The 72,089-nt window shown below is 41.2% G+C and overlaps 2 protein-coding genes across 2 annotated transcripts in view; both read left to right on the forward strand.

Annotated features, from left to right (window-relative positions):
* Positions 1 to 10,579, forward strand: part of LOC143888326 (V-type proton ATPase 16 kDa proteolipid subunit) — a 14,491-nt gene extending 3,912 nt beyond the window's left edge. The window contains exon 3 of the mRNA XM_077392701.1: positions 10,170 to 10,579. Coding sequence (XP_077248816.1) covers positions 10,170 to 10,302 — 133 coding nt within the window. The 3' untranslated portion in view covers positions 10,303 to 10,579. The remainder of the gene's footprint in view (positions 1 to 10,169) is intronic.
* A 4,259-nt stretch (positions 10,580 to 14,838) lies between these two features.
* FBP7 (F-box protein 7) lies at positions 14,839 to 42,155 on the forward strand. Its single transcript, XM_077392702.1, has 11 exons — positions 14,839 to 15,148; positions 19,943 to 20,029; positions 20,259 to 20,371; positions 22,572 to 22,688; positions 22,774 to 22,870; positions 23,144 to 23,217; positions 29,803 to 29,856; positions 29,956 to 30,057; positions 30,173 to 30,231; positions 31,912 to 32,101; positions 41,882 to 42,155. Exons 1-11 carry the CDS (start codon positions 15,133 to 15,135, stop codon positions 41,939 to 41,941), a joined length of 969 nt encoding a protein of 322 aa, XP_077248817.1. The 5' UTR covers positions 14,839 to 15,132; the 3' UTR covers positions 41,942 to 42,155.
* The last annotated feature ends 29,934 nt before the right edge of the window (positions 42,156 to 72,089 follow it).

Raw genomic sequence — 72,089 nt, forward strand, 5'->3', positions numbered from 1 at the left:
TATATATATATATATATATATATATATATATATATATATATATAGAGGGAAATGTTATCAGCACTACTGTATTTTAATGAGGGCACTCCTCACTTTATTAAAAGTATGGTATGGCCGGTACCATAGGATGATCCAAACCGTCCATTAGATGGGCCACAACCTAAATAGGTTGTGCCCCAAAAATCATTTACATAGGTTGATCATAACCCTCCGATCTGAATGTTAGAGAGTTGATCCTAACCCTCAATAGATCGGAGGGTTAGGATCAACCTATGGAAATGATTTTTGGGGCACAATCTATTTAGGCTGTGGCCTATCTAATGGACGGTTTGGATCATCCTATGGTGATGGCCATACCGTACTTTTAATAAAGTGATGAGTGCCCTCATCAAAATACAGTAGTGCCGATAACATTTCCTTATATATATATATATATATATATATATATATATATATATATATATACACACACACACACACACACACACAGGATTATACATGGTGAAATGACCAGTATACCCTTAGTCTAATATAACTCATCTAACACTCCCCCTCAAGCTAGAGTGTACATGTCGTACATTCCTAGCTTGTTACAAATATCATTCAACTTTGCCCTTCCTATTGGTTTGGTAAACATATCGGCTAGCTGGTCTCTTGAGCGAGTAAACACAGTGCATATTTCACTCTTATGAAGTGGTAGTCTACTCATGAAATACTGGATTTGAGGCAATATGGACTGCAGCTTTATTGTCACAATATAACGATTCTGGAGATGAAGATAGAATACCCATCTCAGATAAAAGAGATCACAACCAAGTCCGCTCCCCACACGTGTGTACTGTGACTCGATACTTAGCTTTTGCACTTGATCTGGCTACTATATCTTGCTTCTTACTTCGCCACGACACCAAATTGCCTCCAACAAGGGTGCAATATCTAGTAATTGACCTCATATCTGTTGGAAATCCTGCCCAATCTGCATCAGTAAACCCTTCTAGTTTTATATGGCCATGTTTCTTGAAAAAACATATCTTTCCTCGGAGCACTCTTCAAATACTTAAATATCTAAATCATTGTAGCCCGATGAGAAGTGCGTGGTGAGCTCATGAACTGACTAACCACTCCTACTGCAAAGGAAATATCAGGACGAGTGGCTGTCAAGTAGATTAATTTTTTGATCAGTCTTTTGTATCTGCCATGATCTTCTAATAGGTCTCCCTGATTTGGGTAGAGCTTTACATTTGGGTTTATGGGATTGCGGCAGGTTTCACTTCCAAGGCACATGTCTCCTCTAATATGTCCATCAAATTTTTTCTCTGGGATAATGAAAGTCCATCACAGGAATAGGCCACCTCAATCCCAATAAAGTACCTGTGACGACCTAAGTCTTTGGTGCAAAATTCTTCCTGAAGGAAAGTCTTTAGTTTCTGTATGCCTATCTTGTCCTTCCTGATAATGACCACATCATCCTCATATACTATCAAGAAAATGTATCCGGCATCAGATTGGTAACTTAAAATGGAGTGATCAACTGCACATTGCTTCATGACGAAGTACATAACAATCTCACAAACCAAGCTCGAGGAGATTGCTTCAGCCCGTAAATCGCTTTAGAAAGATGACACACTGACGATTGCATCTCCCCCTGAGGAACATAACGAGGAAATTGCTCCATGTACACCTCCTCAGTAAGATCACCATGTAGAAAATCCTTTTTGACATCCAGCCATAGTTTTAAAACTCCTCCACATCCGTGTCGACTCTCCCAAGTCGACTCCCACCCCTGGCCGCAATCCGCGTTGCGCCACGTCTGTGTTCCACATTTTGCCCTTCTTAGTCATTAAAAACTCCTTGGACTCTCCCGAATTATCACCGCATCAACCCAGTACTCAGCCACATCGTGCCAAGTCAGCTAGGATTTTTTGGCCGCGTTCTGTGCTGCATCTGCAGTTTTAAACACCGCATCCAGTTGATATAATGGCCAAATGCTGACAGCTAAAGAGAACAGAATGTGAACTGACGGTATCTTGGCCACGAGAGAGAAAGTTTCAGTATAGTCTACACCAAATGTCTGAGTGTATCCCTTTGCAACAAGCCACACCTTCAGGCTCTCGATTGTCCCATCTGGTAGATAATTAATCGCAAATACCTAACGGCAACCTACACCGTGTGCACTAGAAGGAAGAGAGACCAACTGCCAAGTGTGATTCGAGTGAAGAGCATCCATTTCAGTATCCGTGGCAACACGCCAGCCAGGATGAGCTGAAGCATCCGTAACAGACTTGGGCACAATAATAGAAGACAATCCAGATAGAAATGAACGATAACATGATGAGAACGGTCAGAAGCATAGTTTTGAAACTCCCCCGAGTCGATTCCCTTTTTACCTTGACTGCGTTCTGAGTTGCATTGCATCTGCGTTCCGTGTTTTGCCCGACAGAGTCAATAAAAACACATTTGACTCTCCCGAGTTATGACCGTGTCAACCGAGTACTCAGCCGCGTTCTTGGCTCCCTCCGCACTGAGTCAACAAGGATTTTTCTTGGCCGCGTCCCCCATCGGTCATAAGGAACAAAGCGAGAAAGAGGATGCACGATGGAACGAGAATGTGTACATGAAGCAACAGGAGAATAAAGAAGAACAGAACTAAGAGTAGAATCAATCAGCTGATTACCTGAGGACGATCTGTCAGACTGGAGAGTCAATTGGCTGGGTGGAGAAGATGCTTAGGGGGTAGGCTGTACAATCCGACGAGGGCCTCGAGTATAAACCTTGTAGCTGACAAGCGAGAGCATCTAAAGGAACCGACGATACAAGAAAAGGCAAGCTAGAGTCGCGCACTAGTTAGTCATAGTCAGAAAAATAAGGACTCGAAGAAAGTACCATTAGCCTAAATGAATGTCGTTCTTAAGAGAGGGTTGTAGCACTTATATCCTTTCTGTGTGCGAGAATAACCAAGGAAGATGCACTTTTCCGCATGTGGATCCAACTTGTCAAGGCGAGGGGCTCATTTATGAACAAAGCACGTTCAACCAAAGACTTGTGGGATCAAGGGAAACGAATTATCCGACGGGTATAGCGTAGAGAAGGAGTCCGATCACCTAAAACAGAAGAGGGGAGGCGATTCCATAAGAAGCACGCCGTGAGGACAACATCACCCTAATAAGGTTTTAGAACTTTCATCTGGAGCATAAGAGTCCAAGCTATATCAAGAAGATATCTGATTTTTCTCTCTGCTACACCATTTTGCTTCGAGGTATAGGGACAAGAAGATTGATGAAAGATGCCATGAGAATTAGAAGTGCTGAAATTCATTATACAGAGAAATACTCACTGCCATTATCGTACGCAATCAATTAATCGAGCACTTAAATTGATTACAAATTTCTGAATAAAAAGTAAGAAATGCAGTAAAAACTTCAAAACGATCTTTTATTAGAAATAACCATGCCATTATGGAGGAATCATCAAGAAAGATAATGAAATACGTAAACTCAAATGAAGTTTGAGTTCGACAAGGAACCTCGTAAATTATAATGGACGAACTCAAACGGATGAGAAACACGACTAACGACTTTAGAGGGAAAAGATCCACGATGGTTTTCTCCAACTCACAAGACTCACATTGAAAAGAACGAACTGGAATAGACACAAAATCAGAGTTCCGAAGGTTCTCAACTGAGAGGTAGCCCAAATGACAATGCCGTTGAAATGAGTCAACAGAGCTTCGTAATGTTACCATCACTGCCTTGATCAAGGTAATAAAAGCCATCTATCTCTCGACCCAAACCAATCTTCGTCCCAGTCTTCAGATCCTGAAAAACACAATAAGAAGGGAAAAATGAGACAGAACATTTCAGATATTTGGTTAGCTGACTAACAGAGAGCAATTAAAAGGAAACTTTGGTACACAAAGAACAGAAGATAAAGTGAGGCCAGAGAGGGGAGAGGCTACACCAATTCCTGAACATGGTTTTAAATTTCTTCGAAATGATCGAAATGTTTCCATTTCCATCCCCATCGGAACGAAATCTACATGATTTCCTTTCTCTTCATTATTTCCTCGAAATTCTTAAAATTCGACAGAAATTCCCAAAATTTGACCAAAACTCTAGAAATTCAACTGAAATGGTTAGAACGACAAAAAAAATAAAAATGTAAAGACAGTATTTGCATTTCATTTCATTAATGTAGAGATTGATATTTAGTAGGCAACATCATTGAACTGCAAAGCAAAGTAACCGTATCTTATGCATGGGATGTCCAATAAGCATGGAACCAATAATACCTCATAACGCATTGGCATAGAGTTGGGTCCTTAGAGGGGAGACTGGTCATGTACTTTATTATACTATATACTTTACATTGTACTTATTTATTGACTTTATTATTCTAGACATGCGCGGCAACGCATGTCACTAGGTGTTCAGTGAGATTAAGCCAGTACGGATGATTTTGTTGCTTATGTGATGGTTTTTAAGTGTGTGTTTGTGCTTATTCTAGCATTTCCCAAAGTTTCATATTAAAATTTCATCATATGCACATGTTTTTTTAAAAGATTAAAATATTCATCATTTGCATATGCTTCCATACGTTTCCCTGATTTTACAAGATTTCCATAGAAATAGAAATATTTCCGTTTCCATGACGATCTAAACCAAAATTTAAAACCTTTCCCCTGAAACGGGGATGTAGTCCCATCAACCATGGTTTTAAATTTTGGCCGAAACGAAATGGCAGACCTTCCCCCTGAAACGGGACATAGTCCCATCAACAATGGTTTTAAATTTTGGCCGAAACGAAATGAAATGGCCAAATTGGTTTCAACCGAAATGAAATTTACACAAAATCATTTCTTTACAAGATTTCGACGAAATTTCACAGAAATTCTGAAATTTTGGTTGAAATCTCATTTTTTCCTTTTTTACAAAATTTTCACCTAAATTTTAAAAATACCCACCGGAATTTATGAAATTTCCACTGAAATCCCCGAAATTTTAGACATTTCGGTTGAAATAAAAAAGAAGAAGAAATCATTATCATATTTGTTTACATGATTTCGACCGAAACCGAACGGTGGTGGCCGACTCTGAAACTGAAATTTAAAAGCTTGCCATCAACTAGTCATATGATTGGAGACTTCTGAATCAATGAGCTAGGACCCAGAAGTAGTAGTAGTAAGAAAGCAAGATGAAGTGCTACCTTATTAAGTTAAAGTGGCAGTTGGTTGCTTCCCTTTGTCTCTCAAGCGCAGGAGCTCATCATATTCAGCACAGGACTAGGGGTGCAACCCGAGGAACCCATTTTTCCAACCCAACCCGACCCAACCCGATTTCCAATTCGGGATGGGTCGGGTCGGGTTGGGTCAGGTTGACCCGATTTGATATGGTACTAACAATTGACCACCTCGGCCGGGTTGTTTTGGATTTTGAGAACCAATAGTGAGTCACCAATAATCAGTTTTTGACTCAATCGGTTCTCAAAATCCAAAACAAACAGGGACTAACAATTGACAAAGGGAAATGTTATCCGCACTACTATATTTTGATGATCACACTCCTCACTTTATCAAAGTACGGTATGGCCCGCTCCATAGGATTATCGAAACCATCCATTGTGGAATGTGGAGACTATTTCAATGTTAAAAAAGAAAAACACATAGAACTTCTTCAGATGGAATACAGTAATATTAATATAAACTAGGATCATATGTATATGTTGGAATTAACATCAATCCTAAATGGGAATTTGAAATTTCCAATTCGGGTTGGGTCGGTTACCTGAAACCCTGATTGTGATATTAAATAACCGCAAGTGCACGGATCGCGTGTAGATACGGGTCGAACTCAGGGAAGAGAGTGTACAAATTCAACTCCTATATTTAGGCAAAGTGAACCAATATTCGAATGATTTCTATTAATTACCCATCTAATTTAATTAGAAAACCAAAATCTAAAAGCCTAAATTAATTAGAAAATTTAATTTGAAAAACTAATTGGAAATTGTATAAAAGCCTTAATTCGATTAAAAGATTACTTAGGGTAAAAATCCGCCATGGTTTGAATTGGATAATCAATTAAACCAATTTTTACATTGAATCGCATAATTGAAGTTATGTCTATGAGAGATAAGATCAAAGGATGTTATTTCCCATGAGTAATCTATCAACTATTCTATCCAATTTTATTAAATATATAAGTATTTATAGTGTTTATCGGCAATTACTCATATGAAAGGGAAAAGCCAATGTCATGAGTGATTGGGATCCAACAATTACAAATTCTTATATATGTTATTTTTTTACTCCATTGAATTTAATTAAAAACCTTTCTCCTTCCCCATTGTTTCACCTAAACCCTAAGTAGGTTGGGTTTAGTTACATATAGAGAAGGGGAAAGAAGCAAAAATAGAGAAGATAGAGAAGACAATTGCTATTAAAGAACTTAGAAAGGAAAAGAAACAAAAAGAACTCTTCTTTAATTGACATTGGAAACAAAAATACATCACATTGAAATTGAAATAAAAGACAAAATAAAGAAAACTTATTCTTTTTCTCCTTCAATGGTTGAATCCTTGTCCTCAAGCTTTGATCTCGCCTTGGATTGAATCTTGGATGGTTAGGTCAAAGAGAGAAAGGGATTCCCCTCGTCGACACGAGTCCAACGGATCCGACTACGCTCGAATCAGAGCTAAAACGAAAAAGTTATGGTCCGTTGAAGTTTCAGAAAATAAAAAAAAACTGCGAAGACGCGACGAGACAAAAAATTCAATAAGATGGAAGAGAGTTCAAGAGAGATAGATATATAGGATTTTGGGTGAGAAGGGTTGCTAAATTAAGGGATTGAAAAAGATGTAAGGTGGAGATTAAAAAGCTAATCTTAGGAAACAATTGAAATGACAAGATTAAGGCTTGAATGGGCTTTCTATATCTCTTCTAAAAAAATATGGATTACTTTCCTATTTTTCTTCTTTCCAAAGTTGTGTACAAAACCTTCCAATTATATCCTCAAGCAACTTTCTAAATGTTAGAAAGAAAATAATGGAAAGTTTCCAAGTTGAGGGATATGTGCATGAAACGACCAAAGTGTCCCTATCATTCGAATGAATTGCACATATGCCACAATTATTTGCAAATGGCAAATCTACCCCTCCTTTGTAATACAGATAAAACAACTAATAATTCTCTTCTCCCCTCTCGATATCCAAGAAACGATTCAAGCCCTCCAATTGACTGTCCACTATGTAAATTAATTGCACCCCAAAACTAGTCTAATGAGATGATCCGAACTGTTAAATTGATGGGTTCAAATGTGAATTTCAATCTTACCAATGAGCGCACCTCTTCAATCGTTTTTGTGGGCTGATCTAGACCATTCAAACGACGGTCAACAAATGTGAATTAATTGCCCCTCCAAGCCCATTGCCATAAGACGATCTCAACCGCACAGTGGGCCTTGTAATAAATTGCTTGTACCTCTTCAAATCATTTTCCAAAGCTATTCCGAACCAACCAATTGGTGGGCCATAAATGATCTAAACCCTTCAAGTGATGGAAAATTCATTGGATTTTCATCTCTTTAGCTCCATTTTCCACGGAAATTCAAGAATAATCCTAAAACACCAAAAACAAGCAAAATACCTTAGTAGTACCATTCTAAACATAAAATATGCATGTTTTTCCTACCTACTATTCACATATAAATGTGCTCATCACACCGCAACCCGACCCAACCCGATTTCCAATTAGGGTTGATTTTCCCAACCCTAACCCAACCCGATTTGCGAAAAGCTTAACCCGACCCAACCCAAATTCGGGTTGAACCCGACCCGAGTTTCACCCCTACACGGGACACCATCATAGAATTACTCTGCTCGACCGGACCAGATGAAGGTGGTGCTGAGCTCTTATGCATGGTTGGCATACTGGGAAGGCCGTAACTATGGATGTAAGTTGTAACAAAATTCAACCCAGTGGCTCCATAAGGCAGTGCATGTAGAAATGAGTCCCATGACCACCAATGCCATGGCCTCGCCCTGAGTGGCTCCATAAGGCAGTGCATGTAGAAATGAGTCCCATGACCACCAATGCCATGGCCTCGCCCTGAATTGCGACCACCTCCATGGCACGACGGCCTTTACCATGGCTAGATCGTCCACTACGATCGATCATCCACTATGATCGGCTCCCAACTAAGTAGGAAGAGCAGAAACCGAACCCCTTAGTCCTCATAGACTGCTCTACTAGAATAAGCAAAAATGCATTGTTAGAAATCATCACATAAAGACAACCATCCAAAATGGTTTAGAAACATCGAACACCTAGCAACATGCATTTTCGCGCACGTATGATAATTTAGTGTTTACCACATTTCACATGCAATGTATATAGATGTAATTATGTAAAACATACTGATATAGTATACGACTATTACCCTTAAGATCTGGCTTATGCATTTCGGTCGTTTTGGTTTCGGTTTCGGTGGGGATGAAAACGGAAACATTTCAGTCATTTTATGTCTGTTTCGGTGGAAATTTAAAACCTTGTTTCTTTCTTCTCTCTCTATATTGGTAATGACACCCCTAATACCCCCTTATTTTGGGGATGACACTCCGCACTAGGAAACTACTTAGGTTGACAACCAAACACTACTACCACTACTGTACGAGGAAACTACTTCACTGCTATTACTCTTTTTGACTACTTCAATTCTAATTCACCAGTATGCAAGGCAACTAAGTGCAACCAAACTGACCCACAAGGAGAAAAGTGTTCTGTGTGAATGCAAAGGTCAAGGAACTCGAACTAGACATGGTACCGTGGTATGTCATTGGGTGTTATCTACTTATCTGGTGCTCATTGCTTTATCAGAAGTTCATTTCTGCCTCTTGTGGCTTCTTTTGTTGGATGTTAATAGAAGCCCTTTCCCATGTTAACATAGGTAGTGGTACCTCATCCTGCACTTTGTTCTGCTACAGATTCAGGGTAACCCCTAATTCAAGATCAGGCATCCAGGATTGGCTGAGTGGGGTTATTGGGAGAGGGCTGAAGATCAGCTTTCCTCCTAAGCAAAATGAGGCGTTAAGGGCTTAAGGCATTTGAGGTGGAAGCTTCTCACATGGTAGGCTCATTTGAGAGGTCTGTTAAAGACCTTCATTTGATGCCTCCGAGAGTTGAAGATACAATCCCATGCAAGAAGTGTTGATGATGGCTATGAGCATCCAGCAGAAAATGGACCTTCTGTTAAATTATTGCTTAATGATTTCTCTGTTCTTCACAGTCTGTGTTTTGGCTAGCAATAGTGTTAAATGTCGACTTCTTAGTGCTTACCACACATAAATGCTTGAAATGGACAGACTTGCAGCCATTCGTTAATGGAGCTGATGTCCTTTGGGTGAAAGAAGGCACCCACTGGTTATTGTGGTCCTGACTCCTGAACATCTAGGTTTCGTTTGGATACGCGGATTCTAGAATCTTGGATTTCCTTGAAATCCTGATGGGAGACAAGAGGAGAAGGAGACCGTCCGTCGTTTTCTGATTTCTTGCCCTTCTTTCCGTCAAGCGAGAGAGAGGAAGATCGTCCCCTGTTTCCATGTTTTAGAAATCTCAGGTGGGGGAGAGATTTCTAAAACCTGGATTTCTTACTTAAACCCCACATTTGCAACCTACTTCCCCCACATTTGCAACCTACTTCCATGGTAAAATCCAGAATTTTACACTGCTTTCAAACTAAAACCTGGATTCTGAAATCCAAGTATCCAAACAGGGGGCTAGTGTCTTGAAGCTACACCTTATATGAACAAAAGTGCTGGGGATGTTGAACAGTTTCTATGGAATCCTGTCAGTCATGGTGAGGCTTTCATGATATTAGAATCTTAACAATCTTTGGCTGCTAGTTGACTGATCTTACCCATCTACCAATCCGTCTGTCACGCCATCATTTCTTTAAAAATGAATGAAGCTTTTATATCCAACTATAGGAATATTTGAAACAACTATATTGGGGTCATGTTTTTGCTTGTGTTTTCACCTTGACAGTGTTATTGTTTCACCATAATGCTATTCTAAGCAATTGATTCGTAATCTTTAACTCCAGATTTACAGCATTTAGTGAAGATATAATTGGTACTTAACAACATCTGTATTGACTTATGGGTTTTTCTTATTGCAGGGCCAATGCTCAGCAGCCAAAGCTGTTTGTGGGTATGATTCTTATCCTCATCTTTGCTGAAGCGCTAGCCCTCTATGGCCTTATCGTAGGTATCATTCTCTCGTCTCGAGCTGGCCAATCCCGGGCTGATTAATGAAGCAACCCATGCCTTTCTGGAAGGCTCATCGGTATGTTTTAATAGAATATCGAACCTCGCTGAACTAAGGTTATGGTTTGTTATGGTTAGTTTTCTGATTCTATTTTGTGATTAATTAAGGACTTCTTGTTTGTGTGTGAGTCTCAATATGTTCTCTATTATGTGCCCTTTGAGACATTTTTCTTAGCGTTCTAATACTCCGAAGAGATGGTCAATGCTCATACCAGTTGTTCTATTCTGAAATGATGGAAACACTATTCTATTCTTCCTTTGATTTGGGTGGTTTTATTGGGCGTTTTTCAAACTATGGCTTTATTTTAGAAGCTGTCCTTTTATTTCTACAATAAATACGAAGAGGCAATTACACATTGCTTCTTGAAAAAAAAAAAAGTGAAAGAAAAATTTATGGGCATGTGTCCCACTGATTGGATTGTTTCTTGGCGAAAAACATTGGCCGAGATTGCGTCTTGATAATTCTAATATCCCAGTAACATTCTAGTCCACATCCAGCAGCAGATCTCAGTTCATTCTACCTAAAGACTTTAAAGGTAAGTTTGAAAACCTCGTATTTACTTTATTTTTGATGAATTTATCAGCTGAAAGAGGTTGATCCAGAGGGGAGGCAGAAATATTGGAGAGAATACATAGCATGAAAGATACTCATCTACTTTGATGTTTTAAAGTTTTTGGTGTTTTGTGAAGTTCTATTCAGACGGCCTCAATAAGTGTCTATTAGAAAGAAGCCTAATTTCACTTTGCATTACAGTTTTTCTCGAATCAAGATTGTTCAATTTTTTTTTTTAATATCAAAATATACATTTTATATTCTTTTTTCTTCTGGAGTGCATTATTCACATTATTTTCAGTAAATTTATAAAAATTCTGAAATTTGAACAATTTTATATTTATCCAAAAAAAAAAAAAAAAAACTTAAGATTAGATGGGTATCTCTTGACCCATCTCTCCCCCCAGTCTCTGTTTTCTCCTAACCTTTTGCTCATCTTTTTTATGTTTCCCATGTCCCTTTTATTTGGGCTGCTTCTTGTTGATGAAGTTTATTACGATCAAGGAAAGCAAGAGATTTTCATACTCATCCTGAGGTATTGGGTAAGCTCTAAGATGTATTGAACTGAGATTTATTGTTTGTTGCAGAAAACAAATATTGTTAGTATATTTGAACTAGTGTATGTTTATAAATAAGCTCCAAGTGCTTCATATGAACTATTCTTGTGCTTTCTTACATCTCAAGTGGTGATGAGCCGGCGTGGAGACCCTTTTATCCATGCGAACACTTGGCATTTTTTTGAGTCTTAAAATGTTACAGCTCGTATGTATAATTTAGTTAATGAAATATGGTTAGGAATGGATGAATCTTGGATTATTATTTTAAATTTTAGAATTTGAGGACATGTATGACGAGGGATGAATATATCACTTCTCTAATTAGGATCCTTCCGTATGTATTTTTCAACTCAACTCAGCCTCTGTCCCAAACGAGTTGGGGTCAGCTGATGAATCCTTTAGAAAATTTTCATGAAGAAGGTGAAAGGATTTACCTGTCTCGAATTGACTAAGTCTAATCATGACACTAGTTGGGTTCTTCTACATGGATCATTTTCTTCCATTACATATGGATTCTTCAAAAAAAAAAAAAAAAAACACAAGAGGGCTTCTAGCAAAATGGGATTTGGTTTGGAAGATAAAGATGAAATACTCCATGAACAAAAAGACAAGGAAGTGAGCTTGTATCCCCATAAAATGCAAAAAAAAATTTGTGGAATTGACCAAATTATTGGTCATCCACTTTTCTTTATTTTCCAAATAAAATCCCTTTTTGGAAGTGTTTTCCAAAAGGAAGATATTCCTACTCAAATGGTATATTTCGCATAAATTTCTTCCAAAGAAAGTAAACTGTTAAATGCAACGAATTGGCCTACTGCCCTACGGAAAAGGCGACAGATTAGGGCAGTAGGGCCAATTCCCTTTCGAACTATCTTTATTCTCCCAAATTGTTTATTTGCTTTCCCGGGTCCTCCAAACCCGATGAAGGCACCCAAAAATCCCAAAAAATAAGATGACAAAATATACCTTGAAATTCAATGAAATCTAATAGCAAAAATAAAGCAAGCAAACACCCCCACAGGTAGAATAATTTTCTGATGGCAGGAAAATCAGCACGTTTGATGTATAATTTTGCCTATTTTATATAAAAATAAAAGTGGGGGCTCCAATTAGAGGTGCCGATTCACTGCTCCGTTTCTCCCCCATGAAAATTTAGGGGTGCAACTCGGGTCGGGTTGAGGCCAACCGCCAACCCTACCCGACCTAAGGAACCCATTTTTTCATCTTGAACCTGACCTGACTTGACCAACCCGATTTGGCGATTTCCAATCCGACGAGGTTCAACCTGACCCAACCCGAGTTTTTAAGCTTACAAAAAAAATTATAAAAAATGTCGACCCTGGCCAGAACTGACTTGGGTTGGGAAAACTCAATCCGAACCCTCTACCCAAACCCTCTACCCAAACTCAACTTGGGTTGGGAAAACTCAACCCGAACCTGACCCTGGCCCGAACTGACTTCTTTTTTTTTGAGTTGCACCCCTACGAAAATTTGTCTAGGCATCAAGAATTAGATGCTATATTATGGTCAAATTTGTCATCATATAATATGAAAAAGGGATTTGCTAGGGACCATCTCAGATTAAGGGTGTCAATTTTGGCTCGGGCTCGGAAGCTCGCTCGAGCTTGGCTCGAATCCTTAACGAGCCGAGCCGAGCCCGATTTATGCTAGGCTCGGTTCGTTAAGGCTCGTTAAGAATTTAATATATTTAATATATATATTATATATTAATATATACACTAAAAGGGTTGTCCAGGGAGTGAAAGGAGGAGGCAAAATATGTCACTTTATTTTTGGAACCCCATTTGTTACTTGGACCACCCCCATAGTGTAAAAAAAAGTAGTCAAATTACACTAGATAGGGTTGTCCAGGGAAGATGAGGGGTGTGAGCTTAATATAACCCGAGCTCGGTAAGGCTCGCGAGCCTGGCCGAGCCGAGCCTAGCCGAGCTTTTGAGATTAACGAGCCGAGCCGAGCCTGGCCAAGCTTGGCTCGGCTCGGCTCGTTTACACCCCTATCTCAGATGGCATTCTGTGGAGTGCTTGTTGCATGAGAGCGCTGAATTAAATGAAAAAGGACAAAATCTGTTGAAAAGTGAGGCTATGTGGCTGCCCTCATGCAACAGCCGGTATGCAAAATGCCTCCTGCAATGGTCCCTAGTAAATCCCTATGAAAAATTGGATTCTAAAAAGAAAACCCCGGCATCAAGACGGTGGCTTGCTATTCCCATGGAAATCCTTGGAAAAGTTTTTCCTTAGATTGTCTACCCTGTTTGGATAATTTTATCTTTAGAATAAACCACTGATGTAGTCTATTCTGCGTGCGTATCATATCCTAAACATTGGGGCTATTCTCAACTTGAATGGAGGATAACAAGCCTATCCAAGTATAAAGTAAACGGTGGCTTGCTATTCCCATGGAAAATAGCCAATTACGGATAGGCTGTATTACAAAATCACAGTTAAATAGCTTTCAAATGGATAATCAGAAGGGAAAAAATGGTTAACAGCAAAATTACTTTGTTTGGAGGTTGTTGGGATTTTTGGATTACCCTCCACCCTCGATAATTATAGACGGTCCAGATAATTCAACACATGTTTGTTATGATTTTTTGATTAAACATCATCCTTGATAAGTATAGCCGGACCTGATCATCCAACTATATGAATGCATGTTTTGGCCCGGTTCGTTTTAAGAGTATGACAACAGATTGTGAGTGCCAAACTGATTATTGGACTCAGAATCATGTTTGGGCCCCATTCGTTTGAGATTATGACAACCAATTGTGAGCCCCAAACCCATTATTGGGCTCAAAATTACTTTTAAACTTGAGTCCAATAATATGTTTAGGGTTGACATTCGGTGTTGTCATTATCTGAAACAAACAGGGCCTTAAATTTAGGCGTGCAACTCGGGTCAGGTTCAACCCGAAAAAGGTCATGTTCAAGTTCGGGTTGACTTTTCCCAACCTGGGTCGGGTTCGGGTTGAGGGTTTGGCAACCCAAACTGAGTGAAACCCGACATTTTTTATATTTTTTTTAAGCTTAAAATCTCGGGTTGCAGTCGGGTCAGGTCATGTTAGGTTCGGGTTGGAAAAATGGGTTCCACGGGTCGGGTCGGGTCTGGTTGAACCTCGTCGGGTTGGAAATCAGGTTGGTTCAGGTTCGGATTGGGAAAATGGGTTCCTCGGATCGGGTCGGGTTGGCCCCAGCCCGACCCAAGTTGCACCCCTACTTAAATTTGAGTCTAACAATCGGTTTGGCACTCACAATCTGTTGTCATAATCTTAAACGAACAGGGCCTTTAGTGTGATGGACAGTGTCTTTCATGAGTTGGTCGTGATTGACCATAGACTGAGCCATGTCGACCAGCAAAGAGAATAAATCCAACAATCGCGTGGTTAGGATCATTCTCATCATTTTCACTCTTTTAGGAAAATTCATCCCTCTAGTTTCGGGGTTCCCATTTCATTGGCTCCATGGCCATGGCCCTCTCAGACAGAAAGAGAGGGTTCTGAATGATTATCTTGTGACCTCACAGCTCTTCTTTTTCCTCTCCTTTGTGCAAAAACTCAACCCTATTCATTAGTTTCTTGAGAAACCATGGCCCTTAATTGATTCTTGTGATTTCTCTCGATTCTTCTCTGGAATTCGAGAGGCTTCCTTTGCCAACCTCCACAAGGAAAAATCTCACAGTTTCCGTTTATGATGACTTCTTCAGGTATTTTTCTTACGAACCCAATTCCCAGAATGGATTCTTTGTTCGAATTACATGATGTCTGATCTGGGTTTTTGTGTATTTTGTTCGAATTACATGATTTCTGATGTGGGTTTTTGTTTATTTGTAAGATCGATCCTTCTTTCGTACGAAATTTTGTTAAAACCATGTAGGATCATATTGAAAGCACAAAACCGAATTCTGTAGGACCAAATCTAACACATAAGGCTACTTTTAGTTCTTTCCACTCCATATTCTTATGAGTTTTCTCATACCATTGGAACCACTGAAGGGCTTCTCCTTCCATGTGGAATGAAGATAGAGGGACCTTCATTTTTTCATTAGTTTGTTGAAACCTAAAAACTGTTCGATGCGGTAAGCTCATCCCGTCGTTCGACTGATCCATCTTATTTAGGAAATTCCAACCGAGTAAATTTCATTTGGACCATAGTTTCCAGAGTGGGAAACAAGTGCGAGAAGCGACACGGGAAGCGAGGCGTTTAGAATAGTGAAAATGTGGGAAGCGAAAAACTCCAAAGAAAGTAAAGAGAATGTGAGAAGCATATTGAAAGTCAACACTAAGCATGTAATAAGTCTTATTGGAAGCAAACAAGTACATAGAAAGAATAGGATTGTAGTAGGCTTGGGAGGAAACGTTAATATAGGTAAGGATTACAAGTAGAAAGAAGATTACATGGCTAATTAGAATAACAAGTATTACGAATTTACAGTTTCACATGTTTTATTCATGTATACTTTTCAAAAAAAAAAAAAATCAACATAATTTTCATTTGAAACTTCATATGATTTTTCAATTTTTAAATGCACTCTTCTTTTAAATACTCTCCTTCGGCATTGTCAAAAGGTGAAAATATTCTTTTAGGAAGAATAAAATCACACAAATAGGAAGCATACTCTTAATTAAAAGGAAACACATAGGAAGCATACTCTTAATTAAAAGGAAACACATAGGAAGCATCTCGCTTACCCTTTGGGTAGTGAGAAGAACTTAGCTTCTGAAGCGAGCTTCCCATCCAACTAGGAAGTTTCAGACAACTATGGTTTGGATAGATCCGCCTGAAGAACCTGATCTGGAACCTTCATTGTTGCCATCTGGACATGAATATGGAAAAGCCCCCTTGTTGCCTGCAGTTTCATCTTCCAAAAGTTTAGACTATGGCTTTCCATCACCTTAGATTAGAAACCATCTCCACCAAGTCCCCCACATATGCTTCTAATTTTTCTACTCTTCCATTTTCGATTTGATGTGGGTCCATTTTGTCATACCAAGATTGAACTTGGCTTTGATACTAAGTGATAAGTACCTACAAGTAGAAAAGAAGAAGAGAAGTGGTTCGTTTGGGAGAACCAGTCCCTCGTACATGAGCACAGAAATTGGATCTGAAATCTTATTCCATTCCATAAAAGTTTAAGCCTATATAAGACTACAAAGACCTCAACAGCCAGGATTCTACCAACACAAAGCGTAATAGATAAATACGATAACAATAAATAAGCAACAAAGCTATTATTCAGGAGTCCTAATCGAAACAAACTAACTGCTTGCAGGTTATCAGGGATTCCTAATTGAAGCTAATACATCTTCGTAACAATTGGAACTTAACATATTCACAATCTCTGGCAAATCATAGGTGGGCCGCCTTTTTTTGGTTACCCAGATCGTTCATACCTTCATATGTTGAGATATGAAGTAAAATCATAGGTGGGCCGCCTTCTGGAATCCTGTAAATGGAATGTTAAAGAGAATTATAGTCAATTGTGTGAATTAAATGGGGAAAACACCGAAAGAATGGCTAGTATCATCCAGTGTGGGAGATTTTTTTGGCACGTGGCTTGTCTATCATGGGCAAACCTAGGGCGATAGGCCCTCTTGTATTGTTGTTGGGAAGCGAAAATGCCATTTTTTTCTAGCCAAGCATTGTGGATTGTGTTGTTCCTCTCTGTTATTGCCTAAGAAGCACGGGTACTCTCCCGAGGCCCACGGATCCATATCCTGTGCGAATTGGGCGCGGGTGCGCTTGGGTACGCCCTGGGTGCGTACCAGGTATGCACCCAAACCCTACCTCTATAGATTGGAGGGTTGCGATCATCCTATGGAAATGATTTTTGGGGCGAAACTTATTTACTTTGTGGCCCATTAAAGTGGAAATGGAATTAGAATCCTAGTGCTGTTGGAAAGTCAACCAAAAGTGGAAACTCATCGAAATCTAATTCGGGCATTCGTTTTGTGTTGAAGGAATCATAATGCAATTGGAGTCTCCTTGGTTTTTAATTTGTTAGTCCTTCGTACCAAATTGTTGCAAACCGGTTCAATTTTTATGTGGTTCTAAATTCAATGGTTTTGTCGTATTAGCAATTAAGTGTCTTGCAAACAGGTTTGTGTCAAATTGGTTTACAATTCAATTTATTGTGTGCCGAACCAGGTAAACCTGATGTTGATGGATGTAGATATTTTAGGAGATACAAATTGTTCTTGTAATCTCTTTGTAGAGACATGTATGAAGAATTCTAGTTAGGCTATAAAGTTGTAGAAGGGTCCTCGACTGCTGAATGATTGCCAAGTGGCGGACCATTTGTATGAGAGGTGGTAGCCTATAAATAGATGATGCCTCCTCATTTGTGAAGCACCTCTGAACCGTTGAGCCGTTAGTCTTGTAAACTATCCAAAGTAATACAAGATGCCCTTTCCACTTGTGTGTTTCCTTGTGAGTGCCTAGTGTCCTACTTGCCTTGGGCACAATGCTATGCCATTTGGCGTAGGCTGACTCGGGTCGAACATTGTAGCATTGTATGAGTGTCATACGGGTTTGGGGCCAAGGCATTAGCAAGCCCATCCTAAGGTGCTACAGAGAGGCCATTCAAGTGATCTAAGATGCCTTGAGAACGGGCAATGGGAGTAATTGGCTTCTTCTAAAGAAGAAAATTATCATGAAATAAAAATAACAAGTTGGATAAAGGATGGCAAGGAGGTGTTGTTTGAAGAAGCCATATGGGAGGAGAAGTATGAGTTTCTAATAGTGTGAGGGAGAGTAAATAGGGTTTGAACTTGGCATGGAAAAGTATTAGTGTTTTGAAATTGATGGGAAGGGGAATTTGGGTTTCGAAAGTGACAGGGATGGGAATTAAGGTTTTAAAAATTAGGGTAAAGGGGAATTAGGGTTTCAAAGATGATGTGGGAACGGTTCATGGTTTTGGATGAGAAAAAAGATGTGATTCCGGTGAAGGAGAATTAGGGTTTCAAAGATCGAGTGTGCAAGGTATGGTTTTGGAGTTGACAAAAGATGAGATTGGGATTTCAAGGTATAGATGAAGGGTAACTAGGGCTTTGAAATATATGTTGGAATTGAAATTTCAAAAATTTGAGTAAGTGGAATTATTGTTTTGAAATATAGGTGTGTAAGATGTAGGGGGTGTGGATGAAGGGAAGGATAGGATTAGGCTTTCGAATGTATTAGAATGTGGAATTAGGGGTTTGGGTTGAGGAAATTGAATCAAAGGGATGGGCATATAGAATTTAGGTTTCAAATTGAAAAGAGAATGAACTAGGGTTGAGATGGATTAGGGTATCGAAGAGAAGAAAAAAGGTGGCATAAGGTTTTTTTTACAAAAATCTAGATTGAATCTCCTAAAAAGATATGTACACAAGATCTAAGATGCGATGACCTGGATAGTGGAGGAGAAAGGGTTTTTCTGGCTCCAATAGCGAAGAGGACTATATGTCTAAGGCATCGGATTCGATAGCATAAGGGATTGGCAAAGTTATCATGGTTCGAATAGATGGAAGAAGAGAATAGAGAATATAGAAGATAGCTAGGGTTTTGAAAATTGAGATGTACCACATTTGAAGAATAGAAGATCTCCTCTTGAATCTTTGATCACCTTAGCTCTGATACCGTTTGAAAGTCATCACAATCTGGTGTGTAAAAAAAAGAGGTAGAGAGAGAGAGAGAGACCAGCAATTCATGGGGTTTGGACTTTTGATTGTTTAATTGAATGATTACGGCAGTAATTAGTAGCTTTAGCACTAACAACAAATTAATTAGTAGCTGAAATACTAACAGCAAATTTAGGATTTACAGCTCTGCCACTAATAATGAAATACAGCATAAGTATGCATGCATTATACCAAGAACATCTTCTTGGCTATTCCTACACTTATTAACATGAGCAAGTCTCTATGTTTTCAAATCAACTAATAATAACAACTTATCTTTTTTAATAAAATCTTGGGTTGATGGGGCTCTCTGAAGATGTCCCACCTCTTTGCTTCCTCTGAACTCTTTAAGTAATTCTCAGTTTCCTTTCTTTTGTGTTGGTGAGTAAAATATTATGAATCTAGTATGAACTTAACCAAGTCGATGAAGTTGCAAATTTTGGTATAAATTGGGATTATCTAGGGTGATGATAAATTTGCACCCTCTGTAGGATAATTCACACCCCTTTTACACGTCAAAAACCGTTAAAGTCTGCTACAATTCACCTTAAAAGGGGTGCAAATCATCCTACAGGGGGAGCGAATCTATCATTGCCCATTATCTATTATGGCTTGGGAGTATGTAGCCCCTTTGTGAAATATCTTTTAGATGTTATTTTACTTCTACAATTTTTTTTCTAATTAAATTTGTTTTTCCTAATTGATCTGTTATTAGTAACTGAAAATCCCTTATTGATTCATGGATGCTTTTTTGTTTTGTTTTCTGATGTGAATCACTTATTAATTGATCTGTTTTCCTACATTTTTTTTTTTATCTCTATTAATACTATGTTTTCTTGCAGAGTTGTCTTTTTCAGTTCCTGCAGAAGGCAGTGCAACTTGTCATTTGAGAACCTTGCAATTCATAGGAACACATCGACCTTGGCTAGGTATGTTCTAAGAACAGCGTCGGCACAATGAAATACTTAGTTTATCCTTGAGTCATATTTTCTATAAGATATCTTGCCATTATGCATTTATGCTTTACTCGTCCCCAAGATTATTAGTCATCTACTCATCTTGTGAATTTAGTGTTTTCACTGTAAATCAGAAATACTCTCTTCACATGATTAAAAAAGTGAATAATGCTTATCAAGTGCTTTCTTGGTTCTCAACCAGATCTTTATGGAGTAAGAGTTAAGCCTATTCCGTATTTTGGTAGTGCAAGCAGCAAACCTTTTATTGATCCAGCGCTAATACATCGTTGCTTGCCTGATGAACTGCTCCATGAGGTACTGTATCTCGGTTCCATAAGTTATCTAATGAACGCCCCAAAAACCATTATATATGCAATTTTCATGTTGTAGAGATGTGTATGTAGCATTTAGTGAAAATAGAGTAGAAACAGAGAAGCTGCCAATCGAGTATAGGATGGCTGGTAGCTTTCGGGACCAGTAAAAATGTTATTTTTATTCAAAAAATCTGAATCAATGCCTTTTTTTTACCATGCCCTTCAAACTTGATCTGCTACCTTGTTGAGGTGATTGAATGGTGTGCTGATGCTAATGGAAGAAATGCCCATGTTAGATTTTGGATGCAAATTCCATAAATAGATTGGTCATTTATGGATTTCGATATATGGGTTGATTTTGTTGTTTTTCTTTTCGTGAAATATTCCATATAATACTGAGTAATGATATAAGGGTACCTTGTAGTGATTTTGGTCACCAGTCACTGATATGGACATCAAATTTTACTCTCAAACGTACTTGACATCTTTATTGGTCATTATATAGGCTCGTTTTATGGTTTGGGAGCCAATAGGCGGAAATGTAGGAGAATATGAGACGAGTTCAAAAGGCAGAAGTGCATCGTGATGTAATATGAGTTTTAATATGTTATTTGGAATTAAAAACTTGCCAATTGAATGTGAGCATGGTCCGAATCAAAATATAAAATGTCATATATTTATGGTTTCTATTGAATAAACACTTCCCCATGCTCCTATGGCATTTGATGGGCAACACAGTTTATTTTAAATGTGAATCGGGTACGGGCAGCTTGGACCTTCGAAATGCAGAGATGAAGTGGCTGATTGAGACGCTATGCTCAAGTATATCTTCCCAAGTCTTCCTTTTGTATTAAGGAGACTACCTCAGAGCCTACTGTGTGTGTGTGTGCAAGGTTTTAAATTTCGGTTTTGGTCCTCACCGAAACCGAGATTTCGGCTGAAATTTCGCACTAAATCTATCGAAATCAAATAAAGTAATATTTTATCCGGTACAAAATTTCGGCGGATAATATTAAATAATGAATAAAATCCAGATTTTTTGGTGATATTCCTTTGTAAAGTTTCGAGTTTACCCAAAATTTAAAACCTTGTGTGTGTGTGTGAGTGCTAACACATTTATATGGGTGTAATCCTTGGATTTATCCTTGTTGACTGTCTCTGCCTGAGTTACTCTAGGTCGAACTATTCATTTACAAAATCTGTTTGAATAGGTCCTACCTGTAGGTCGAACTATTCATTTGCAAAATCTGTTTGAATAGGTCCTACCTGTGTTGCATGGATTCGGATTCGGCACGGATTTGAGGTGTTGGATTCAGCAAACCCCAAAATGTAGGATTCGTGGATTCGGTAATTTTTAAATAAATTAAAATTTTAAATATATATTTTCAGCAATATATTCACTCACACATATACATATAGAGAAAACAGTTCCTGTGCTCGAGCGCAGATAAGCTTATCTGCGCTCAAGTGCAGGAAACATGGTGAATCCACTTTTTTGGGTGATCCTAAGCATTCATTTGAAAGTCCCATGATGGATGGGGTGTGTACCAAAAATCGGCTCCATTGGATCATGCTAACCCTTCCCATTTGTGGGGTGAAAAAATAGGCAGATTTGTGGACAAACAGTATCTGTCCATCCCCCCCAAATGGACACCTTAAGATGATCCAATGGAGCTGATTTTTGGTACACACTCCATCCATGATGGGGCCTTTCAAATGAATGCTTAGGATCACCTAAAAAATGTGGGCCCACCCTTGTTTCCTTCACTCGAGCGCAGAAACTATTTTCTCATATATATATGAAAATTTTGAGGATGAAGGGTTGAGGCCTTAGAGTTTTCATTAAGAGAGTAGAAGACGAAGGAGGGGGGGGGGAGGCGCTAGGGTTTCTATTAGAAGAGTACGGGTTGTGCTTTCATATGAAAAAAAGTTAAGAAGGAAACATGTTTAAAGGGAAAATATACAGGATTTACATTTTAAAAGAGAGAATGATGAGTCGGATTTGCTTGAAAAAACAAGATTCGTGCGGGACACGGCTACAACAAGAATCCGGGTGTGTCCCATGTGGATCCATGTCTGATTCGCGTGTGGAGAGATTTCGACACGGATTCAACATAGGGGGGCAAAGAATCCATGCAACACAGGGTCCTACAAATGTATACGTTCTGTAATGTCTTGCTGTGGTGGATGTCTATAAGCAGGTCTTCACACGAATGAATCCATACAGCTTAGGGAGGGCAGCATGTGTTTGTCGGAAATGGAGGTACACGATTTGGAATCCTTCCTTTTGGCGTAGTGCGTGCCTGAAAACTTGGCAGGTAAAATTTAATATTGCAAGAAAACTTCTTCCTCATTTGACCTGTAGATCATTCAAGCTGAAACATGCATGCCGTCCTTGTGAAGCTGTCTGGAGCAGTGGAAAACTACAGGATTTTCCAGTCTAGCTATGATGGCTCATGGAGGAAAATGTGGCTTTTAAGGCCACGGCTTCGTATTGATGGTATATGATTTAGCGGTCCTTGTTCTTTTATAGTTTTATGTCGGATGATTTATTCATGTTGCCTATAAACAAGAAAAGTTTTCAAATTAGTTTGCTGTCTCTGGTTCAAAATTTTGTCATCTTCGCATATAATAAGAGTGTTTCCTCTGTGGCATGTTGACCGATTTAACCGAGTATGGACTCCTTTATTTTTTTCGTATTGATTTATTTTATTATTTTGTGTGTAAACATCTGTTCTGGGGTTTCTGACTTGCTCCATTTTTCACATATCAGGTCTTTATGTGAGTAGGAATACCTACATTCGTGCTGGAGTTGCAGAGTGGAAGGTTACCAATCCTGTGCACGTGGTATGTACATATTTTTTCTATATTATGGATTGACCGGTTGCAATTATGCATCTACATAGTTGGTGTGCATATTTAGTTGGGTTGACGTACAAATCATGAGAAAGAATTATTGAAATGAGGTTTGTGATATATAAAATTTACTATCAGACATAATTTGTGATGCAGATAATAGGCCAATAAATGGCATATTTGCCCATTAGGATTTATATTTCCATGTTATTTAGTTTAGGAATTTATTTTCATGTTATTTAGATTCTAGGATATTTATTTCCATACTTTTAGTTGTTAGGACTTTTATTTTCCATGGAATTTTATTTCCATCCCATTGCCTATATATAGGCCTAATTGTATGAGGGATTCTTAACGTTGATGATTGTTGAATAAATATTGATTGTCTTATCCCCTTTATAGGTTTCTTCTCCTTCCTCTAATTCTCTTCTTCTAATTCTAGTTCTCCTCTCATCTTCTTCTTTTCTTCCCTTATTCTTCTTCTATTCTTCTCCTACTCTTCTTCCCTTCTCTACTTCTTATCATTTTCTCCCCTTTCTTCTATTGCTCTTCCCGGTCTTACATCAAATTTGGTATTAGAGTGAAAGATCCAAGCCTCCGAAGCAAATAACCATCAATTCTTAATCTCAACCCTAAAGGTATTTTTCTTCTTCAAAACTCAGCCCCAAAATCCTTCTCTAGAACTACCCAACAGCACCTACTTTCTGCATATTTTAGCAGCCCTTTCCCTTCCTAAAATACGTAGCCGAGACCCCTTATTCCATCGCCAAAATCCCTGCACATTCAGCCCAAAGCCTTTCCCTCATACCACCCAAAATTAACCACCTGAGCTCTTTGTTTTGTTGATGAAACTAGCCACCTATAGCACCTTTCCATCAGCTACCCCTATTTTGTTTTATGCAAAACCAACCCTAAATCTATCCCTATCACAACTAACTACAACCCCAATCCTAATAAACTTCAGCCTTCTTCACAGACCCAGCAAGCATCACGAATAACCCAAAATATCAGACTACAAATTTTAACCCAAAAACACTTGCAGGCTCACACCAAACAGCCACCTGCTTCAACATACCTGCTTCAACAGATTTCACCAAACCCTATTCAAATCATTCCTAAACCCTCGCCCTTTCCACCATTTTTTCGACAAGAAGCCTGACCCAAGTTGCATAGTTCCTATATATTTACTGTCGTGTGGAGTAGGGAAAGTCCAAAAGTTTCCTTTGGATAGAGATCTACTCAAGAAAGGCAAGCCAGAGAAAAGCAATTCTTAGCATCTCCCAGAACTCCTTGGATTTGGAAAGCTATTCCTGCCGTGGGGGACACATTTTTGGCTTAAGGATAGAGGGTTATGTGCTTCTCTATTTTTAGTAAAAGGAGAGTTTGCTTCTCTTTTAAGCAACGTAGAAGAAATAAAGGGGGAGCAGTGGGGCCCTATTATTGGAAGGGCCACCTGTTGCAAAGGTGGTTTACTAAGGAAAAGTGTGATTTACACAGTAACTTGCATATCAAGTTATGTTTCCAATTTTGCAATAATAAAAAAAGGAGAATGGTTATACCATCCGATACTCACGCCTCTCTCTTTTAATGCAAGTGGTCACTGACCACTTGAGGCCACTTTGAAAAAAGCAATAAAAGAAAGGGTCATATCTCCCCCCCCCCCCTTCCTTTAGTGCACCCCTACCTTTTAGTTATATTACATTTCGCCCTTTTCTTTCCTTGGGCACCCATTATTTGGCTTAGTTAATATATTTCTACCCCCTCTTGGCACCCCTACTCATTTTCTCAACCCAATTTGACCCCCTTTTTGCTTGAGAGTAATGATTGGAAGGGGCGACTGCTTAGGCACCCCCTCTCAAAAATATCACAAAAAAAAAGATAAAAAATCAAAAAAAAAGAAGAAAAAATATTTTTTCTTCTCTCTCATCTCTCTCTACTTTCTCTCTTTGCCCCATCACATTTTCTCTCTTCTCACCCGAGCCATTTCCGCTCGGAATTTCATTTCGCCATCAACACAGAAGTTATTCATAACAACTTTTAGATTCTATCCAACACATTTTCCGTATTTGTCCATATTTTTTTGACGCCGATCCCAATGGCTCCACCATATGTTCCATATTTTGACAGGTACGACGATAAATATTTCGAAGGCCGCACTCACTATAGCTATTATGAGGATGCATGTCTACCGTGGATCTATTCTCTGGATGCATATCATGAGTACTACGGCTATGATCACCGAGCGACCATCTACCGAGCCAGAGAAACAACAAGACCAGAGGTTATGGAATATGGATACGTTGAGTCATAGACCCGTCATCACGGAGGCAGGCCTCTATTCCGTCGATGGGAGGAGGCCCGTGATGAGTTTATGGGTATTTATGCATTAATGGCATATCGATATGAAAAATAATTGATGCGTGAAGAAGTTGCTCGACGAGAAGAAGCAGCTCGATGTGAACAAGAAGCCGCAGTCCGCCGTGAGAGAAAAGCTGCAGCCCGTCGTGCACGAGAAGCCAAAATTGTAGCAACCACCTGATATCACGAGCGTCGCATGCGTGAGTCGGATTTGCAGAGCCATTTCACTACTTCTTCCCCCGTACCACTTGTTGATGATATTATTGGGGAACCAGATACTAGTATTAATGAGATCATTATAGTTGAGTCATTGATGACGGCAGATACTGAGTCCATGATGGCAGATACTGAGTCAGAGATCTCCGATATACGAGCATGATGATTCAGAGATTTCTCCAGCACCAGTTGCCGAGCATCCAGAGAGACAGCTTCACACTTCCGAGGCAGATATTGTGGTAGGACCACGTGAGGCTGATCCATTGACAGTCTCGACCGAGCACCGTCATGAGTCAGAGGCGATTGGCCTGATTGATGAGCCATTACCTGAGACAGATGTTCGAGAGCATATTACGGAGGATTGCACTATCTTTGAGCCGGTTGAGCAGATTGTTGAGATTTGTACTGACACAGAGGTGCTTGTTACGCAAATTGATCAGGAGGTTGTAGCATTTGCAGAGATTGGTTCAGCTGGACCAGATGAGACTACAAAGGAGAGTATTATTGGAAAAAATTGCCGAGGCTTGCTACAGATTGACCTTGTAGAGCAGGGATTGATGCTACCCATGGCCATCACTCCAGTACAGAAGGAGTACGTTACTATATTTCCTGCCGCATTACTTGTCAGGAGAGGTTCATTTCTTTATGGTTCACCGTGGATGATGTCTTCTATATCACTACGTTCACATTCCATACCACTTTCACAGACATCACGAGCCTTGTGCATCATTCTAGAGTCCTACGGATTACGACTACTACTACTTGAGTGGGTCATCCACATATTGGATCCAGGCAGAGACTAGAACTCGAGGTCGAGTTGTTTTCAAGCGGGGGAGAATGATGCAGATAATAGGCCAATAAATGACATATTTGCCCATTAGGATTTATATTTCCATGTTATTTAGTTTAGAAATTTATTTTCATGTTATTTAGATTCTAGGATATTTATTTCCATGTTCTTTGTTGTTAGGACTTATTTTCCATGGAATTTTATTTCCATTCAAGCCTATATATAGACCTAATTGTATTAGGGATTCTTAAGGGGGGGTTAGTCGCGCGGGATTTCAATGTGCGGACTTCTCCACATTGTCCATGACTCTTTGGAGACTTGGACTTTAATGTGCAGACACTTGGGACTTTGGGGACTCCAGTGAGGACTTTTTAGAGTCATGCGGACATTGAAATCACCTGTTAGTCATCAACAAATACATGAATTTGAAGTCCTAGAGTTTTAATAATCACTTTTTACTATGATCCCATGGATTTGTGGGCCCTACTAAAATATTTAAGGAATATTGTGCATTTGCGGGTCCTGCTAAAGTAGTCATTTCACTTTGAATAGGATCATAGGCTCATGTGTGGATAAAACCCAATGAGAGAGCAAGAGAGATTGGGTATTAATACCAAAATACATCAAAGTAAATTTCTGAAAGGTATTTTCAGAGAATGCATATTTCTGCCACCCATTTATCAAACAAGGGGCCCTTGCACGATTACAGATCTTGGTGGATTCGAACCACCATCCTCTTGAGAACGTTGTGTACAAACCTCATTTCTCAAGCGCTTTACCATTTAAGCTAAAGATCCACCTCTTAGACGAAATATGTCAGTGTAAGCCGTATACCTAACAAAAAATCAAGTTCAAGAGACAATAAAAGGGCATAAGGCAATCTTGTTAAACCCCAAATTCCATGATTGTTATCGCCTTCTGTAAAGAAAAGCTGAGTTCTATTAAAAAAACTAATTCAAATCAGCTTCTGAATCATATGTGATTACATAGAGATGTCAATGATCAATCCAATACATGTAACTACATGTAGGATGTTAGCACAGAAGTAGGAAAATAGCAGGGCATGTGTAACTGCATGTAGAATGGTTGCACAGTTATTTTTTTTTAGAAGCAATGTTAGCACAGTTATCAATACATGAGGAAGTGCATGTAACTGCAATTTGACAAGAAAAATGAAAATTGAAGAGGATTGCACTAACAGAAACATAAATGCAAGCAATGTTCTTCATTCAAACCAGTAAGAACAGTTCGATTTGAACAGGAATACACACACACAAACAGCAGGTCTTTGGCTTTTCTTCACTAGATTATAACAAAATGACATTTTACACAAATATGCGATATTATAACAAAACCCCAATAAATTGAACAATAATTTGAAAAAAAAATAAAAAAAATGAGGATTTTAGCCAAACTTTAACAAATCAAAGAAGATGACCCTTACAAACCCTAAACCAAGGGATTTCCCATTTTCCTCTTCTTTACGAGTCCGAGAGTGGGATAAATAAAATGAAAAAAGGGGTTAACAAAATGAAAAATGCTTCAAAACGAAAAATCTCTCAAAGAATTAGCCATAAAATCCCAAAAAAAACCCACTCAAAATCCATGAAACCGACATCAATTTGCAGGAAACATAACAAGGAGTTTGGAAAATGTAGAGAGCAATGTACTTTGGAAAGAGAAGAATAAAAAACCCAACAGACCTTGTTGTAGTCAGAGAATGGGACTTTAGTCTCTGGAAGAGAACTCTAGGGTTTTGAAAAATCTCTCAAGCAATCAGCCATAAAACCCCCCACTCAAAACCCACGAAACCCGAGAAAAATCAAACCCATTCTGCACATTTCTCCATTTTAACTTCAACAAAACCCTAGAAAAATAATTTTCTTGGATTTTGGATTTGAAGTTTTAAACTCCCAGCTTCAACCGGAAATAGGGGTATGCCTACGAAAACGGCCTGTGAAAGAAAAGCTCGTAGCAAAAAAAAAAAAAAAAGCAGAGAAGAGAAGAAGAAGAAGAAGAAGAAGAAGAAGACGAAGGAGAGAGAGAGAGAGAGAAAAGAGAGAGAGAGAGAGACGAAATACCTTGTTCAATGTCTTCTGCCATTTTCGTGACCACAAGAGGAGGAGAGGAGAACGTCGACACGCTCGATTGTTTGCGACGAGAGAGAGAGGCGATTCTAAGCTGGATTTCAAGTTTCACCTATTTTGGGTGAACATTTTTAGGCAACGCTTTTTTAACTAAGGAGGCGAACTTTAAGTCCATACGATGTCAAAGTCCTTTATTTTTTAGAACTTGCGACTAACGCCTTCTTTTAAAGTTCTCTAGAAAAGTCACGCACCACTAACGCTGGACTCGTCAAGTCCGCTAAATGTCGCCAAAATCCCTCCCGACTAACCCCCCCTAACTTTGATGATTATTGAATAAAGATTGATTGTCTTCTCCCCTCTACAGGTTTCTTTTTCTTCCTCTAATTCTCTTCTTCTAACTCTAGTTCTCCTCTCATCTTCTTCTCTTCTTCCCCTATTCTTCTTCTATTCTTCTCTTACTCTTCTTCCCTTCTCTACTTCTCCTTTTCTCCCCTTTCTTCTATTTCTCTTACCGGTCCTACATCAATTTGTTTTCTAAAACAACCAGTTCAGAAGAACCTTTCTACAAGACTTGAGAGCTTTTCCTGCACTTGTAAAAGCTGATGGACATGTAATGAGAAATGATCCTATAGTTTTAAATTTCATCCAAAATCCGAAATTTCAGCCGAAATATTTTGGTTTCAGCCAAGGCCAAAGCAAAATTCATCATGAATCAGATTTTTACAGGATTTCACCGAGGCGAAATTTCGTTTTTCACCCTTGGAAATTTAAAAAAATTCCCCCAAATTACTAAAATTTCTACCAAAATTTTAGACTTTTAAAAATGCCGAAATTTTTAACCTAATTTTACATGATTTCAGCCGAAATTTCCACCAAAACCGAAGCGGCAGAAACCGGCACCGAAACTGAAATTTAAAACCTTGCTTATTATCAAGTTTGGTTTCATAATTGTGGAAGTGAAAAATATTAGTCCAGTGTTGGAATCACATTTCCTCAAGCCTGATGTCTAGTCACATATAATTAATTTCAGACGTGTTTTTATTTGAAAAAAAAAAAGATTAATAGATTTGATTTATATCTTTCCCAATTATGCCATTTCTCTTAATATTATTTCTGCTTTTATAGGTCTGCTACTACCGCTACATAAGGTTTTTTCCTAATGGGAGGTTCCTTTACAAGGTTATTTTTCTTTGCTGTCTTTCTCGCATTAAAATGCTTGTAGATCCTGTGTTACTATATCTGATCGTGTTCAATAATCTGTTATTCTCAAATTATTAGAACTCTTCTCAAAAAGTTAAAGAGGTGGCCAGATGTATGCATTTCCGTGCAGCGAAGGTTGATTGTGTTTTCGGTGGCCACTACACTTTGACCAAGGACCTGGTCTGTTGTCCTTATTGAATTTCATCCCTACATTTCAACATTTCCTGTCACTGAATTTTACAATTTCATTGTTATCTTCCATTTTGTTGTTGTTGTTGTTACTTGTTGCATGCAGGTTGAAGCCGCGCTGTTGTACCCAGGCTTGCGTCCCACTGTTTTGAGAATCCGCCTAAGGTTTCCACGAAGTGGCAGATTAATTTTGTTTCTAATATATCAACGAGGCCTACATCCTTCTTAGCCTAGCAATTTATATATGTATATATGGAGAGAGAGAGAGAGAGAGAGAGAGAGAGAGAGAGAGAGAGAGAGAGAGAGAGAGTAGCCACTTTATCACCCTGCGAATTCTGAGGCCATTTTAACATCATGAGAACCAGCACGCTGCATTTTAAGTAGGCAATATTCGTCGTTATTATGACTCGGTGGGTAACAATCGGGTAACAATAAACCCGCATTGTGAGGTAGAGCTCATAAACATAGGGGGCCCACATTGTTTGGATGATCCAAAGCATTCATTTGATAGGCCCTCCCACACACACAGATATATATATATATATATATATATATATATATATATATATATATATATATATATATATATATATATATAGAGGAAACTGTTGGTGAGCTTAAGCTCACCAAACTTATGGTGAGCTAGCTTGCCCAATCACATGGGGGCCCACTTTGTTAGGATGATCCAAAGCATTCATTTGAAAGTCCCTTGCATAGATGGGGGGTGTACTAAAAATCAGCTCCATAGGATCATCCTAACCCCTCCATTTGTGGAGGACAAAAATGGACAGACACAAATCTCCCCCATTTTTGTCCTCCACAAATGGAGGGGTTAGGATGATCCTATGGAGCTGATTTTTGGTACACCCCCTATCTATGATAAGGCCTTGCAAATGAATGGTTTGGATCACTCCCCAAAATGTGGGACCCGTGTGATTGGGCAAGCTAGCTCACCATAAGTTTGGTGAGCTTAAGCTCACCAACAGTTTCCTCATATATATATATATATATATATATATATTAGGAAAAGGTTTCTGAGCTCAAACTCAGCCTGAGCTAGAGCTCAGAAACCCCATCTCACATAGTTGTTTCACTCATCCAACCCATTCATTGTATAGGTTATGATTTCTGGTTATGGTTAGGATTATAGGTTATGGTTAGGGTTTCGATTTATGATTTCTGGTTATGGCTACACTTTGACAAATGGAGGTTGTTTCACTCATTCAAAAGAATATGTGCTGGAAAAAGTCACAAGTTGAGACCACCCTCTCCATGATCAGATTGTTCATCTTTTGGGCCCTGTTCGGAAAGTCTCCCTGGTCGGATGATCATAACCTTCCAATTTTGGGGGACTTTCTAACTGAATGTGGACACACATTAGAGAGTGAGGGTCATTAGATGGGAAAGATTTTTTGGAAAATGGCTCATCCATTGTAGGGCCCAGAAGATGAACAGTTTGGATCATGGAGAGGATGGCCCCTTACATACTTCATCCAGCATAGATTATTCTTTGGGATGAACTGGCTGGCATCACCACTCATAATAGTTAATTGTCTTGGCTAATGTTTTTTTTTTTTTTTTTTGAAATGGCAATTGTCTTGGCTATGTCGAACCTAACTATATTGAGTTTTCGCCCCCTCTTCGTATTTCTCTCTCTTTCGGGAATAAAAGTTTTGTTATCTTTCGAAAAAAAAAGAGTTTTCACCACATATGCTTGTCTTCTACTAGTTTAAGTATTGACTATGTTCAAAAGAACTATCTTGAATTTTCCAATTACTTAAAACAAAATCTTGCACGACAGCCATATGCAATGTTTCAGTTGTTAATTCAAGTTGGTTTATGCAGATTGAGGGGAACAACAATAGGAGCAAACAATCGACTTGATCTTCTTTCCCTTGTTACCGGTGGTGTAAATGATACTGAAATCAACAATCCTGACAATGATATGCTTGATGTGGTTGAAGATAACCCTGATGTGCCTACAGTCTCACATAGGAGGGGTTTATCTGCTTTCGTATTTGTTCCATTTGAAGAGGTGCGTTTTCTTCTCATATTTTCTTCTTCCCATATAATAGATCTGTGTCACAAATGTCTCCAATATTTTCAAAATATAGCGATTTTATCCCGAAATAATCCTGGGAATTTAAAAAATATAGCGATATTTCCATTTACCAAGATAATATCGCTTTATTTTTAAGATATTTTTATTTTTTATATTTTTTCTTAATTTATATATCTTCATATAATTTTATTTTTAGCTTTTCTTCCTGATATAAACTAAAAAATAATAAAAATAAATAAATAATATATCTCAAGATTTTCTCTTGCCGAGAAATTCCCGAGAACAATATTTGTGACATAGTAATAGATGCATGTATTACATCTCTTCCTGTTTCTGATTGTTATGTCTGTAATTTTGTTACATTTTCAATGTAGTAATTTATGTGCCTATTTATTTAGTATTTGGGTAGACCTGCAATAAGATTACTCCGCTGCTTCCCTCAAGCATTCATCGGTTGTGTTAATGGTGCAAACCCGAAGGCTCGCGACTTTCTATAGGAACTTTTAGGAGCTCGTGGGAACCAATTTCATATTCGCATAATCGTATCCAAATCCAAAATAAATGAGCAAATAATAAAAGATGGTTAATGGCCACTTAAATATTCAACAGTAAGCTTTAAAGAGAACTCATGAATGGGAAACCAATCTACACTAAGCATGCAAGCATATAATGGCATAAATAACATTAAAAGAAGAGAGATTAAGTGCGTGTTTGGCGTACTGTTTAAAACACCGTTTGGCGTTTGAAACACCGTTTTGGGGCCAAACGGCCGTTTGGGAGTGTTTGGGTGTGCAGCCACCGTTTGAAACACCATTTTGAACCCTCAAAACGGCGTTTTGCAAACAGATCCGTTTGCAAAACGCCGTTTTGAACGGAGTTTTTGGGCTGTGGGTTTTTACGTGTTTGCCCTCACCAAAACCCATTTTTACATATATGCGAGCAACTTTATGCGTTACGTCAAATACCAAAAAGGTGGGGGTGTTAATATCATTCTTAAGGACACAAATTTGTTAAATTGTTAATATTTAATTCAAAACAAGGGGCTGCTGATATCATTATATGATCTCTTAATTTTGATATTTTAAAGACAAGAATTAAAAGAAACCCTAGTTTCTTACTTTCTTCATCTACTTTGCAAAGTTGCAAACCCACTAGTCCGCCTCACTGCCTCAACGCCTCCACTTGTTCGTCAAATCCGGCCGTTAAGAAGAAGGAGAAGAACCCAAAGGTATAGCCATTTTTTTTTTTTGGCAATGATGTTTAATTTTAATGGTGTTTCAATGAGATCCTAATGACCTTTTAATATTGGGCCTAATGAGAGAGTAGTTGAGTTACATTGAAGCCAACCAAACAATGCCCTTTTTGGTCATTTTACCACTAAAACTCCGTTTTGGGGCATTTGCAACCAAACACACAATACCTCCGTTTGCCATTTAAAACGCCGTTTTGATCTGGCCAACCAAACATGAAAACGCCGTTTGGCAAAACACCGTTTTGCAAAACGGCGTTTTAACGCTATTTCAAACGGTACGCCAAACACACCCTAAGGCTAGACGTAGGGTTAGATTAGAGGAGGGGGACTGCGAACGTCCGTCCCATGAAGCGCCAGGGAACCATTCATTCCTCCTGGGCTGGGCTCTCGCGTGTCCGGGGTCCGATCAGATCAACCAGTGACCCGATTTACGGAACAAGGAGTGAAGCAAGGGCCAGGAGATTGATGGAAGAACTTGGCCGAAGCCGAAGCCCATGGTTGTGTTGGGGTTGGAGTTGTGTTCAACTCTGCAGGTTGGCTGGTTGGAAGGATTGCTTTCTGTCGCCCTTTTCTCTCTCTTATCTTTCCCGTCTCTCTATTCTCTTGGGTTTCTGACATAATGAAAGGGACCGAGCTTCTACATCTTTCTTAATAGATGAAACTTGCATTCAATCTATCCAGTCGAGATTGGGTTGGTGTTCAGTGTACAATACTATACGAAAACACCTCCCCCAAGGAAACTTGGGCATTTATTACTTGGACCATATTCGCGATTTATTTACATACTATAACATATCAAAGTTTGTAAGGTGTGAATTCAGCAATTGTAGCTTCTATCGGATTTCTTATAATTTGGATATGCAGAAGTGATGTGGATTATTATTCAAGAATTGAAGTCGATTTGCTTTATAAAAAGAAGATATCATTGAACTTCTATGAAATGGTTTCTTAGGATTCAGCCAATTGTCTCGATCATGGGCTATCATTGAGAAATAGGAATCAGTGGTTGAATGACGATGTGCCAGGGCAGAGAGTCTCGCATAAGCCGTATCCAAATACGATTGTTCAGAGATGGGAGGCTCCGCCTATTGAAATGTTCAAAATTAACTTCGATGGGTCGAGTATTGGGAACCCGGGCCCGGCCGGAGTTGGTGGGTTGTGTCGGGATGCTTGTGGTGAAGTTATATGGGCTTTTGCCGGCCCTCTTGGAGTTTGTGATGCCTCGGAGGCCAAGGTGAGGGCGGTTTATCATGGCATAAAAAGGGTTGAGAGAGATAGCATGGATAGCACTATTGTGGAGGGAGATTCTTTGAATGTGATTAAATGGTTGAGGGGGTTGGTGTCGCCTCCTTGGAGATTTTCGTCTATTTTTTATGAAATGGATGATTTAATTGCGGGCTCATCTATTGTTTTCAATCATGTTCGGCGATCTGCTAATGGGGAGGCGGACTCCTTGGCTAGAAGTGGGGTTAGGAGGTTGGAGTTGGAGTGGTTTGACTTCCTTCCTCCCTGAGATTTGTCTTTCTTGTTATTGTTGTTTTATTTTCTTGTAATTTTGGTTGAGGCCCACCTCGGTCCCCTTCCTTTTTAATGAATTCATCTTGCCATTTCAAAAAAAAATAAAAAATAAAAATGATTGAATAGGCTCTTTCAGACTCGTGATGAGCGTCGGAGTGGGCTTATCTGCACCCCTTACTCTCCAATATCGTCCAACTGTGATGGCGGTTCGGAGGTAGGGACCACTTCAACGGCAGACGAGAGTGGAAGTCCCTCATCCCTAGCAGTAGTAGTTGTAGCGTGCTCATCGGTAGGCGATAGCGCATGCACTTGACATCTTGTCTAAAGGTCTCAATCTTTCTTAAGTTAAGAAGCCATAGCAAGTGCATGTGAAAGTTCGCCTAATACTCGATTTGGGTTCTTCTTCCACTTCCCATAGCTGAAGCAACTAAATCGGGAAGAAAAGAGAGTAGTAGCTCAGATATCCAAAGGAACAAACATAGCTTCCCAGGATTCTTGCGCGACTTAACTCAATCTTATGTTCCGACTTAAATGGATGTTTCAAACCGGGACTGTCAGTAATAACTCCATCAGCAAAAGAAATGGTTCCTTGGTGTGGAGAGATCTCTGCCATAAAACAGAGAGCTCGTAGGTAGGCCTTATTCTGCAGATCAAAGAGCGACATAATTCCCCATTCATCCGAAGTAGTATAGTATAGAGCAGAGGCATTCTGGGCCCGACTACTACGACTACATGCGGTTGTTAAGGAACTTCTTGCCCTAGATCGACACGGGAAGAGAGCTTCAACTTCAACCAAGTGGAAAAAAGGCTTCTTCAAGGTGAATGTCCGAGGAGAGCTGTGCACTAAGCGAGTGTTTCCCTCGAAAGAAGCAAGAGGTGAACATCTTTCAATTCTTTATTTCTTAGTTGAGTGAAGCAGGAATAGTCCCATTAGGTGTAATCCTGAGGTTAGGCCCTCCATTAGTAAGGGTGGTAAACCTCAGTAGTACAGGTAGTTCGAGACCAGGTGGTAGTGAATAACCGAAGGCATGGGTGGCTGGGGCGAAGCGGACATCGAAGTGAGGACCGAAGCAAGCATCAGTAGCCGTTCACATCGGAGCCTTACTTAATAGGGCTAGGTGGATTTCGCTGTAGCCAAGCTTACTGCTAGCTATTGGCTAGAGCCAAGCTTCGACCGCGACTGCTCGTCGCTTCTGGCCGCCTTATTCTGTCACCCGAGATCCAAGTCAGCACCGGCGAAGATCTATTGATTCCTTGCGGCCGGGCCGCCGCTGCCTGCACTGGAACTGGGACTGATGGAACTTTTTCCCTTGCCTTAAACTGACTAATAGGGGCTTTAATAGGGCGTAATAGAGGCGATACTATACTCAGAAGGGCGTGAGAGGGGGCTTCTTTTGAAGCTCCTGACCGAGCGCCCCCTTAGGCAGAGCTTAACGGGGAGTACAGACAGAAGGGGAAAGCCCCCTAAATGTAAGGGTACCCCCTTGTGAATTCACTGCACCAGTTGTCAGCTAGCTAAGCAAAGGACTCTTCCCGTTTCCTCTTCTGATTCACCGCCTCCTACCCCTTTCTCTCTCGTGCACTCTGCTCAAATATCCAACTTTATTAACTGTTAAGCTGCTGTCCACAAAGAAAGTTAAAGATCTAAGGCCCAAATATTATTAGAAAATTGATAAAAGGCTTAAACTAGGCTAGGGTAACTAACTAGGGATGTCTAGAAAGGGTTCTAGAGGCTAAAACATGGCTAAAAGGGGCTGAAATATGAAAATATAATACCCGGAAATCGCAGTGGTCCTTCCACTTGAAGATTTCGCTAGCAAAGAAGCCTAGAGGGTGGTGGAAAAGCCCGTTGTAGCGTTCCAAAGTCCCCGACAGCAGCCCTCGTCAATTAATGCTTGAAATTAGGATTAAAAAGGAGAATAAGAGAGGGATTAGAAGAAGAGAAAAAAGGAAAGAATAAAAGAAGGGAGATGAGAAACCAAGAAAAGGGATGAAGGGAGGCCAAGCAAGAGAGACTAATAGAAATAGAGAAGGGGAAGAAAAAACACAGAAATTTGGGAAATAAGATAGATTGTGAGAAGATTGAATGAGAGAGAGAGAGATGAGCGAGAATGAGAGAAGGGAGAATCGAGAGAGAGAACGAGAGGAGATACGAGGGGGGAGAGACAAAAAGGAGAAAGAGATGAGAATGGGGAATTCACCGTAGCCGTGAGAGAGAGAGAGAGAGAGAGAGAGAGAGAGAGAGAGAGAGAGAGAGAGGGGGGGGATATTCACGCCCTAGGCGTGGGGGAGAGAGGGTCGTCGGCTCCATCTTTTTCTTCTTTCACAAATTATTTTCAAAACTAGGGCACTTCCCGTTATTCATATTTATATGCTTATTTTAGTGGACCCTCTTTGCTAGCACTAATCCTCAAGTGAAAAGACTGTCCTTCCCTTGAAACAAAGAAAGGAAAATAAACTCGTAAGAGCATAATATGAAAAATAGGCTAAACAAAATAAATAAGGGATAAATGGTGTGTGCAATGGTGGGCCCTAGATAATATATGGACATATTCCACATCTAGGCAAATCAAATAAACATAAATAAGTCCAACAATCCTCAATAAACATAAATAATAAGTGCAATATTTGAAAGAGAACGATCCAATGGCCGGATCACATCAGCTCCCCGGGTAGGAAGAACTTGACTCCGTCGAGTCAGATCTATGCTCAGCTGGAAACGGCCCCGCCATCAAACAAAGTTTGTCATTGAGATCCGTGGCGGGTATCTGTCGTCTATATGTCTACAATATCCTCAATCTGCACCTATGAACTAGTCACTCAAAATGGTAATATATGCGTGTCGCCTAGCTCATGCTCTGCTGGGTCTATTCCGCCTGGTAATCGCTCGCGTTGGAAATATGCCATCAGCAAACCACCCGTACTAAAAATTTGCGCTCTGCGATGTTGATCAGTGGCTACTCCATATTTCTCACTGCTCACACGAAACCGCTCCAACATCTCTTGTTGTACCTCTTTAATGTGTTGAGCAAGATCCTCGGTTTCAGCACTGCTACGTCTATGGTAAGGTATGTGGGTACGGTCAAGTAGGTGGGGAATGTGAAGGTCACTAATGGTCTCAAAGGGTGACCTGTGGCCCTAATAATAGAACTATGATATGCAAAATCAGCTTGAGGTAGAATCAAATCCCATTGAAGGGGTCTCTCGCCAGCTAAACATGTCAATAAATCTCTTAAGTTGCGATTAACCACTTTTGTTTGCTCATCTAATTGAGGACGGCAAGCGCTACTGAATTGAAAATTGGTATCCATTATGCTCCATAGAGTTTTCCAAAGAACTGACACATCTGGGAACCTAGCAACCCAAATGGATTTGAAATGAAATACATATAGGAATCTATAATCAAGGACAACGCTGAACTCGCGACTCCTAGTAGTCTCGATGACAGAGGAACCTATGACAGATAATGTGCTTTGATGAGTGCTCTCAAACGGAGAATGTTTGAGGAATAGTGCCAACGACTTATTTTTGTGTGAAACACCTTTAACTGACTCACCAGGTGTTCACACATTCTTAGATGATTTAGAGGGATCCTTTATATGACTTAAAGTGATGTGAATACCGTCTTTCATAAAAGAATACGTATTCTTCTCCTCGTCATGGGAGGTCTTTCTGTCATACTGCCAGGGGCGGCCTAGCAGAATATGACACACCTCAAGAGGAGCCACATCGCACCAAACTGCATCTTTGTAAACAGTTCCAATGGAAAAGTTCACAAGACAATGAAATGTAACGGGTACTCCGTCTCCACCTTTGAACCATGCGATTTTATAGGGTCGATTAAGTTTTTCCGTCATCAGTTTCATTCGATCGACCATTAACTGAGAGACGAGATTCTCCGTACTTCCACTATCAACTATGATGGTGCAAAGCTTCCCTCCAGATGTGCATGTGGTGTGGAAGATGTTGCTTCGCAACCATTTTTCATGACTAGGCATTTGAGGAGATATCATGGCCTTATGAATAATAAGTGTATCGAGGCCCTGGTTACCATCAAGGGTATTCTCATGCTCACCCGAATCATCTAGCAGGATGCGAACGATCATTCTCATGATCGTTCGCATCCTTTTCATGCATTGGTTCTGCTAAGGTGTTCTGACGATTGAATGCCCTATGTGGGCAGCAGTCTGATCTATGACCCATTTCACCACACTTAAAGCATTTAACATGGAGTTCTGTGGCCTGGGTCCAAGAAGTCCACGTCCTGCAGCCGCCTCACCAAGAGAAAGGCTTCACAGCCGTACTCGTAGGAGGAAGAGTGGGAGGTGGTCGACTAGCAATAGCCGCTCCTCGACTGGATGAACTAGGCTGGGCTCGATATGCATCTTGCTTCTGGGAAAGCTTCTCAGCTTTCAAGGCCAGATTGTAGGCCTCATCCACCGTAAGAATCGTCTGTAAGGATATGCAACTTTGAATCTGATACCTTAGCCCACGTATATATCAAGTAGTGGCCTGCTCATCATCCTCTACAAGACTGTTGCGAGCTGTCATTAGGTGGAATTCTTCCGTGTATTCCCTTATGGATTTCACACCTTGCTGAAGTTCTAGCAATCTCTGGTAGATATCGGACCTAAAATCGGCAGGAAGGTATTTATTCTTTAGCTTTCCTTCCATTTTTTCCCATGTATCAATTTTCTGCTTTACTTGCTGAACTCTCCTGGTTTGTATTTGCTTCCACCAAACGAGTGCAGAACCCTTCAGTTTCATGGTCACAAATTTAACTCTCTTATCCTCAGGGAGTTCTTTCCATTCGAAGAAATTCTTGACGCTCTCGAGCTAATCGAGGAATTCGTCAGGATAAAGATGACATGGAGATCCCCAATGTCAACCTTGACGCTAAAATCCCGTGAGCATTCTAAGGCTCTAACTAATCTCCTCAAATTGTGAGCGGGACCCTTCCTGGGACTGGCCTTGCTCCTCATCTGAGTCGTAGGTATCATCATGATCTGATAGTCCATCTGAGGAGCCCTCCAGATCTGCCTCTCGATGACCATGCTCACCACCTTTGGCAATGGGGGGACAGAGGAAGCTGTGGTGAGGTGTGGCTGGCCTTGTAGGTGGTATCTTTAGATGGGTAATGATGCTCTCCAAAGTCACGCTCATTGCAGCCATCATCTGAGCCTGGTGGTCTAGTGTATATTGGGTTTGTTGCTGCCAGGCTCCGCTAGGCTGCAGACGGCCCCAGCCCTGTGCGGGGGTGTTGGCCCTATGTGCCATGGGAGACACGACGGATGTGTAGGAACTATGTGAAATTCAACTAATGTGAAATGAAACTCGAGACATTGGATAACCTACGAAACTGACCTAGACTGACGCTATGACCTAAAGATGCCCTACAAGACAAGACTGGCTAATCTAGACTCTATCAGGAATTTAACCAAACGCTTGGTGTGCACTAGACAAGCTAATTAGGACTCAAAATTAAAGAAGGTTTCAAAGTCCCAGACAGCAGCCCTCGTCAATTAAGGCTTGAAATTAGGGTTGAAAAGGAGAATAAGAGAGGGAGTAGAACAAGAGAAAATGGAAAGAATAAAAAAAGGGAGATGAGAAACCAAGAAAAGGGATGAAGGGAGGCCAAGAAAGATAGAGACTAATAGAAATGGGGAAGGGGAAGAAGAAACACAGAAATTTGGGAAATAAGATAGTTTGTGAGAAGATTGAATGAGGGGGAGAGAGAGAGGCCAAGAGAGAGAGAGAGGAGCGAGAATGAGAGAAGGGAGAATCGAGAGAGAGAAAGAGAGGAGAAACGAGGAGGGAGAAAGAGAGACATAAAGGAGAGAGATGAAATGGGGAACTCACTGTAGCCGTGAGTGGAGAGAGAGAGAGAGAGATAGAGAGGGCTGTTGGCTCCATCTTTTTCTTCTTTCACAAATTATTTTTCAAAATTGGGACACTTTCTCCCTTTTATTCACATTTATATGCTTATTTTGGTGGGCCCTCTTAGCTAGCACTAATCCTTAAGTGAAAAGACTGCCCTTTCCCTGAAACAAAGGAAACTAAATTCGTAAGGGCATAATAGGAAACATAGTCTAAACAAAACAAATAAGCGATAAATGGTGTGTGCAATGGTGGGCCCTAGATAATGTGGACATCCCACACATCTAGGCATATCAAATAAACATAAATAAGTCCAACAATCCTCAATAAAAATAAAATAATAAGTGCAATAATAGAAAGAGAACGATCCAATGGCCGTATCACATTAGTTAAGAAAACCCGGTCGAGTATGCCTTCATCCATATCCAGGATAACCTTGATCAAGATTTTTTCAAATACATTTTCTTTGGTTCTTTCATGTCGCCGCTTCCATCAAAGTGATTTTCATTGCGTTGGACATAAATGGAAAAGCAATCACATTACTTCTTTTTTTGAATATGAGCATTCACATTACTTGACGTGATACCGTTGCAATTTGTAATTTACTTATGGCATTCTATTGTCAGAATAGAAAACACAGTAGTTATTTGTTTCTATTCAAAATATTCTTTTTTTTTTCTGTCTTCTTCTTCAATATCCATATAAATGTTTCTTACTACTTTTCTTTCTTTTAATTTTTTTTTATTCTCCCGCGGGAATTAAACAATGTTTTTAGGAGAAATTTCAGGTGACATTTCTTTGGGCCAACTGAAATAATTTTCAGGTTTTTAAGTATCAAATTATGTTATAAAGCAAGGAAACATGATTTGTCAAAAAAAAAACAAAACAAGTAGGGGAGATAAATTTCCCCATTAATTTTGTCTGGAATACCATGCCTTAAGTTTTGGGTGACCAAAATTTTCAGTCATCAAGTAAACAGGCCGATTTTCAAGATTTTCGCTACGGCAACAAATTAACTGTTTTGGGTCTACCATTTCTTACCAATTCATCTGTTGAAATTCTGAAATTTTATTCATGCTAAAATCTTGGTTCTGAATGTGTTGCAGGTGGAAACATCAGTTCTGAATCTTCCCGTGGACAAGATGGACTATTTTGTTCCTGGATGATACTTGAAAGCTAGGAATACTCTGTATGTATTAATCTTTACAACCTCTAGTCCTGGCAACTTTGTTGGTATATTGTATATTTCATATATGTCTGCAAAAATATTTTCTCCTGTTTCATCATATTCTCTGGGTGTGGAGTCAACGTATTCACTGTAAATACCAGAATTTGATTTTGATTTCTGTATAGTAATATAGTTTTATTTTTATTTTTGCATCAGGGGATTTGAACCTAGTCATTATGCGATGGACAATAATATACCAAACTAGCAAATTAGGAGATGCATCCTTAGGCCCTGTTCGTTTGAGATTGTGACGACCGATTGCGATGCCCCGCACCGATTATTGGACTCAAATTACATTAAATTTGAGTCTAATAATCGGTGCGAGGGCTCACCATCGGTTGTCATAATCTCAAACGGTTGGATGCCAGAATTTTTTTGGTTCTTGGGACTTTTGTGGAATTTCTGTCGGAAACCCACGTTTGGTTGCTGGTTAAATAGTGGGCCCAAAAAAATCCCACGAACTAAAATAACCCCGCACGAAACCCAAAGCTGGAAAAAATATCAAAGGAACCAAAATAATCCCGCACGAAATCCGAGGAACCAAAAGAACTTTTTTCTTCCCAACAGTTCAAGCAACCAAGGGATTTTTATTTTATCGGGAATTTTTTTTCCCACCATAGTCCGGTCAACCAAACATGGGATTTTTATTTTACCGGGATACTTCTAGGGAGTTTTTTTTTTTCCACCAATCTTTCAGGAAGTTTTTTGTTCCAGAAAAGTCCCAAGAACCAAAAAAAAATTGGCATCCAAACGGAGCGGGTTTAGGGATTGATGGTTTTCCAAGGTCTATATGGATCAATTTGCTTGGACAACTAGGGACTGACACTCCATTTAAAAAAAAAAGATAAAAATAAACCATTTCAAAAAAACTAGGGACTGACACTAGTTGGGTTCAGGCATTAAGGATTTGCTTGGACAACTAGGGACTGACACTAGTTGGGTTTGTCTATATGGATCATTTTTCCATTTTATCCTATCCAAGGCCATGTTCTCTGTTATATGCCTAGTTCTGAAGTCTTTCCTCACTGCTTCTATCCAAGTTGTTTAGGTCTACCCCTACTTTTTTTTACTCCAACTTGGCACGAGTCACTTCTTTTCACTGGAGCATCCAAAGGCCTACGTTGGATGTGCCCAACCTATCTTAAGCGATGCTCTCTCATCTTCTCCTCAATTGTTGCCACCCCCACCTTTTTAAGGATAACTTTCACTATCTTGGTTCAATCCCACATAAGGAAGGAGAGATTGAAGAGGATGTTAACCACAGAATAAGAGAGGGTTGGTTGAAGTGAAAGCATGCTTCAGGAGTTATGTACGATCGTAAAATACCTACCAGGTTGAAGAGAAAGTTTTATAAGACAGTTGTGAGGCTAGCCATGCTGTACGCCTCAGAATGATGGGCCACCAAGAAGCAGATTGTGCATAAGATGAGTGTAGCGGAGATGCGAATGCTTAGATGGATGTGCGGCTACACAAGGTTAGATCGAATTAAAAATAATTGTATGCTTAACATATTGGAAGAAAAATCAGCACCAAAATTATGAGAGTACTTAGAGAAGCTTTATAATCAACTCAACTCAACTAAGCTTTTGTCCCAAACTAGTTGGGGTCGGCTAATGAACCCTTTAGAAAATTTTCATGAAGAAGGTGAAAGGATCTACGCAGCTCAAATTCACTAAGTCTAATCCTGACACTAGTTGGGTTCGTCTACTTGGATCATTTTCTTCCATTCTATCATATCCAGGGTAATGTTCTTTGTTATGTTCCTAGCCCTCAAGTCTTTCCTCACTTTTTCTACCCAAGTTGTTTTCGGCCTACCCCTACCTCTTTTTACTCCATCAACTTGGCACAAGTCACTTCTTCTCACTGGAGCATCCAAAGGCCTATGTTGGATATGCCCAAACATCTTAAGCGGTGCTCTCTCATCTTTTCCTCAATTGGTGCCACCCCTACCTTTTTATGGATGTCTTCATTCTTAATTCGATCCAACATTGTGTGGCCGCACATCCATCTAAGCATTCGAATATCTGCTACACTCATCTTATGCACATGCTGCTTCTTGGTGGCCCAACTTAGAGAAGCTTTATATGTAAAAATAGAAACTCAGTTAATCAATTGTATCTGAAATGATAATATTCAACGGGCTTGTAAATCACTCCACAAGGCTGATGAGTGATGACAATATAATGGAGGAAGAAAAGAGTTTATTAATTACTTTTTACTTATCCTCATTATTTATACGAATATTTAGTGACTATGCTACCATTCAGGAATGATACAACGAAGTTGAAAGAAGTCATGATGGTGTTCTTATCAACGTAGTCGTGTCCTAAGAAAACTAACAAAAAATACAAGCATATAGAAAATAGCTAAATTACGTCGTCTCATGAAAAATGACCAAAGTATCTGCATGTCATAAAAAGTGATCATAATACTCGTATCTCATAGAAAATGACGAAAATACTTCCTTTTTTTTTAACGATAAAAGATTTACTGATGAAAAAGAGGACGGAGATGGTCAACACAGATGAGGGAAAACACCAAAAAAAAAAGAAAAAAAAAACAACAATAGAAGCCTCAAGGGGGGAATGCATCAAATAGTTCAGATATCCACCCCCCTTCTAGCAAAGCTGTCAACAACACTATTTTCAAATCTCTTGATATGTTGGAATACAATAGATGATGTGCCCGTCCGATCTTGAAATTCATCAAAATAACAATCAAATCTCCAAGGATGATTTGGGGAGCCGTTGAACCATCTGATACATTAAGAGAGTCACCTTCTACTACAACTTCATCCAAGTGTTCTTTATCTAGAAGTTTAATGCACGCACCTTTGCCTCGCTAGAATCTACCAATCCAATCGGACCCACAAACGCCCAAAGGACCTTGCCTTCCTCACTTCTTAGTACACCGCTAATACCGCCAGGCCCATGATTCCCCAAACTAGAGCTATCAAAGTTAACCTTCAAAAATCCATGAGGGGGTGGCTCCCAATTCTGCACCGACTTTTGCCTCAGATCTGTTAGGTCAAGCAAGAGATTTCTTGAAGCATTACACCCAAGATATCTAGTTTGGAATACCAAGTTTGTTGCCTCCAGCCCCTATATATAGAGATACATTAAGGTTAATGACTGGTTAATGGACTCTAGCCCATGTAGGCCCACTACACCGGTCCATTATCTTATTGGGCTTATATTAGAACATACATGGGTTATACTATATACCCAACAATCTCATCCTATGTTCTACATATAGCACAATCCAATAGATAGATAATGTGATGTCCAAAATAAATATTAAATCATCCATATCATCATATAAAAAAAGATCCGTAATTCAACTGAAAACAAGAATACTTTTAAGAATAACCAAGAGTTTTAGAAATAATCTAAACTCAAACAAAAGCAGTTTCACATGTAAGTGAACTATTTATTCAACTGAAAAGAATATAATAGTCCACACTGCTCTATAAGGATTCACTCATCAAGTAATTCATCATCATCAAAATCCAAATCGAGGCAACCTCCTCTATTCAATTCCTGTAAATTACCAAATATGAATTTCATTACAAATGAATCCAATCATTTGTGTAAATTACTAAAAGTATCTAGTTCTACCAGAAGAACTTAGTACAATTTCATAATGGCTGAAAAGTAAATATCAATAAGCATCAATGTCAAGTTTCATTCAAGAACAAGACCTTAGTAGTTTCTTTTTCAAAGAACCATTCCATGTTTCCATTTGGAATGTTACATCCATCATATCCAAATTGAGTTAAGTTGTATCATCAAGTTTGGAATGAAACAACCTTCCCAAGAAGGACATGACATCAAATGTGGAATGACATAAAGACAACTGCAAACATCATTGAAACATATCAAGTGCTTATCTTGGCCAAGAAATGGAGATTCGAAAAATTCAAACTAACATGGAAGTAGGTTGAGACATGTCTACACACTCTTTAACCCCATCTCTCCCACAGTTTTGAATATTCGATCTTTGTTCAGTCCCTTGTAAGAGCATCGGCCATATTATCCTTCGATCGCACATCAACCAAAGTGATAATACCTTGATCTATAAGATAATTCAGCGTGGCATGTTTCAGCCTGAGATGTCTCCTCTTACCATTAAAGAGTGAGTTCTTTTGTAGCTTGATTATCACAGAACAAACTTAAAGAATTAATCTTTAAAAGGGTCAATGAAATATCCAGGATTAGATCTCTTATCCACTCTGCTTCATCTCCTGCAGAAGCTAGAGCATAAAGTTCCGATTCCATAGATGACAAAGCAATACAAGTCTGTCTCTTTGATTTCCATGCAACAACGGCTCCACCCAGTGTAAATACATAACCACTGATAGATTTACTGTCTCCTAATTCTGAGCCTCATGATGCATCAGAATATCCTTCCAGGATAGGAGGATGGCCACTATAACATAGAGCATAATGTCGAGTATCCTTAAGGTATCTCATCAGCCTCATAAAGGCATCCCAGTGCTCATGGCTAGGATTACTAGAGAAACGACTCAGCATGCCTACTGTAAATGCTATGTCTGGTCTAGTGCAACTCATCGCATACATGAGACTACCAATTAGTTTAGAATAATCTAACTGATTCACGCTGGCTCATTCATTAGGTCTCAACTTTTTGGTATAATCAAATGGTGTTTAATCGATTTACACTCACTGTATCCCCATGTAGAAAGTAGTTTTTCAATATAATGGGCTTGGCTAAGAGTGATCCCTTGCCTATCAAAACTTACTTTCATACCAAGAATGGTGTCGACCACACTAGGATCTTTCATGTCGAATTCTTTAGCCAACATTAATTTCACGTCACTCACTACAGAGAGATCAGAACCAAGAATCAACATGTCGTCTACATACAAGCAAATAATTGCAACCTTATTCGACACAGAACGAAAGTAAAGGCATTTATCTGAGTAACTGGTCTGAAAGCCAAAGCTCTTTACTACCTTGTCAAATTTTTGATGCCACATTTTAGGTGCTTGTTTAAAACCATACAAAAATTTGTTTAACTTACAAAGTTTGTGCTCAAAACCTTCCATGACAAACCCTTCAGGTTGGTTCATGTAGATTTCCTCTGTGAGGACTCCATTAAGGAAAGTCGTCTTTACATTCATTTGATGCACAACATATTGCTCAATAGATGCCAAAGCAAGAAGAATTCTTATTATGGACAAATGACAGACCGGTGAGTAGATATCAAAGTAGTCTATCCCACTGACTTGAGTATAGTCCTTAGCTACTAAACGTGCTTTATACCGAGCTATTGATCCGTCATGATTAAGTTTCTTCTTCAAAGTCTATTTACAGCCCACAGTCTTAGCCCCTTTTGGCAAATCAACTAGCTGCCAGGTTTGATTTTGTAATAGAAAGCTCATTTCATCATCAATGGATTCTGCCCATAACAAAGAGTCCCTAGATCTCATCGCTTCCTTATAGGATGATGGATTATTCTCTAAATGGTAGGTCACAAAGTCCTTACAAAAATTCTTGGGTACTCTATTTCTTGTAGATACTCTTAAAGGTTCTGATTCAGAAATCAGTATGGGACGAGTGTCAGAAATATTCTGTTCAAACTCTACATGCGATTCTGTAACTATCTCTGTATCGCCTGGTATGGTCAAACCATGATCTCTGAGAAATTTATTCTTAAAGAATAATGCATCTCTAGATTCTATAACCATATTGGTAGATAGATCCAAAAACCGATCAAATCTTCTGCACCACCTAGAGATACACAAGTGTTGGTTCTAGGCTCCACTTTAGGTCTCCTAGGATCTTGTATCCGCACATACGTAATACAGTCCCAAGTCTTAAGAGTATCATATCTACAAGGATGTTTATGCTATAACTCATAAGGAGTGGAGGTTAATTTAGAGTGTGGCACTCTATTCAGGATGTGATTTGTAGTCAAAGCTGCTTCTTCCCAATAACAAGTAGGCATGCCAGCTGTCAATAACATAGAGTTTAACATTTCTGTTAACGTCATGTTCTTACGTTTAGCTATGCCATTAGATTGAGGTGAGTAAGGAGCAGTAGTTTCAAGTATATGCCCTGAGATGCATAAAATTCCTTGAACTCTGTCATAATGTATTCTCCTCCTATGTCACTCCTAAATCTCTTAATTTTCAAGTTCAATTGATTTTCAACACGACTCTTGAAAAGTTTAAATTTATCAAAACCTTCATCTTTCGATTTTAACAAATAAATATGATAATACTTTGAACAATTGTCTATAAACGTAATTAAATACTTCCGACCATTTCTAGTAGTGAAACTTTTAAAACCACAGAGGTCAGAATGTATTAACTCAAGATGTTGGGTGCTTCTAGAAATCAAAAGAAATTTTTTTCTAGTGATCTTGGTTTGTGCACACACTTCACATCTGTCAAATCTAATTGATGTATCTAAAGGTATATTATAAATTTTAGCAAGTTGAACCATTTTCCTATAGTTCACATGTCTCATTCTACTGTGTAACAACTTAGGATCAATAAAAGTTGATCTAACATTACTAACAATTTTATTTTCTAAACTCAATCTATGCATACAATCGATTAAGAAAGCACAACCAAAATAATAAGAGTTAATAGTTAAAGCTACTCTACCACGTAAAAAAAATGAACACATGCCAGCATTGTCTAAAAGACTAATAGAAATTAAATTCTTTTGAATAGGAGGAACTACTTTAAAAAAATTTAAAGTTAGTATTTTACCTGAAGAAAGGACCAGGTTCGCAGTTTCAGTGTGAGTCACCTCTACCTCGGCTCCACTAGCTACTGTAATAGTCTCTTTCGCTCCAACAACAACCGTAAGTAGTTTCTTCGAGTTGCAAACATGGCAGGTGGCTCATGTGTCTAATCACCAGTCTGAAGAGGTACTGGCCTTACTGTTGCCCAACATAGCAACAAAACGTTTAAGCTCGGCACTGCCCACCATCATATGATCTTCCTTCTGTGGTGTGTCAGATTTAACTTCTTAGGTTGCCTACAATCTGCAGCAAAGTGACCCCATTTCCCACAGTTGTGGCATTTGCCCTTTGTTTTCTGAAAGATAGTCTTTTTGGCCTCCAACTTGGGATGTTCACTTTTAGGTGAGTTGGATTTCTGAGGAAATTTCTTAGGATTTGTTACCGCGTTAGCAGCAGACTGTTGCTGTCTAACTATCTCCAAGTTATTCCTGACTCGATTCTCATCTTCGATTCGAATGAATCGTTTGAGATCATCCAGTCCCACTTGCACATTTTTCCGATACATCTCGATTTTGAAAGAGTGTCATGCAGATGGTAACTTGTATATGATTACACCCACAAGAAATAAAACACAGATAACAATTTTCTCACTGTTCAGTTTAGACCTCAAATTTTCTAGATCAGTTACTTGATGAGTGATTTTCTTGTCTTCCTGAAACTTGAAATCCATGAATTTGTCCACTAGATGAGTCTTGGACAATTCCTCCTCCTTTTTAAATTGAGCATCTAAATCATCCAAAATTTCTTTAGCAGTTGTAAATTTACTTTAGATTTCTGCAAGATGGTTTGAAAGACAATTTAACAAGTAGTCTTTGCAGAAATCATCATCCCTAAGCCATTGAGATTCATCAACATCTTCAACCGTATCAGCATAGGTACTCAAAACGGTGTAGAAACAATTCAGATATTTTAGACCGAATTGAGTCTTTCGCTTCCATGAATTAAATTCAGACCCGCCAAACGATTGAAGTTTGATCATCTCAAAAGGCATACCATTCTTATCCATCGTATATATATATATATATATATATATATATGAAATAAAAGTTGGAAAGAGTGCACCAGATCTGCGAATCATGAGAACCCAATCTGAGAACCAAATCGCGTACTAATTCCGAGAACCGAACCGGCAGCTAGAGGGTGTGCCGGCGGCAAGGTGGAGAGCCCGACGGTAAGAACTCGATGGCGGCAAGAACCCGACGACGGCAAGAACCGGCCACAAGGATTAGGCCCAAAGAGGGTTCTGCCAAATTGGTTAGCAATAGATTTTGAAGCAAATTACTGTGGACCCGGATCCGAGACGGGCCAGGGGGACGTGCCCCCACGCGAGTCTCGGGATCATCCACGTGAAGGAGAGCTCCGCCAAGGAACTCTCGAAAGAGTGCCCCTCACAGCATGAGCGGCGATGTCAAGTGAGATACCTCTCGATTCGGGGACTAGCCCGGATTCGAGACGCACCTTAAACAAAGAAAGAGTCGCCATCCAAGGAAGTGGGCCCTGGATCCCATGCTGTGCTCTGTCGCAACAGATAACCAGAGATATAAAAGGTCCGTGCCTGATGACGAATGGGGAAAGGATTAGGCGCCCCCGATTCGCCCAAGTGCGAGCACCTGGTCTCTTATGCCATTTATTATTAACTTTGAGGAGTTTTGGGCAAAAATCATGTGAAATGGGAACGAATATCCCCGAGATAACGTCTAGCTAATCATGCATATCTCGGAGATGAATAAGAAGCACACACAAAAAGAAATGAAAGATATGACACCTAAGGATAGCTAGGTTATGAGTGTCATGCCTAATTGGTGTCTATGTTCTGGTGGACAAACACATGCATGCTACAGCTAAAAGTATAGGATCTGTACATGAAAGTAAGAAAACATAGCAAAACACACAACACAACACGACTCCACACGACAAACTCTAAACTCTAATGCGATAATTGACTCGGACCAAGATGGCCATCCATCTTAGCTGCACTACGTATCCCGGCCTCGGGAAGAATCAGAGCCAACGTAGTTCGGCGACTTATGCTAAACTACAATGCCTAACCTTCTAGGACTGCTATCCTAGACTCGATCAACTAGACCTGACTAGTTTTTAAAGCTTCTCGCGCCATTACTTAAGTTCGAGTGAATGGTAATTTTTAGGACTCCCTATATGCCCTAACTAATGCAAGTGGACCCTACACCCTATGTGTGACTAGGTTGTGCGTCCTAAGGAAAACCATGAGCTCTCTAAGCGCGTTCTAGTCTAGCCATCGGCTCGACTAAGTGTCTAACCGACCACGACCTGAGGCCTCCTAACTCTAGGGACACTCACACGACCAGACATGACAAATCCACAAGATCAGGACAGACTCCTAACTCTAAGACACCCCAAACGCCTAGGACAGACTCCTAACTCTATGGGAAGATCTTTTGAAAATTGTTTGCAAGGTTATCTTGAAGAATTTTTGTAGTTTTGGAAGGTTTTGAAGTTGTGAAAATTGTGTAAGTTGTGAGAAATGTTTACAAAAAAAGGTGATTTAAAAAAATGGTGAAAGGGAAGGGTGACTGGACTCAGGATGCCAGCAGCACGCCTGAGCTGCCTACGTACCCCTCAGCTAGGGATCAAGCCATCCGTAGTTCGGACTTGACTACTCCTAATGACTCGAGATTTTGAGGTTTTTGATTTTTAGATGTTTTTGAGTGTTTTTGAAATGCCCCTTTTTTTTTTGGAATTTTTGACACGAGAAGACAGGACCCTATCATAAAGGTACGACAGACTCCTGATATCCCGCAAAGGTTGGACAGCATCCTATGCTTTGCGGGGGGAAAATGAACAGAATCACGACTCTGCAAGGGTTGGACAGCATCCTATACCTTGCAGGAGCGGATGAAAATCACATGACTTGATGAGGGGATGGACAGAATCTTAACCCCTATGATGATAGGACAGACCCTTAAAAGACTGAAGGACTGACTCCTATGCTGAAGACTGACTCTGAAAGATGGAAGGACGGAATCCTAAATAGGACAGAATCCTAAACTCTACAGGGGTAGGACAGACACCTAAACCCTAGGATGGTAAGACTGACCCCTAAACTCTCTAGGACTGACTCTAAAGAGGAAGAAATCCCTTAACCTGCGAAGACTCTAAGGCAGGAAGGGAAGGGGGTTTAGATAAATCCTAAGACGGAGACCAAATGAGGGCTTGGAATGAGTATCGACTCCAATGATGAGGGAAGTGAACTTACGCAAGGAGATAATGAATCAGGCTTCACAAAATTTGAAACAATAAATGAAACAGCATTAAACCCATCACAATCGTATTTACAGTTCACCAAAATAACCAAGCTAAATAAAACAAGAATCGACTTCGAACAATCACATATGCAATGCAACATTAGAAAGACAAAAAGAATAAAAATAAATAAATAAATAAACATAAAAGTAAATAAATGGATGAGATATTTGAGTTACCTAAGCGAAGAGCAGATGGCGGACAACGAAATGGGGAGATGGGGCCTCGGTGGATAAAACGGGGTTGGTCGGAGTCGGAGTGTCCGGAAAGTGGAGCTCGAACTCCCCTTCGGAAAATGCTTCTTTTTTTTTTATTATATTTATATATATATATATATATGTATATATATATATATTTAAAAAAAAACGAGCTCCTCTCTCTCTCTTTCTCTCTCTCTCTCTCTCTCTCTCTCTCTCTCTCTCTCTTTCTCTCTCTCTTTTTTATTTTTTATCGCCAACAGCAGAGAGGGAGGTGCGGCGGCTGTGGGGGAGGTAGACGAAATTTGGGTTTTTGAAATGGGTTGGGGAAAAGGGCAGAGGGTGGCCGGTAGTGATGGTGGCCGATGGGGATGAGGGAGGAGAGGAGGGCCGGTGGGTCGGATTCGTGGGTTTGGGTTTTTTTTTAAAAAAAATAAAGAAAATAAAAATGGTGGTGGTGGTGCCGAGGGTGGTGGAAGGGAGGAAACGGGGAGGGTTGTGGTGGTGGCTGATGGAGACAAAAAAGGGGGGGAGGCACGGCCGGAGTGGGTCCTCTTCTTCTTCTTCTTCTTTTTTCTCTCCTCTGTTTCTCGGTTTTTTCTTTGGGTTTTGGGTAAAAGAGGGGGTGGCGGTGGAGAAGCTTGGTGGGGGTGGTGGTTTAATGGAGGTTGGGCATGGTGGAGGATTTTCGAAGGGTTTGGGTGGCTATTGGTGGTGTGGGTGGTGGCGGTTGGCGGTTTTTTCTGAAATGGGTTTGGGTTGTTTGGGTTTTAATGGGGGATTTGGGTTGGGGATTGGTGGGGGTTGGAGATGGGGGATCGTGGCCGATGGGGGTGGTGGCCGACGGTGGGAAGGTGGTGGCGATTGGTGTCAATGGAGGTGGCGGTGAATGGGTTTTTCTTTTATTTTTCTTTCGAAAAGGGTTTGGGGGTGGAGGAGTTGCAGAGGTGGGGGTTGCGGCTGTGGAGGAGGAGGAAGGTGGTGGGTTTCGTAGGTGGTGGCTGAGGGTGGAGGTTGCGGCTGTGGAGGAGGATGGTTTGGGTGGGGTTCGGTGGTGGAGAAAAAAAGAAGAAGATGGTGGACGGCCGGAGATGGAATGGGGGCCGGATTCCGGCACCACTCGCCGGAGAAGAAAGATTTTCTTCTCCCTGCTCCTCTCTCTCTGCTTCTTTCTCTCTGTTTTCCCCTCTGCTTCTTTCTCTCCTTTTTTTTTTTTTAGGGACGAGGGAGATTACAGAGGTTGAAGAGTGAGATGGGTTTCGGTGGTTTGGGCCGGAGGTTGGAGGGTGGAGATGGAATGGGTTGTAGGCTTGCCGGATTCCGGCGGGCTTGCCGGAGAAGAAGATGGTGGCTGTGGGTTCTTCTCCCTCTCTCCTTTTTTTCTTTTTTTTTTTTTGAATCCCTTCCTTTCATGCAAGAAATCTCTTTGTTTTATACTTAGGGTTGAATCTTTAGCTCTAATCCCAACCATCTATGTGGCATCTTCCTTCCCTTGGGTGATCTCCACCCTTGATCTACTTCCTCCACAAGCATTCCTTTCTAGAAACCCTAAAACCCTAAAATGTTCTAACTAATCTAGACCCTACACCTCATCTCTTAATCCAATGGCCCATGCATGTTGCTTGCAAAGAAAGTAATGCCCATTTTATTAAAATACCCCTAGGACAAGGTGATTTTACCCTATTGCCATTATGCCCTTCTTGCTTTTATTTCCATCAATGAGCACCCTCACTTGGTTGTTTTCAACCCCCTCTTTCGTAATAAAGAGAGATAGCACCAATACTACCCTGCTTCGATAGCCGCGCTAACCTGTTCCGAATTTTTACACCGATTGACCAATGGGCCGACATGGGCGCACCCTCATTTTGTATCGGACGAGGGGAATGATATGAGCACAACCAGTTTTGATGATGGCACACACTCGCCCGTCTTGTTCTTCATTTTTCGCCCGATTGCCCTGAAATTTTGCAGGGGGATTCTCGAGAATACTAACAACCTCCTGGGGATTTCTACCCAGAAATATGCGCCATAAGATACTCAAAGACTCAGGCCTTCCCCTCATTCTGGGCCCAGGCCTTCAGGAATTTGGGAATTTCGCTAGATTTTGAAGTTCTTATTTAATTTTTGGGAATTTAAGGCCTTGTCAAAATGGGGTGTCTACAGATGCCCCTCTTTGGCGGAGTGTGCTTGTCGCACGGAAGCCAAAGCCGAGCAGACAACACATTTTGACTGGCCCAAGATTTCGAACGGAAGGGATGCAAGGGGGTGACGAGATGGATCGATGAGACAGATTCTCGTCGAGAGGAAATGATAAGATGGATTGACGCGACGAGACAGATTCTCATCGAGAGGGAATGATAAGATGGATTGACGCGACGAGACGGATTCTCATCGAGAGGGAATGATAAGATGGATTGACGAGACAGAATCTCGAAAAGAAAACTGAGATGGACTCTCAAAGGGGGAGTGAGACAGACTCTCACAAATTGCAAAATGGAATGATTAGACAGCATCTAATTAAGCCACTCAGGGATTTGGAGATTGTAAAGCGGAATGATTAGACAGCATCATGATCAAACCGAAATTAGGATCTGGGACAAGCGAAATGATTAGACAGCATCTTGATCATTCCTGAATTGGGATCTGAGAAGACAGCATCTTGACAGATGAACACAGCGGAATGATTAGACAGCATCATGATCAAACCTGAATCGGGATCTGAAAAGACAGCATCTTGACAGATGAACACAGCGGAATGATTAGACAGCATCATGATCATTCCTAAATTGGGATCTGAAAAGACAGCATCTTGACAGATGAACACAGCGGAATGATTAGACAGCATCATGATCATTCCTAAATTGGGATCTGAAAAGACAGCATCTTGACAGATGAACACAGCGGAATGATTAGACAGCATCATGATCAAACCTAAATTAGGATCTGAGAAGACAGCATCTTAACAGATGAACACAGCGGAATGATTAGACAGCATCACGATCAAACCTGAATTTGGATCTGAGAAGACAGCATCTTGACAGATGAACACAGCGGAATGATTAGACAGCATCATGATCAAACCTGAATTGGGATCTGAGAAGACAGCATCTTGACAGATGAACACAGCGGAATGATTAGACAGCATCATGATCAAACCTGAATTGGGATCTGAGAAGACAGCATCTTGACAGATGAACGAAGCGGGATGATTAGACAGCATCATGATCAAACCTGAATTTGGATCTGAGAAGACAGCATCTTGACAGATGAACACAGCGGAATGATTAGACAGCATCATGATCAAACCTGAATTGGGATCTGAGAAGACAGCATCTTAACAGATGAACACAGCGGAATGATTAGACAGCATCACGATCAAACCTGAATTTGGATCTGAGAAGACAGCATCTTGACAGATGAACACAGCGGAATGATTAGACAGCATCATGATCAAACCTGAATCGGGATCTGAAAAGACAGCATCTTGACAGATGAACACAGCGGAATGATTAGACAGCATCATGATCATTCCTAAATTGGGATCTGAAAAGACAGCATCTTGACAGATGAACACAGCGGAATGATTAGACAGCATCATGATCAAACCTGAATTTGGATCTGAGAAGACAGCATCTTGACAGATGAACACAGCGGAATGATTAGACAGCATCATGATCAAACCTGAATTGGGATCTGAGAAGACAGCATCTTAACAGATGAACACAGCGGAATGATTAGACAGCATCACGATCAAACCTGAATTTGGATCTGAGAAGACAGCATCTTGACAGATGAACACAGCGGAATGATTAGACAGCATCATGATCATTCCTGAATTTGGATCTGAGAAGACAGCATCTTGACAGATCAACAGGGGGATCATTCCCAATTTGAAAATTTGATTTGAACGACGTGTTCAAGTTTCTCAAATCTTGATTTGTTAAAGCTGATATCTCAAACATCAATGCATGCTGGGTATCTTTTATGGTCTGACTTTCATCAGGACATAAAAGATGCCCCTAGTAAAATTTCGCTTCCAGCTCGGGAGTCTTAACAAAACTCAAACAGATTCAAGCTTTCTTTTATGAAACTTGGGTTACAAAGATTTTGAAGGTGCAAGAGACTGACCCTTGCTGAAAGGTCTACCACTTTTATGCCAATTGCAGGGGCTCCGGGCCTCAAAGGCTTTCAAAATGCACAAGAGACTGATTCTGCCTGAAATACTTTCAATTTTCTGCCAGCTATCAGAACTTCAGGTTGCAATGGTTTTCAACTTCCAAGCAGACTGATTCTGCTTGACACATCTTCAACCTCCTGCCTGCTGCAGGAATTTCAAATGGGCCTGAGAGCTTGCCGCGCTTCTAGACCATGTAGGTCATCTCGCCATCTGGAGATGCGACTTCATTTTCTGGTATCTGATACCCCAGCTTTTGAAAGGATACTGGACCAAACAGGTCATTTTGGGACACGCTTGACTCGATTGAGTACATGACTTTGACTTGACAAAGAATGACCTTGACAACTGCTTGACAAAGGACTTTTTGGTGAATACGCGACCGAGTTATAAGACTGACTTTCAGGAAAGACTGAATCTGCTTCTCAATTTGATAATTGTTTTAAGATGGTACAGCTTACCACTCTTAGAACTCTTTGAATACCGCGTTTTAAGGTGATTCCGCCTCTTTCTGGTATTACATCATGGTTATTATACCCTTTGGGTTGCTCGGTTTTAACCCCTAGCTTAGAGGAATATCAAAGGAAGCCTTGCCGGCACTATTCAGACCTTGAAGTGATGCCGATACAGGTATGAAAGTCTTGCTAGCTTTTGAAATTTAGTCCCTTACGAGAAGTCACTGCCATGACCAGATTGCCCTTTTGGGTTTTCAATCTGGCGGACCGCTTGCCTTAATTTTTGCCTGGACTGCCTACCCTTGCAGGTTTTCCGTCCAGCAGGCTCCGCACCCTGATTTTTGCCTAAGCCGCCCTTTCGGGTTTTCAGCTTAGCGGGCGAATGACCCTAACTTTTGCCTAGACCGCCCTTTCGGGTTTTCAGTCTAGCGGGTCTAAGACTCCATTATTCTTTTCTTTTCTTTTTCTGTTTCTCCACAAACCTTTGTCTTATCACACCAGGAGGACTTCTAGGTGGGTTAGGGTTTGAAAGAATTGGATTAGGGTGCTTGCATTGACTGGACCGAATCTGGACCCTTCCAGATAGCCTACGTACCTCCAAAGAGTGAGGATCAGGTCCGCGTAGTTCGCCCATTGGGGACTTTGGGTTGAGATTGTTTTGATTTGACTTCCTCTTTTTTTTCTTTTTGAAAGTTCTCTCTTTTGTTTTTTTTTCTTTTCAACCGTTTTGAAAGATTTGACCGAACCCGACGTTGTCAAGTTGCCTACGTACCCTGTGGAAAGGGATCAGGTCATGGCGTAGTTCAGGCTTTGCGTCTTTTATGGCGTAAGTCATAAAAGATGCCCCTGGTTTGAGGGTGACAAAGAAGTTTTGATTTTGCTTATTGGCTCAAAGGGTTTGCAAACGGTCTTTGACTTTTCTCTTTTGTTTTTCAATTGGATTTTTGGATTTGAAGCTCAGATTGACCAAGGACGGCCTCCTGGTGTCTTAGGCATAATACTTTTTAAGTTGATCAAGGTTTGTGGGTTCTGTTAGTTTTTCACCATTTTGATCAAGGAGTCTGACGGCTTTTCCAGGCAGGACTTCATCGACAATGTAAGGACCCGACCAGTTTGGTCTGAACTTCCCTCGGGGATCATGGACCGGTGCCCTGTAGGATTTCAAAACGAGGTCACCTTTCTGGAGATCTCTGATCTTCACCTTCTTGTTAAAGGCTTTCTCAACTCGACGCTGATATCCCTGGACATGATACAGAGCTCTGAGCCTCTTCTCATCAATCATCTGCAACTCCTGATACCGGGCCCTTGCCCATTCTGATTCTGGCAAACCAGCTTCCATCATTACCCTTAACGAAGGAATTCTCAGCTCAACTGGTAGGACCGCTTCCATCCCATACACTAGTGAATATGGCGTAGCTCCCGTAGAGGCCCTGATCGACGTTCTGTAAGCCCACAAAGCATATGGTAGCTTATTTGACCAGTCCCTGTACGTCTCTGTCATCTTGCTGATGATGGTTTTGATGTTCTTGTTTGCAGCTTCGACGGCTCCATTTGTCTGGGGTCTGTATGGTGAGGACTTGTGATGCTTAATCTTGAACTCCTCACATAGGCGTACCACTTCTTTCTTGAAGTGCGATCCATTGTCTGAGATCAGCTCATGCGGTACCCCATATCTGCAGATGATGTTCGTTCGAATGAATTTGGCAACTGAGGCTGAAGTCAGCGATGCGAACGACGCGGCTTCAATCCACTTAGTGAAGTAATCGATGGCTACCAGGATGTACTCATGCCCACCTGAAGATTTCGGAAACACCTTTCCGATAATATCGATTCCCCAGACTGAAAACGGCCACGGCGAAGTCAGAGAATGTAACTCAGAAGGCGGCACATGAATGAGGTTGGCGTAAACCTGACATTTATGACACTTCTTCACGAATGCGAAGCAGTCAGCTTCCATGGTTGGCCAGTAGTACCCAAGTCTCAGGATCTTTCTTGACAGCATCTTCCCGTTCATGTGAGGCCCACAGACTCCTTCATGCGTCTGTTCTACGAGATTAGTTGCTCGATCTTCATCTACGCAAAGAAGCTGGATTCCATCAAATGACCTCCTGAAGAGCTCATTGCCGCAGATAATGAAGTTAGCCGCCAACTTCTGGAGAGACCTCCGCTCTTTTCCTGATGCTTCAGGGGGGGGGCCCTTGGCCTAAAATGAGATTCTTTATATCAGTGTACCATGGCTTTCCATCTGGACATCGAGCTGCTATCTCTATGGCGTTCACATGCGCTGGAACCCATTGTAACCGCACTGCTAGAGGCTGAACTTCCATTGATGCAGAGATATCTAACATTGAGGCCAGTGTAGCCAAAGCGTCCGCGAAATGATTTCTTGTCCTCGACAGATGAGTGAATGTAACATTCTTGAATCTCTTGACCAGAGAGTCCAGATGTGTGTGATACGGGATCAATCTATCCTCCTTTGTTTTCCATTGACCATTGATCTGACAAATGATCAAGATTGAGTCTCCGAAAACATCTATCTCTTGAATACGCAAAGCTAAGGCTGCTTCGAGACCAGCAATGCATGCTTCATATTCGGCCTCATTGTTGGTACACTTGAACTGCAATTTGATGGATACGGGGATGTACTCTTTCTTCGGAGATATCAACACTGCCCCAACCCCTTGACCTCGGTTGTTCACAGCACCATCGAAATACATCAACCATCTGGTACTTGGGACCTCATCTTCTATAGCCATGATCTCTTCATCAGGAAAATCTGCCGTCAGAACTGCATTCTCATCTACAGGCGCATCAGCCAACTGCTCAGCTATCACACGCCCTTTAACTGATTTCTGGGTTACATAGGCAATATCAAATTCAGACAATAGCAGCAACCATCTGGATGTTCTCCCGGTGAGGGCGGGCTTCTCGAACAAGTACTTCAACGGATCCATCCGTGAGAGTAAGAGAACCTTGTTCGATAATAGGTAATGCCTAAGCCTCTGAGTTGCCCAAACCAGTGCCAGACAAGTCTTTTCCAAGATAGAATATTTGATTTCGTACTCCAGCATCTTCTTGCTGATGTAGTAGATAGGCTTTTCTTTCTTCGACTCAGGGTCTTGCTGGGCTAACATGCAACCCATAGCTGTGTCAGTGACAGATAGGTACAGCAACAGTGGCTGGTCTGGAATAACTGGTGACAGGACAGGAGGCAAAGTTAGACACTGCTTGACTTTCTCAAATGCTTCCTGACACTCATCATTCCACTTCTTTGGAGAATTTTTCTTCAGCAGCTTGAAGATGGGTTCGCACGTCATTGTCAACTGATTTATGAACCTTCTGAGGTACTGAACCTTTCCCAGGAAACCACGGATCTGCCTCTCGGTCCTCGGTGGCTCCATCTCTTGGATTGCTTTGATCTTTTGAGGATCTACCTCGATCCCTCTTTCGCTGACCATGAATCCCAACAACTTCCCTGAAGTAACCCCGAAAACACACTTGCTTTGGTTCAAGCGAAGCTTATACTTCCGGATCCTTTCAAAGAACTTCCTCAGGACCACGGCATGCTCTGGTCGAGTCTTAGATTTAACAATCATGTCATCGACGTAAACTTCGACCTCTTTGTGAATCATGTCATGCAATAAGGTGGTAGCCGCCCTTTGATAGGTTGCCCCAGCATTCTTCAGCCCAAATGGCATCACTCTGTAGCAATATGTTCCCCATGGGGTGGTGAACGCGGTTTTTATCATGTCCTCAGGGGCCATCTTGATCTGATTATATCCGGAAAACCCATCCATAAAGGATAGCAAAGCATGACCAGCTGTATTATCCACCAGGAGATCGATGCTAGGCAAAGGAAAGTCATCCTTGGGACTCGCCTTGTTCAAATCTCTGAAATCCACGCACATTCTGACTTTTCCGTCCTTCTTGGGCACCGGTACTATGTTAGCCAGCCATTCCGGATATTCAACCACTTGAATGAAGCCCGCATCTAACAGCTTCTTGACTTCATCATGGACTTTCAATTCCCATTCTGGTTTTAATTTTCGAAGTTTTTGCTTTTTCGGCTTGGCACCTGGGATTAGGGGAAGACGATGCTGGACAATGTCTTCGCTTAATCCCGGCATGTCATCATAGGACCAAGCAAAAACTTCTTTGTATTCCTTAAGCAAAGTGATTAATTCTTCACGCTCCTCCGGGGATAACGTTTTGCCAATCCGTATTTCCCGGATTAAGGTTTCATCACCAATGTTGACGGTTTCAATTTCTTCTTCAAGTGGTTTAGCGCGACGATGCTCCTCCTGAGTAATCATGTGTTTGATCTCAGGGGGAGTTTCGTCGGCATCCTCATAAGAGGGGGAGTCTTGATCATTGTTATTAGTTTTATCAATTTGAGAAGCAGAAACAGAGACAGGAAGATACTGAAACGAGTCTTTCATTTCATTCATAGAATCAAAATTTACATCATTGATCAATTGGCCCACAACAGGCTTTACAGTATGCTCAAAAGAAAAGTTTGTATCGTCAACTGAAATGTTGACACCTGACTCAACTGGACTATGTATGGACTTTGCAGTATATTCTATGACGGACTCATCTTCATAGACAGCATCTATATCGGAGGACTCGCCACCCACACCAGGAATGTCTAAGCTTCCTAAGGTACCTGCATCCAAAGAATTGTTAGAAATAACAGACTTTATATTTGACTCGGGAACAGACACATACTCAGAAACTTTAGACTCTTTTGGAGAAACATGACCACACTGAAGAACTAATTGAGGAATGACCTGAGAAGTCCAGTTATCAAGGGGTACCTCAGCTGGGGTAATTCGGCCCTTAGGGTTCAGGAAGCGCGCCTCTTCTCCGATCATAGCAATGACCGGCGCCTCAACCTCGAAGAGGGAGTCTAGAAGCTGCGGCTCTAAGTTCTCAGCCCAATCGGATTCCTGCTTTTCAACTGCTGTAATCTGCCCATAGAAGTACTCATCTGGCAATTCATCGGCGAAGAAAATTTCAAAGCCTGGTAGCTCTTCCCCAGACTCATCAAACCACGGCTCAGGGAAACCACAGAATGGGCGATCAGCTCCTTCTTTCCTGAACCTACCATTCATCAACAGGCTGAATGGTCCCATAGGCAGCTCTAGGCCCCGACGACGCAGCTCTGCCCACTTCAGCATGTACTGCTTCCTTTCTCTGATCTCTTTCTTGGTGGGTTCATATCCTAACCCAAACAGATTGTTTGCGACCTTCAGCTCAGGCCACTCAGTTAAACCCTGCAGACTTCTCCCCAGACCAGTTCCAGGAATATACCCATATTTGCGCATTATTCGGGCTACCTGCGCATTTGCACTGGACATAAACAAAATTTCCTCGTTCATAGCTTCTTCCATAGTAATGGTTGAAACTTCAAGTGAAAACCCAGTCAGACTGACATCTATGGTGCTTGAACCGATCTGCTCTTGGGAAATCTGCCCAACCTCTGGTTCTGGGTCCCCTCTAACTGTGATAATTCTGTTATTTTTGACGAACTTGAGCTTCTGATGGACAGTGGAGGGAACCACTCCGACTTTGTGAAGCCAAGGTCGGCCGAGAAGGAGAAAGAAAGAGGTCTTGATATCTAGAACTTGGAATTCCACGTCAAACATTTCACCTCCGATCTCAATTTCGGTGACCAAGGTTCCAATGACATCCCTTCTAGTCCCATCATAAGCCAGTATCCCCTGCTCCGACGGAACATAATCATTCGGCCCAAACCCCAAGGCGGTAGCGGTGCTCAAAGGACACACATTCAGAGCTGACCCGTTGTCAACCAAAACCTCTGGCACCTTCTTCTTGTTGCACACGACGGTGATTCTGAGGGATTTCGTATGATTCTTACCTTCTGGAGTCAGATCTTCGTCAGAAAAGGACACGGTCATAGCTGATCTGGCCATAGATACGAGCCCAACCAGCTCATCAGGGGTTATATTCACAGACACCTGTGCTGTATTCAATTCACGAAGTATAACCTGACGATGTTTAGGCGATGACATCAACAGACCCCAGATAGAAACATTAGCTTGGGTCTTCCTAAGCTGCTTCAACAGAATGTCCTCATCTTCCTCAGGACTCAGCCTCTGATTCTGGTTTACAACTGCTCTGGCGATCTCAGCAGGATTCTCTGCTCTCAACTCAGGGGGCTTAAAGAAACGTCCACCACGGGTAACATGGCGAACCTCATCACAGGGATCATTCAACAGAAGCAAATCCTCATCCTCAAGCTTGAGGACGTATGGGACTTCGCTCTTCTCTTCCTCCCCCTCGAATCTGAAGACATAAGGGCATCCAGAGGATTCCCCAACTTCTTGCGTAGAGGACAAGACATAAGGCTCTTCGCGTTTAACTTCTTCATCATCGGATTCCCATCCCAAGATATACGGCTCATCAGAAATAACGGCACATATACGGGAATAGTCCAGGACAACCTCTTCAGTAAGAATGGCAAAGACGTTCGGAGGAGGCATAGCATGCGTCGGCAATGGATTCCTGGTGACATTAGGAAGAGCTTCCACCGCAATTTCCTTTGCCTCGATCTTATCCTGGATCCTATGCCTTAGTGCCATACATCTGTCAGTCAAATGCCCAACACTCTGGTGAAATTCGTAATACTGATCCCTTCTCCAATATTTCGGGAGAGGATTTGGGGCTTCTCGGGGTTCCAGTAGAGTGATCTTCTTGTCCCTCAACAGCTTTTTGAGAGCCACAGATAGGGAATAGGGTAGAGGGGTGAATTGTCTGGGCTCAGTTCTTTCCGGACGAACTCCTCCGGGACCTTCTCTCCTAACTGGACGAGCAGTATTCACGTTGTTGACTTCCTTCGGAGGCGCCATAGGCCTTTTTCCCTCTCTGACATCTGAGGTGGAGGTCCTAGTTCTCAGGCCGCCCTTAGCTAATATATCTTCGATTCTTGTCCCGGTCTTGATCAGGTGATCGAAGTCATTGAAGTACTGGATTGACATGTGAGGAAAGTAAAAGGGGGAAAGATTCTTGACGGCAATCTTGATAAGATCGTCATCTGGCAACTTGTGGGTCATTTGTGCTGCCTTTCTCCTCCATCGCCGAATGAAGGAAGTAAAGGTCTCATTGGGCCCCTGCTTCAGCGATTTCAGATCCCTTTTTGTCACGTCAATCCCCTCTTCCATGGAGAATTGCTGGACAAATTTGTTGGCTACACCTTCAAGGGTCCTGCTTTCTTCTGGTTTCAGATGCAAAAACCACTTCTTCGCTGTCCCAGTCAAAGTTCTAGGGAACACCAAAGCAATCTGCTCTGGGGATAAACCGTGCTGCTGCAACAGAGGAATGACTGACTTAAGATGGCTACGAGGGCACCCCATTCCGTCGTATTTGTCAAAGTCTGGCATTTTGAACTTGGGCGGAAGTACGACCCCTGGAGCTATCATGAATTCAGACATATCCAAATTTTTGGGACCTTGGCACTTCATGGTTTCCATATCCCGAGTCAGCTTCTCAATTTGGTCGGCCAAATCCTGTGCTTTATCAGGATTTCCCAAGTCAGGGAGACAGTTCTCTGCTGCATATTGGCCCTCATCAAAGTCTTCGATTCCAGGCAATACAGCTGGCCTGGGAGAAACAAGAGGAACGGAAGGTATAACTGAAGGCTGCTGATTGGCCGGGTCTTTAGAGGTAGAAAGACGATCATTTTTCAGGAGGGCTATATCATCCTTCATGGCACTCAGCTGAAGAAGAATAGCCTTCATCATCTCATTCGTATCAGGACTGTTGTTACCGGTCCCTTCCATTGATTCAGATGCAAGTGAAATGGGTGAAAGAATTTCTGGACGACCAAGGAGAAGCGGCGCAGGAGAAGTAAAGGATTCTGGGGAAAGAGAAAGTCTATTCAGCCTGGAATCTGAAGACTGACGGGACCAGGCCGACTTTGAATTGGCTTTCTTAGGAGCGATGATGTCCCGCTAAGACTCCTGAATGGAAGTTAATAAGTTAGATTGCACATTTGATAATTGAGATGGAACACTTCACGTAAATTCAAGACGAGAAAAATAGAAAAGAACACATTTTCATTGATCACAAATCAAACTGTAGTTACGATTGATAAAACATGTCACTTTTAATTACAAGTAGATGGAACAAAATGAGTATAATGAAACTTGAAATTAAAATGACAATTGTATGAAAATGGTCTTCAATGCTCCATGATCCGAGCTCTCTTTCCCGCAGGCTCTTCTGGTAACTCCTTTCGATGGACTTTAGATGATAGAGCAAATCTCCTAGCGGTAACCTTGTTTCCCCAAGCAGCTACAATAGACTTTATGAGATCGGGAGTAAGCTTTTCGCAAGGAGGAGGGGTTACAAATCCGGGAGGACATGGACTTCCCGTGATCTGGTAAAGCAGACGAGTGGGAGCATAAAAGGTTGACTTTTCCAAACCCATAAGATACACAAATGGGTGTGGGCAGGTGCTAGTGATAACATGTAAGCATGAATGACTCACCCAGTGAAATTGATCCTTCTCCACGTGTTGCAACCAATTACGCCACTCATCAATGGATTGGGGTTTATTGGCCATTGGTTGCCACGAAAGATGATCCTTGAGGGTGTACTGAAGGGAACTCTGTGGCCGAAGGATGGTGAGTTTTTCACAGAGCCATAAATAAAGTAACTTGACGCACCCATGGAAATTATCCTTCACCTCTTGCCGGGCGATAAGATCCAGCCCAGAGAAGGTTTCTGCTAGCATGAGTGGGACAGGATTCCTTCCTTCACTAATTTGATCGACCACACTCAGTAAGGTCACAGGGGCAATACTGGAGTCTTCACGGACAACGTGACGTGCAAGGACACCAAAGATTAAGGCACTGCGTCGACAATTTTGAAAACGGGAATCGATAGGGTCAACATTTTTAGAAAAACGCTCAATGAGGTCATCGAATTGCACGTACGTGTCTTTGAAATAGGGCATAGCATCAACAGTTTGGTTCTCAAAAAGCTTACAGAAAAGGGAACGAGGAGACGCTATACTCGAAGGTTGGATCCAGAGTCCCTCAGGTGGGAGTTCTAATAGGGCGCACCAATCCTCGAATATAGGACAGATTTCAAAGGGACCAAATTGAAAAACATGAAGAATAGGATCCCAGAGTCTTGCAGCTGCTTGAAGAAATTGCCAATTCACACCGGATGCGCTCAAATTATTAAACGTGCTGATGAACCTGTCGGCCGTACTCCACTGTGCACGCTCGCGCTGGAGAGCTCGAATTGACTCACTTATCCAAACCCTCATCACTTTGTTCGACATGATTTAACCTAATCACAGATAGGATAAGATCAGAAGAGAGTGAAGATAACCCTGAATAACGAAATAATAGGGATAAATTTGACCGATCATATGGGAAGGATACAACTGGCGACACTGATTTTGTTCATCAATAATCATAGACTTTCGAATAGATCAGAAAGGTAGACCACGGCCACAAAATGACAGAAGTAGGTCATAGACTGGATCTCAAATCTGATGATGGACATTGACAACTGTATGATCAAGAGGATCGATAATGATAGATCATGGTCATAGAGACAGCGGACAAGCCATCAACCATATCTAAGACAGAGCATGCAAGTAGCGAAAATCTAACCCAATGAGTAATATCCACACACAACACGGATCTATGACACATGAATAGACCATGGCTATGAGAGTGACGAGTATAGACCACTAACCAGGTGACTCTGAAAGAATGTACATATGATTGATTGAACTAGGAATCCCTCACTGGAAAAGAGGGTTCTGATCTAACCAATCGACAAAACGGGACATACCAAAGAGATTTGTACAATCTGAAGACAAAACGACAGATATAGTCTCAACAAAGGTAAAAGAAATACTATCGACTGCATCGAAGGAGTGCAATAGGATGGATCAGACCTGGAACACCTATTGTAAAAAGGTGGCCTGATCTGAACGACCGACTCGACACATAGGGTATGCACAAGAAGATGGCAAAACTGTACATCGACTCAGCGAATAATACATGTACAAAGGAACAAGACCACCGTACACTCAGGAGACAAAACATAGACCATGATCAGGACAAAGACCAGGGAAAATGATTAACCATTTTGAAGACTGAGGAATGAAACTATGTAGCTGATAGTTAGACCAGAAAATTCTATTGATAGACTGACCCTGGTCTAACAGGTTAGCACAAAGACCGATCAGGAAAATAAGGAATCAAGGACTGGACCATGACCATGAAAGGCGGTGAACAAAACCGTCGGCCAGACCCAAACTGAAAGAAGGAATAGACTTTACCTGATGTAATGGATCAGAACAACTCAAACACATGAACCCAACACACCGGGGTGACCGTATGATAAGAGATCACAGGGTAAATCACGATCTAGCTGACAACCGAGCAAGAGTAAGGGTCATCGATCAGGTCTGAAGGAATGCACGACTGCGACAGATACAGAAACCTAATCTAGGAGACATGTCCTAATCTGAGAATAAATATAACACATACACGTACATATATACATACATATCCTAACCAGGGGCACCAGCCCTAACCTGATCTAGCGGAGCCAAGATAATCTTGACTCAAAAGTGCTTGTGAGTGTACTAGAAAACGCGCGGGTAACCACGGTGTCACTTACCCTTCTACACTACATGGGTAGGCTGACTTCTATCCTAGGCTCACATATGCTGGTCGCACATGTTCGTCCTATATGAGTACATATATATAGTGTCCTAGCAAGGGTTCCCTAATTTTGGTTCTAAAGGGAGCAACTAATATATACATACATAATATAATGAAATAAAAGTAGGGCCCAGGCATCTCTGCAGGGTACTATGCTTATGACCATACCCTTGATGTATAATGCCAGCACACCCAGCATTATACAAAGTATGTTCATTGCTCATCGGCTGCTGTAGAACACCAGCACACCCAGTGTCTACGGCTGCAGCTCCGGCGCATAGCTCGGAAATAGATACAACGGTTCCCAACTGGTACGCGTCAAATCTATTCCCTGAGGCCAATAATGAAAATGATGAAAGAAATAAAGAATATGACAATGTATGATGTGCAGTGTGTGAATCCCTTGTTTTAGTTACGCACCTACTTGGTGCCCCTGGATTTCTAACGATAAAGTTCTCATTTAACTTGATTTTGACCCAAATTTCTTCAAAATTAATTAAAATGGCATTTTTACAGAGTTAGGCAATGTTTCAAAAAATCCCCAGCAGAGTCGCCAATCTGTGGACCCGGATCCGAGACGGGCCGGGGGGACGTGCCCCCACGCGAGTCTCGGGATCATCCACGTGAAGGAGAGCTCCGCCAAGGAACTCTCGAAAGAGTGCCCCTCACAGCATGAGCGGCGATGTCAAGTGAGATACCTCTCGATTCGGGGACTAGCCCGGATTCGAGACGCACCTTAAACAAAGAAAGAGTCGCCATCCAAGGAAGTGGGCCCTGGATCCCATGCTGTGCTCTGTCGCAACAGATAACCAGAGATATAAAAGGTCCGTGCCTGATGACGAATGGGGAAGGGATTAGGCGCCCCCGATTCGCCCAAGTGCGAGCACCTGGTCTCTTATGCCATTTATTATTAACTTTGAGGAGTTTTGGGCAAAAATCATGTGAAATGGGAACGAATATCCCCGAGATAACGTCTAGCTAATCATGCATATCTCGGAGATGAATAAGAAGCACACACAAAAAGAAATGAAAGATATGACACCTAAGGATAGCTAGGTTATGAGTGTCATGCCTAATTGGTGTCTATGTTCTGGTGGACAAACACATGCATGCTACAGCTAAAAGTATAGGATCTGTACATGAAAGTAAGAAAACATAGCAAAACACACAACACAACACGACTCCACACGACAAACTCTAAACTCTAATGCGATAATTGACTCGGACCAAGATGGCCATCCATCTTAGCTGCACTACGTATCCCGGCCTCGGGAAGAATCAGAGCCAACGTAGTTCGGCGACTTATGCTAAACTACAATGCCTAACCTTCTAGGACTGCTATCCTAGACTCGATCAACTAGACCTGACTAGTTTTTAAAGCTTCTCGCGCCATTACTTAAGTTCGAGTGAATGGTAATTTTTAGGACTCCCTATATGCCCTAACTAATGCAAGTGGACCCTACACCCTATGTGTGACTAGGTTGTGCGTCCTAAGGAAAACCATGAGCTCTCTAAGCGCGTTCTAGTCTAGCCATCGGCTCGACTAAGTGTCTAACCGACCACGACCTGAGGCCTCCTAACTCTAGGGACACTCACACGACCAGACATGACAAATCCACAAGATCAGGACAGACTCCTAACTCTAAGACACCCCAAACGCCTAGGACAGACTCCTAACTCTATGGGAAGATCTTTTGAAAATTGTTTGCAAGGTTATCTTGAAGAATTTTTGTAGTTTTGGAAGGTTTTGAAGTTGTGAAAATTGTGAAAGTTGTGAGAAATGTTTACAAAAAAAGGTGATTTAAAAAAATGGTGAAAGGGAAGGGTGACTGGACTCAGGATGCCAGCAGCACGCCTGAGCTGCCTACGTACCCCTCAGCTAGGGATCAAGCCATCCGTAGTTCGGACTTGACTACTCCTAATGACTCGAGATTTTGAGGTTTTTGATTTTTAGATGTTTTTGAGTGTTTTTGAAATGCCCCTTTTTTTTGGAATTTTTGACACGAGAAGACAGGACCCTATCATAAAGGTACGACAGACTCCTGATATCCCGCAAAGGTTGGACAGCATCCTATGCTTTGCGGGGGGAAAATGAACAGAATCACGACTCTGCAAGGGTTGGACAGCATCCTATACCTTGCAGGAGCGGATGAAAATCACATGACTTGATGAGGGGATGGACAGAATCCTAACCCCTATGATGATAGGACAGACCCTTAAAAGACTGAAGGACTGACTCCTATGCTGAAGACTGACTCTGAAAGATGGAAGGACGGAATCCTAAATAGGACAGAATCCTAAACTCTACAGGGGTAGGACAGACACCTAAACCCTAGGATGGTAAGACTGACCCCTAAACTCTCTAGGACTGACTCTAAAGAGGAAGAAATCCCTTAACCTGCGAAGACTCTAAGGCAGGAAGGGAAGGGGGTTTAGATAAATCCTAAGACGGAGACCAAATGAGGGCTTGGAATGAGTATCGACTCCAATGATGAGGGAAGTGAACTTACGCAAGGAGATAATGAATCAGGCTTCACAAAATTTGAAACAATAAATGAAACAGCATTAAACCCATCACAATCGTATTTACAGTTCACCAAAATAACCAAGCTAAATAAAACAAGAATCGACTTCGAACAATCACATATGCAATGCAACATTAGAAAGACAAAAAGAATAAAAATAAATAAATAAATAAACATAAAAGTAAATAAATGGATGAGATATTTGAGTTACCTAAGCGAAGAGCAGATGGCGGACAACGAAATGGGGAGATGGGGCCTCGGTGGATAAAACGGGGTTGGTCGGAGTCGGAGTGTCCGGAAAGTGGAGCTCGAACTCCCCTTCGGAAAATGCTTCTTTTTTTTTATTATTATTATTATATATATATATATATATATATATATATATGTATATATATATATATATTTAAAAAAAAACGAGCTCCTCTCTCTCTCTTTCTCTCTCTCTCTCTCTCTCTCTCTCTTTCTCTCTCTCTTTTTTATTTTTTATCGCCAACAGCAGAGAGGGAGGTGCGGCGGCTGTGGGGGAGGTAGACGAAATTTGGGTTTTTGAAATGGGTTGGGGAAAAGGGCAGAGGGTGGCCGGTAGTGATGGTGGCCGATGGGGATGAGGGAGGAGAGGAGGGCCGGTGGGTCGGATTCGTGGGTTTGGGTTTTTTTTTTAAAAAAAATAAAGAAAATAAAAATGGTGGTGGTGGTGCCGAGGGTGGTGGAAGGGAGGAAACGGGGAGGGTTGTGGTGGTGGCTGATGGAGACAAAAAAGGGGGGGAGGCACGGCCGGAGTGGGTCCTCTTCTTCTTCTTCTTCTTTTTTCTCTCCTCTGTTTCTCGGTTTTTTCTTTGGGTTTTGGGTAAAAGAGGGGGTGGCGGTGGAGAAGCTTGGTGGGGGTGGTGGTTTAATGGAGGTTGGGCATGGTGGAGGATTTTCGAAGGGTTTGGGTGGCTATTGGTGGTGTGGGTGGTGGCGGTTGGCGGTTTTTTCTGAAATGGGTTTGGGTTGTTTGGGTTTTAATGGGGGATTTGGGTTGGGGATTGGTGGGGGTTGGAGATGGGGGATCGTGGCCGATGGGGGTGGTGGCCGACGGTGGGAAGGTGGTGGCGATTGGTGTCAATGGAGGTGGCGGTGAATGGGTTTTTCTTTTATTTTTCTTTCGAAAAGGGTTTGGGGGTGGAGGAGTTGCAGAGGTGGGGGTTGCGGCTGTGGAGGAGGAGGAAGGTGGTGGGTTTCATAGGTGGTGGCTGAGGGTGGAGGTTGCGGCTGTGGAGGAGGATGGTTTGGGTGGGGTTCGGTGGTGGAGAAAAGAAGAAGAAGATGGTGGACGGCCGGAGATGGAATGGGGGCCGGATTCCGGCACCACTCGCCGGAGAAGAAAGATTTTCTTCTCCCTGCTCCTCTCTCTCTGCTTCTTTCTCTCTGTTTTCCCCTCTGCTTCTTTCTCTCCTTTTTTTTTTTTTAGGGACGAGGGAGATTACAGAGGTTGAAGAGTGAGATGGGTTTCGGTGGTTTGGGCCGGAGGTTGGAGGGTGGAGATGGAATGGGTTGTAGGCTTGCCGGATTCCGGCGGGCTTGCCGGAGAAGAAGATGGTGGCTGTGGGTTCTTCTCCCTCTCTCCTTTTTTTCTTTTTCTTTTTTTTGAATCCCTTCCTTTCATGCAAGAAATCTCTTTGTTTTATACTTAGGGTTGAATCTTTAGCTCTAATCCCAACCATCTATGTGGCATCTTCCTTCCCTTGGGTGATCTCCACCCTTGATCTACTTCCTCCACAAGCATTCCTTTCTAGAAACCCTAAAACCCTAAAATGTTCTAACTAATCTAGACCCTACACCTCATCTCTTAATCCAATGGCCCATGCATGTTGCTTGCAAAGAAAGTAATGCCCATTTTATTAAAATACCCCTAGGACAAGGTGATTTTACCCTATTGCCATTATGCCCTTCTTGCTTTTATTTCCATCAATGAGCAC

The sequence above is a fragment of the Tasmannia lanceolata genome, unplaced genomic scaffold (assembly GCF_043159265.1).
Source record: "Tasmannia lanceolata isolate RefF3 unplaced genomic scaffold, GAP_Taslan_0.1 ptg000012l, whole genome shotgun sequence".
In the NCBI taxonomy this organism is placed as follows: domain Eukaryota; kingdom Viridiplantae; phylum Streptophyta; class Magnoliopsida; order Canellales; family Winteraceae; genus Tasmannia; species Tasmannia lanceolata.

Coding starts and splice junctions, on each gene's coding strand:
- FBP7 (XM_077392702.1), top strand. Junction 20,030..20,258: donor AACACATCGACCTTGGCTAG/GTATGTTCTAAG, acceptor GTTCTCAACCAG/ATCTTTATGGAGTAAGAGTT. Junction 32,102..41,881: donor TATTTGTTCCATTTGAAGAG/GTGCGTTTTCTT, acceptor AATGTGTTGCAG/GTGGAAACATCAGTTCTGAA.